This window comes from Seriola dumerili, unplaced genomic scaffold (assembly GCF_002260705.1).
Source record: "Seriola dumerili isolate Sdu_G_001 unplaced genomic scaffold, Sdu_1.0 BDQW01000219.1, whole genome shotgun sequence".
NCBI classification, from domain to species: Eukaryota; Metazoa; Chordata; class Actinopteri; order Carangiformes; family Carangidae; genus Seriola; species Seriola dumerili.
Genome location: NW_019174474.1, coordinates 7,492,144 through 7,564,232, shown reverse-complemented (window position 1 = coordinate 7,564,232; position 72,089 = coordinate 7,492,144). Strand labels below are relative to the sequence as shown.

General features: G+C 42.8%; 2 protein-coding genes across 2 annotated transcripts in view; one reads left to right on the top strand and one right to left on the bottom strand.

Annotated features, from left to right (window-relative positions):
• Positions 1 to 28,375: 28,375 nt before the first annotated feature.
• LOC111228634 (39S ribosomal protein L23, mitochondrial-like) lies at positions 28,376 to 62,711 on the bottom strand. Its single transcript, XM_022754627.1, has 5 exons — positions 62,613 to 62,711; positions 61,133 to 61,255; positions 52,192 to 52,274; positions 47,306 to 47,379; positions 28,376 to 29,441 (listed from the first exon to the last, which is right to left on the bottom strand). Exons 1-5 carry the CDS (start codon positions 62,630 to 62,632, stop codon positions 29,277 to 29,279), a joined length of 465 nt encoding a protein of 154 aa, XP_022610348.1. The 5' UTR covers positions 62,633 to 62,711; the 3' UTR covers positions 28,376 to 29,276.
• An 8,328-nt stretch (positions 62,712 to 71,039) lies between these two features.
• Positions 71,040 to 72,089, top strand: part of LOC111228725 (SITS-binding protein-like) — a 20,914-nt gene continuing 19,864 nt past the window's right edge. The window contains exon 1 of the mRNA XM_022754741.1: positions 71,040 to 71,510. Within this exon, the coding sequence (XP_022610462.1) occupies positions 71,040 to 71,510 (471 nt within the window). The remainder of the gene's footprint in view (positions 71,511 to 72,089) is intronic.

Sequence of the window (72,089 nt, the reverse complement as noted above, 5' to 3'; positions counted from 1 at the left end):
TCTGAATGAAAACGACAAGCTCAGAGCTGAGGATGTTTTTTTAGCTACAGCCAAAGCACCAGTTCCAGTTCTTGCTGTAACCCTGCCATAAAGATAGTGTTTCATTCAGCTTTCAGTCTTTATATAACCACTATTGAGTTTGTTTCTCTCTCTTTCTCTCACATGTTGACAGTTCAGTTGAACCAAAAAATTGCACGGGGACAGATAATCTACCTGCTTCCTTCTCTCTCCCTGCCCCCTTCTCCTAATCCCCTGAGAGTGTTTGGATTTCTTTGAAAAACAATATTAATAATTTGGAAATGTGGCTCCTCCGGCTCCTGCTGTGTGCTTTTCTTTCTTTGCTCATTTCCTTCTCAAAGCTCCCTTGATGTGGGGCTTGTTGTGCTGTTTTCAGAGAAGTGTGAGACCTCGGTGAGTTATTACCCAGGCCCCTCACCATACACCCTCTGTAACCTCTGAGACCAATACACACTGACGACTAAATGCACCTGGCTCGCATAGAATTGTGTTTCAGCATCAGGTCGAGGCTGACGGTAAAATTCCCATACGAAACCATAAAGTCCTACTTTTTTTTCACGTTGCTTAGTTACGTTTAAGCATATGTAGCAGTGTTTGAGAAGATCATAGGATAGAGATGTTATGGGGGTGGAAAGCTGAATGAAGTTGGTTTGATATGTAAACCCAGCGGGCGTGTGCATGTGTGCCAAACGTGCACAAATGAACGCAAGAGACGTGTCATCAGCCACAAATCGTTTCCCACCCAGGCAGATTTACATGGGGCAAGTCCAGCATTCAGAAACCAAAGTCACCAAAGCCATGACCACAGGCATGAGCAGTATCCTCCAGGGTACGGAGATAAGAGGGAGGAAGTCATAGAGACCCTGCATATGAACAGTAATCCCTCCATATGGATGCATATTCAATGCAATTACTGATCATAAATCAAAGGGACAGCTCGCCTTGTCATCAAATAGTATTTCATTTGTTTTTCATAGCAGCATTCATCTTCTCCTCCTATCCATCATTCCTGTATGTTTTCACACTGATATCTCTTCCACTCTTCATGCTACATCTATATATCTATCTCTCCATGCCCTCCTCCTTTCCCTCTCTGCCCTGCGCCTTCCCACCCCTGTGTGCTGCAGTGCAGCTGTGTGAGAGCAGGGGCAGTGATGGAGGGAGAGATGGAAGGATGGAGGGAGGCCCAGAAAAGAGGGGCAGGGAATTTGCTGATTATTAGCAAGACAGAGAGAGAACTAAGGGCTTCAACATGTCCCCTAGCATTTCAAGTGGGACAGACGAGTCGGAGAAGCCAATTTAGTCAGCCACAAGGAGAGAGTGTTTGCGTTTACTGTGTTTACTGATTGTTATTCTAGCCACCCACTCTCACTAGCATCCTCAGACCCTCCTCACTCTCCTTTGTAAACACCATCCCATTCCCCTGCTTCAATTATTATACCCTAAAGGGATCAGCTGCTGCATATGACATGAAGTTATTTTCAAGAAAAAGTTTGTGATTTACCAACAGAACTTCACTGGAAGCAGAACATTATTAAATAAGACCTTCATGTTTTATGATGGTGAACGTAGCACGCAAGCAGACGATCCTTCAAGATACTGAAACAGTCAAACGCTCTCACTCAATGAGTCATTCAAAACATGCAAATACTCAACATGCTTGTACCACACACACACACACACACACACACACACACACACACACACACACACACACACACACACACACACACACACACACACACACACATTCTCATAGCTTCTGGTCCAATAGATGACAACAGGCACTTATCTTCATAATGTGTATGTATGTGTGTGTGTTCCTTCAAAACATCTCTCTACTGGTTCCTTCAGGGATGGGAGGAGAGGGCGATTACACAGACAGTGATGAGAGGAGAGGAGGGGTCCCACTATAACTCCCCAACATCATCCAGCGGATGACTCCGATGTGACACCGTGGAACCTTTCAGCGCCAAAACGAGAGCGGGGCTGCACCCACAGTGATAAGTGCATAATAGACCCGAGCAGTTTGATGTGCATCCAGATTCATCAACAGTCTTGTGAGATTTTCATCAAAACAGGGAGTGGCGGAGAAGAGTTGTTGATGGCCTGGCCTCCCTGTGAGGTGGATAGACCCAAAACAAATAAATCCTAATATAATCCTAGTTGTGGTTAGACACAGCATGAAGAGACTTTTGATCTACCCCTGAAATAAAACACTACTGTACATCTGCCTCAGCGAATGATCAAACCCCTTGATGTTGACTAAATGCCAAAAATATCACGCTGACCACGATAACACATTGTCGGCTTTTGGATCTTATATTATCCATAGTGGAAGAAGCAGACAGGATGGTCTGGAGATGAACAACCTCTCGTGACATGAAACACCCGCTTAAAGTGAATATGTCTTGTTAGCCTAGATTCCTTCTGCAGCAAGAGAGACCCTTGCTAACTCTGAGCCGTTAAAACAAACAGGGAGGTCCCTGAGCACAGCACTTTGGACAAAGGTTAAAGCAATATCCCCCAGCACTATTCATTTCAGAGAATCCATCCCACTCACTGGCTTTGATCCTCTCTCTTTCTCTCTCTCTGCCCCTCTTTCTCTCTTGCTTACCCTGAGCTGGTGAGGAGGTGGTTGTGTGTGCGTGTCTGTGTGAGTGTGAGATGAGAAGCAAAGTTCATCGTGAATCCTCGAAAACATCATCTCACCGACTGCAACAGCCGTCGGCGCCCGCACGGCACCACGGGACCTTTCATCGCAGAGAAAAGCCCGGAGCTGAACCCGCAATGATAAGTGAAAAACAGGCGGCGCCTGCACCCAGATTCAATGGCATATGTGTAAGTGCTTGTGCACGTGGGTGTGTGTGTGTGGGTGTGTGTGTGGGTGTGTGTGTGTGTGTGTGTGTGTGTGTGTGTGTGTGTGTGTGTGTGTGTGTGTGTATGTGTGTGAAGTTCAGCTGCTGAAGGCCCCAGAGGAAAGCCTATCCCTCAGGCTGTTTACCTCCACCAGAGCTGTTTACTTGACCCCTGATGATTTAGATGCACAACCAAATAAAAACAGCCAGGGAAGTTCAAACAGCTAGTGACGCATAAAGGGTGCACGAGGTGGGACAGCGCTGTGTTCGATGATGGCTCACAGCTGGACCTCCCCACGTCACCTACAACATTAGGGATGAACTGGGACAACCAGCTACTCATAATCTTATATCAAGTCCCTTTTCAAACACTTAGGAACTACTTGAGGTCTTTATAAATTTTCATAACACATCATTCTTAACGTGCTCCATGGAGGTCTGTGGGTGCTGGCCAAAAATTTAGTTTCAATGAAGTTCAGCATTCATGGGAGCGGACTATGATTCATAAATTTGCAAAGAAGAGCCTTTTGTAAACTAGTGCAATCTTCCCTCGTGTGTGTACATATAATCATGTATACCACCTCTGGGGCGGATTTCATCATATTTCAACATTGTGAACATTTGGCCATTTGTACAATGTTGTTTATGTTTTGACAGGAGGAGCATTGTTGTGTAGCAACGGATCCATTTACATAATTTGTCGATGTTGTAAGCACTTACATAATGCCCCCATTCATTTGGATTGAAGTGCAGCTCCCTTCAAGGCCCCTGGACCTGCAGACTACAGGACACACACCCCTGCACTTAGGTCTCACACAGTTTCTCACACATATACATTTGGATATTGATCTCATAGTAAAGTGTGACGTAAACAGAAAAGTGAAGGAATAAAGAAAAAGATTTTAAAAGCAGAAATTTAAATGAACACAGTTTCCATGATTAAAAACAACATGGCTTAAAAAGGAAAATCAAATTCATTTAGAAATGGCAACTAAATTGTCATATAGGTGTACACATCTTCAGATGTACACAGATTATGCTATGGATCATGTGACATACTGTAGAATCAAGTTGCTGAACTTGGCCGACGGAGCATATGCCAAAGCGTAATTTGTGGTGACTACTGCAGCAAGGGAAATATCCGAGAGGGTATAGTTTAGATCGTGTTCTCAAATAGGATGATGTCACCCCTTTCAAATTAGCAGTCTTCACTTTGCACGTCACTTACACATTTGACCACACACCCACACATACCCACACACTGCACTCCAGTCATATTGGAGCACAGATCCTTTTTAAGCGTATGCACAGATTTACATGCATGTAAATGTACAAACAGCAGCAGAAGCAGAAGACTTCTTAAGCCAGATTTACACTTGCCACTGTCAAGCTGTAAGTGACTCTAGGGTATGAATTGATTTAAAGTCAGCGTAGGACTGCTCTAGCACCACCACAGCACGAGGTGGATGCATCATAATCAGGTCATATTGTGGATTTAATATACACCCAAAGTAAATGTAATTACACTGGCTGTCAATGGCAGGGAAACCCACTTTATAGGCATTACATGAAGCGGCAGGTACTTCACTGAATCTCTATCAGCTGATGATCAAAGAGCAGAGAGCACAGAACCTTTTCCATTTGGATTCAGTCATGTGAAATGTGTTTATTAGTGCGTATTGTTTATGACGCTGCCGCTACACGTGGCATCTTGTTTACATGCTGCGCAGAGCCATCGATTGAGGTTATCAAAACTGGCATTTAGTGTAGTGTGTGCCAAATTGAAATGGAGTGGAAACCACGCCCACTGGTGTCAGCCCGGTTTTGGAGCGCCTGCACTTTTTTTTTTTTTTATTCAGAGCGAGAGAGAGAGAGAGAGAGAGCGACAGAGGGAACAGTGGGTTTGCTCTGGAAATTCCACTGAATCACAAAAAACAAATTTGGCTGGCCACTGAAAAAGAGACAATTACTGAGCCATGGAGTCTTTATTTACTTGTTTTCGGTCACTTTGTGATAGAGAGCGGTGATCAAGGTGAACTGCAGAAATGGAACACTACTGCAGATCACAATAATATATTTATATATAATAATAATATATATATTATAATTATGTCTTCTGTTTTTAAGAAATATAAGAAGTATAAGCTCTTGTTCAACTTGCTCTATATTCACAATACACAATATCTCTACCAACCCTTGAAACGTCTCGACAAAACACGCACGTTATCGCCACGTGGTACCTCCATAGCTCCTGGGCTGCAGGAGGTGTACTACATCAGTACTTCGCACGTAGCCTCTGAAACACCCTGACCGAGACATAAAAAGTCCAGCCTTACGCTCACCCAGTGTTTCTCTCCCAGTAATGGGCCCAGGCTGTGGTAAGCTGCTTGAAATAGAAGAAGCAAGGAAAAGAAACAAGGAGAAGAGGAATAAGACGAGGAGGAGACGACAAACACATAGTTACAGATGCATTTAGCAGCCCAAGGTAGCGTCGCTTCACTCTGATAGTATCCCGCCATCGGGAACAAAGCACCATCAAAAATGATCAGCCAACCGTAGCAGGTGGCTAAATTTGGCCATGCGTGCGTTGGACACTGACACAGTGAGAACCATCTACACAGAGGCAGCAGGTAGAGGAGACGAGCAGTGAACATCATGAATATGAATCCTCATAATCCCGTTAAGGACCTCACAAAAACGCTCTCATGGTAGGTGATGAAAATGATGTGAAAACTGATATATAGGCAACGCTCCGCTGTTTCTAATGTGGTGATAGAAATATGAGGAGGGTGGAAGAGCCACTAAAATGGTTTTGAGCTTGAAGTGTGTTGAGCCCTGTTCCATGACTGCAGCGGTGACCTTACAGATGAATCCTGTGTAAAATCTGTCTGACATCACTCACCGAAGCTTTTCCATCGCACAATTTGAGCACTGTTTTATTTGGAGAACGTGATAGTCTCGCACTCTATTTTACTTCCACACACTCACTCTTTTATACCATAATGTGCAATCACACAGACACATGCACACTCGCGCACGCACTCACACACAGTGAGTGCTCTCAGACAGGGCGAGTGAGTGATATTCCTGGTGTGGTTGAAGGGTGGAGTGGGAAACAGTGGACCAAACCTGGTTTAAAGTTAGAATCATGTTGCCATATGAAAATGACCTCATTTCTAAATTGAGGGAAACCCTGATGGATACTTTGGAACACAATACAGTGGCAGGGCACCCCAACATCTCTGTCATGCATGATAATAATCTCATAACACTGAGTGATATGATTTTACAAAGACTTGGCAAAGGGGGATGCCACATGATGTCAGCTTATGACTCCATGGCTCCTATTTGGTGCCAGTGAGTCCGCTAATCACATGACACTGATGGATTTAAGCAAAAGGATTTCATTGCAGGGCTCCTATCAGAACACAGACAGTATGTCTTACTGCAGTACATTACAGATGTCTCATGGCTGTTTTTACTCAAACTATATGATGAAGGAAGGAACATCTTTGTAATGGCTGTCATGGAATAAACCAAGAGTAATCAAGCAGATTACTTGGCTCTATATTTTCTTGGCCTTGCCAGCGGTGCGGCTTTTGTGCTGGTAAATATTTGCTGTGAGTTGAGTAGCATGGCATCGGCACATCACAAGGACATTTTGTGTTTCCCAAACATTAGGCCGGTGACGTCAGGAGGCCCTAATGATGTTTAACAAGCCCACCCAGTCCAGCATCACCCCATAAACAACCCTGATATACCCTTAGTCCCTTGTCCAACTCCTTTGGAGCACAATAGAATCCAACACCCACTTAACCTGGCCTTCCTCCATGTTGTTTTAAGGTAACAAAAACAGACACTCGGCTCCACGTCACCTTTCATAGCCTCATGTTGACATTCACACCTTCACCAGGTTGCAAGCAAAAAGGGCTCTTCAGTGTCGGCCTACTGAAGTACATGGCTCAGCTGTTTTGATGTGGGGAAACCCAGTTTGATAATTGCAAAAGAAGAAAAACGACTGACTGGAAAACCCATAACATCACCACTCCAAATGTGAGAAAAAGAGAAAGTGGACACACCTTTGAGAAAGAACTGACTGCAGGCAAATAGGATGAAAAGGAGGAGGAAGGAGAAGTGACAGCAAAAAGTCATAATTTGTGACTGATTAGCAACCGTTTCCAATTAGAACAGCAGAGGACAGGAAAACCAGAGGGAGGGAGGGACGGGGTCGGTGGGGTTCATTTCCATCCGGCAAGCCTCAAAAACACACACACACACGCTCACACACAAACAAGAACTTGCATGGAGCAGAGTTTTCCAGCAGGAGCCCAATTTGTGTTTGGGCTCACTTACGCTATTATATTGGTCCAGTATGATCTCAGCTCAGACTGAGGCTAAATGTCTGTGTCTGTCTGTTTGTAGGTGGGATTTTGTGTTTGTGTGTGTCTGTGGGTGCGCGTCTGAGTGAACGTGATTGCACTGATGTGCATGTGTGCATGCATGCATGCAAAATGTGCACGTGTGTGATATCCATGTTTGCATCTGTGGCCGGGGTCGTGCATATATTTGAGCGTGTGTGTGTGTGTGTGTTTTGTGTGTGAGTGCGTGGGGCTGCCAGTGTGTCTGACAGGAGAGCAGAGGTCATGCTAAGGTTGGGATGAAGTCAGAATGTAATTATGCTTCAATGAACCAAAGGGGAAGTAATAAAGACCAGCTGCATGTTGTGTGACTCTTAAAGTTCCACTTAAAGCAAGCTGCACATTCTCTCTGCTCTCCCGCACTGTGCTGAGAAGGGGAATACACGGTATGTTAATGCTTCTGCCTCGAAAAAGGGATACACGGAGAGTTTAGAAAAATACACACATGCTCACACACACACACACACTCACACACAGAGACATTATTAAAAAGCACAGCGTCAGCAGCAAATAAAGAGATAATAAAAATGGGCAAAATATTTCCTCTCACATTCTAATGGGGCAGGGTTGCCAAGGTGACCTGGCGTGCGGCCAGGGACAGAGATGGTCACTGAGTGCATATATGGGAGGAAAATGGGGGTAGGAAGGGAGGGCGACACACCAGGTGGTTTCACTCGGGTGATCCAGTCCCGACTGCCTGTGTCAAAAAAAAAAAAAAAAAAAAAAAAAAAAAAAAAGAAGTGAAGGGAAAGAAAAAACATCAACTGGCCCGTCAAAAACAAGAGGGAAAAAAGGGAGAGCTTTATCTTCCCCTGAATGAGCCTCCCTCTTTTCTCTCTCCCTCCTGTGATTTTTCCCTCTCTTTTCTCTCCCTCTCTGGTTTGCTTCTATCCTAAATTGTTCTCATTCTCTTTCCTTCCTTTTTTTTTTTTATTTTTCTCTCTCTCATCATCCTCTCCCCATCTGTCTCACTCAGACATGTTTTCCAGGGCCTGCCATCCATCGATACCGTATCCACCAACAGTAGCCCAGCAGTGCCTTGCAGAGAGCCCCTGAGGAAGGTGGAAAGCTGGGGGAGGGCCTCTGGGGAAGGCCTGCTGGGTACAGGGTGATACGGGTGAGTTGGAGGGGGAGGTCATAAGCCATGCTTACCTGATAACCACTGCGGTTCTATCTGGAGATGCATGAAAGGAGAAATACACTTCATGTTTAGTACAATAGACGGGGAGAAATGGGTCAGGAGTGGTTGAATTTAAACATGTATGGAAATAATAACAACAACAATAAATCAGATTTATAGAGCAACTCAAAATCACTTTACAACAGAGGAAGAGAGCGAAATATAAGACAAAAGATTATGATAAAATATATTTAAAAGATAAGTAAAAGCAAGGGCAGTTAGGCAGGAACGGTAAGTCAGAATTTCTGATGATGTGCTGCCTCCCCTGTTAGCCATTATAGCCTGAAAGTATATGTTGTAAAATTAATTGCATGTGAAAAGAATATATTGTATTTCCATTTTTTTATCTGCTTTTAGACATCTGCTGTATATCACTTGTCTTTGCATTTAAATGCAAGCTTGTATGACTTTAGTAGGGGACTGTGGGGGTTTGATAAACCAGATCAGTGAATTACTGTACGCACTCTTATATGTAATGTTCCCGTTAAATTGTTACAAGTTATTTGTTTGTTGCTCTACGGTTTATTTTCATGATAAAATTTTACATGACAACAGTTAAACAAAAGTCATGATGTGTGCCAGCCAATTTATTTATTTTTTACATTAACATTAAACATGAGCAGTGAAACAGTGGCTTTTAACTTCTCCCGAGTTCATGCTTACATTGTTGTGTAAAATCTCCTCGTAATGCGTGGCTTATGGGGTCCCATGAAAGTATTTATGGGTTATTGGGAACTTATATGAAAGAGCGAGAGGTACAGCTTGGCTCTCACAGCTCAGTTTGCTGGAAAAAAAAATGCCTGGATTCCATGAGCTTCCTAGGGAAAACAAGCAGGACTTTATCAGGGAAAGTACAAGTCACTAGGTCCTGATGTGGCAACTGGAGGCTGCTGTCAGAAGTGAGCTACGTTAACAGATACTCAGCAGTCACCAGTCATCCCCGAAACATGTGGTTCCTGTAAAAACAACCCACAACCCCCCATGAACCCCTGCCACTATCCAGTCACACTGCCCAGAGAGGGATGTGTTTTTTCCTGAGGGTATCCCCCTTGGGTATGATGTATGCGTGAGTGAGGGTGTGTGTTTGAGTGTATGCACGTGTAAGACAGGGGCTGTTCATTATTTTGGTGTCGAGGTCCACACCACAACACTGCAACTGGTATTCATTTGGAAGGAGACTCAGTCAGTGTGTGGTGCTGTTTCTCGGACAAGGTTTTATGCCAGTCTTGTTCCGACTTAGCTATTACATGGAAAAATTCAAACATTTATATTAGAGTTTTCAGGAATTTTCCTTTTGTCCTAGATCATGTGCAGAAAGGCAGGGATGACTGGAAATGAGGGGGATTGCATGCAACAAAGGTCCTACATAGGACTCTTAGCTAACAGGCCGACCGGGAAGATCACGCAATAAACATTTCCACTTTCTTTTTCAGCTAATTAAATAGGGACCTCACAGTGAGTGTAACAAAATTATGTAACTTCTGCCTCTTCGCTAAAAGTATTACAGGCCACTAGCCGTGGTCTGTGCCTCATATATTATCATTGCAAAAAAAAAAACGGCAGCATCAAAACAGTGTATGTTTACGTTCAACTGACAAAGCCCTCTAGTGGCTGCAGTACTAACTGCACCTATCTAATGTGGAGGACTGTAATTTAGGGCGCCCGTGTCAAAGTTGCAAGTTGAGAAAATGGCAAAAAATTTTTATTGCAAAACAGACTGAATATTGTTTTATCCATATGGTTAGATGAGTCCTTTAGGATTCTGGAAATAGCTTCATAAGGGTTAGCAGCAGTAAGTTTTGTTAACAACCTTCTGGGGTTTTCAAGGATGGTCTGGTATTTATTTTTCAGGAAACTGAATGCTTAGCTGTGTAATTTTAATGTGCTAATAAAAAATGAGAGGCACAAACTGGGGCTTGCAGACCAGGAATAGTTTAACCACATTATCTAGAGAAAACATATGTCATATAATTTTGCCCCTTTAATATACAATATATATTTTAAGGGATTAATATATATAGTCAGTCAAAAGAAATAACCCCTTTCTTTATCACATCTATGTCCAACTTTAAACTGTAACATTTTTTATTATTTTTAATCACATCACTTACAGGACAAACTCTGAAATAACTGGTGTTGATATTCTCTGTTGCAGGGATAAGTTTTCAGTTCATGCTGGAGGATAGGGTGTGACTGTATGCCTGAATGAATTTTGAAGGTCATTCCAAATATTATAGGGAATCAGGAAGAAGAATTTGTCAAGGCCGGTGGAAGGCGACCAGGTCGCTGCAAGGAAGTGGAAGCGAAGGGCTCAATAGTAGCAACATGAACTCAGCAACTATTATGTCCATGATTTTCCATTTAACCTATGACACTGCTCTGAACAGGGAACGCAGTGGCACGCCAGAAAGTCACAAAAATACATTTCATACTTTGTCTTGGCAGAGATGTTTCATTTCACAGCTTTCACTTCTCTAAGTACGTGACAATCCAGAGCCACGAAGTAGTAAACACATCCTTTTGGAAAACTCAGCACCTCTCTGCACAATAGAGCTATATTGGAAAAAAACACAATCCTGGAAAGCCAAACAACAGGCTGGAGCAAAAAACACACACCTCCTGAAAAACACATCAGGCTAAAAAAAAAAAAGAAAAAAATAAGCACTGGACAAAAACACATCCTGTCTCATATTTAAACCTCACTGACCCGGCGGCTGACAAAAGCACATGGCAGGTTGGTGTCAGGGTTGGCATCCTGGGGTGCATGCCCAGGGAGGGAGAGGAGGAGAACGGATGCAGGTGGGTCTCTAACCCTTGGGCCACCCTATACCAAAGAGTTGTCTGCAAAGCGGAAATCCTCTTTAATAGCCACGGGAAATCAGACTGCCTGAGCCCAAAATATCAAATGAGTACATAGCTCAAGCCTGCATGCACTAAGTGGCACTGCGGCAAAAAGCATAGGCTTCCTTATTCATGTCAATGAGACCACTGCTTTGGTGCAGTCAAAGAGCCACTGCAGAAGACAAAAACACTCAGAGACAAAGACTCTGCTCCTGCTTTGCTTTGTCCACGGCACAATGTAAAATCAACCAGCAATACCCTGCATCAGTAAACCAGAAACGGGCAAATGCATCGAGAGAAACCATTGAGACAGAGCACAAAATAATTGCTGCTGTGCCAGCTTTCCAGTGTTGTGGAGCTGGTGGAGAGTCAGTCAGCCAGATAAATACAGTACTCAATTATATTGAAGGATAGACACTACAGCCACACGATCTACAGGATGGACAGACCAAAACTTAGGTTTCCATGCTCAGTAAATATCCTTATGAACTTTTACCCAGATGCTGGGAGGTAGTGTTAAACATCAAGTATTCACACAATTAATGCTCTCCTTTACCATGCACTATCCATTTGCTCTATATCACACAAACACATTCACGCTCATATACAAAAATGCTACAACATACACAAAGGCTAATAATCATGCTCCTCCTCCACCTAATGGGCCACATTAATCATGAATAGCCTGTGTGTAAAACATGGGGCCATTAAGAAATTCAGGGCCAAAAAACGTATTTAACAAATGAAGCATGTGCCAAATGTTTTCATCAACCTCTCAATTCAATGCAACCTTGCGGCTGAAATGTGTTTCATTGCATACATTAAAAATCCTCTCTGTACAAATGTGTTTGTATTTTCCTTGATAAATGGAAGCCCACTGAGCGGTGGTCCACACCACAGTCGAGTTAGGATGAGGACACAGAGTGGCTGATGCCTAAAACCAAATAGCAAAACCCCTGAGAGTCCCCCAACTCCACTATAAACCCTGTCAAAGATTTGTTTGAGGAGTTGTGGGTGTGTGAGTGTATGTGTGCGTGTGTGTGTGTGTGTGTATTTGTGAGTAAGTATATGTGTGTGTCCCACCCCACATTTTAGAAAGTTCTGCCAAACACAGATCCATGTAAGGTCATTAGCCCACCTCGAACGTCTCTGCTTTGTGTCTTAATGGCAACTTCCCAAACACTCAGCTCCTCTCTTCAAGGGCTTCCCACAACTCACACGAACACACTCTGTTTCATGTAGACACACACACATACACATACACACACACACACACACACACACACACACACACACACACACATACAAATACAATACAACCTGGCTGTGATAGTGTAGGCAGCCTGGAGGAGCCCAGACGTCAGTCTATAAATAGTGGTTGGTATGATTGTGTGGTGCCCAGGGTGAGAAGTTATTTAAACTGACTTCCTTTACTACACTAACCAATGGCCTAGATAATTTAAAATTCAGTATTTCCTTTAAAGCAGCATTATTTTTATATCAATAATGAATCACATGACTGTGTATTATTATTTTTTTTTAACCCTTTTTCAGCTCATGAATTTGTATTTTACAGCCCCAACATGTAGCATTAGCAAACCCTCCTGCAAGACCTGATGTGAGATGCGCGTTAACAACATACATGTAACCATTGCTTACTAACAATTGCAGGGATGGTAATTAGTTCAATAATATTGATAACTAAATGTCAATTAACTGACTTCCTGTAGAGAAGGAAACAGCAAGAGAGAATAAGCATGCACATGAACAAAAGGAGGAATGCGAAACTTAAACTTAATAACATGTTTGTGTACAATTATATAATGTAGTTGTGATTTAAGTAGAACCGCCCTTTGGACTGGATTCTTGTGACAACCAGAGGTCAACCTGTGACCCGTGGTCTTGCATGACATGAATGGGTCCAATGCAGGCAAACAAGGGTTCGGCAGATCTGCATCACTCAAACTGTTGTCATCAACTTTGTTTACAGCAGCATGCGGCCATTTTTAGCTAACAAGCGCTTACAAACCCACTGTATGCTAACTGCTGGCAAACACAGCAGCTAGCTTCTGAACAAAGTCGGGAACATCTAGAAGACGCAGAAATTCTTAAGAGTAGATGGAGTCCAAAACAGAGCAGAAAAGCACAGTGAACACTAGACCTGCGAATCCAATGGCATGATAATGTTGCTTCGTGTCTAATAGATGTGTGAGATGTCCATAGTTTATTAACATGTTAGCAGAACAACTTTAAAAGGCAAGAATGTCTGCTTGTTTTGGAGATCCCCTATCCTCTAGTGGCCAAATACATTACTGCAATTATAACCAGAAGTTGGGCTGTTACCAAATTTGGTATGATGCCACGAAAGCTCTCAATTGAAGAAATAACTACTTTTGTATTTTCAGGACTTTAAAGGGACCCTGGTCTTGAGACAGTACAGATCCCTTTATGTTTATTAGATTTCCCATCTCTGCAATACATGGTGAACTTACTGGCACTGGACAAAGGAGTCAGTCTTGCCTTTATGGTCTTCTAATCTATTTGTCAGGAATACACGACCTCAGGGAATACATGGACTGCGTGCTACTGGACCGATCGATGTAGACCAGACCAGCCAGTTCCTCACATGCCACCACACAGCCACGAATATTCAGAGGGGTCTAGTAAAGAGGACAAGTGTTTGGACAGTCTTTGTGTGTGGCTTAAGGTCTGCGAGTGTGTCCTGCCCCAGTAACAGAGTCTTGTAACACAGCTCCCTCTCATTCACTATTGTACTGCTCCTCTTGTAATGTAGTAGGAGCTGGCCACGTCACTATCGATAAGACAATCTGCTCTGAATAACAGAGATAGACCGAGATGAGATCACTTTCTGTGCTGTGGGAAGGTTGTGTTCTTCTTTGGAATCCAACGATTGAGACAGGAGCCTGCTGTTGCTAAAATTCCTCCGTGTTCACACCTCCTTCGCAGCATCGACCTCTTTTGTCCATCTCAGAATATGGACGCCCTTTCGCTGACATAACTCCGGCCCAATGCGTGTACTGAATCACCTCCGCGTGTGCTGTAGCAGCGGCTGTTTTTGTTTCAAAATTGATTAGGGTTTGAACCACACAAGGTTCCTCAGTGGGAGATTATCCTTGATATAGAAAATCAACCCGTTAATCCGCCAGTCTTAACAACATACCTATGCAATGAAACCAAATGGCAAAGTTGTTTTCGAGTGTTGCTGTTTTAGAGCACAGTTCTGCACTCATCACCTGCAGTGAATTTATTAGACCCCTGCATGGATGAGGTCAGCGTGTTTAAGGCAAGGGATATGCTGGGTATTTTAGTAACTGAAATACACACATACACGCAGTCACGTACGCATGCATTTCCACAGACACACACAGCATGCACACACAGAAAACATGCGCACAGACAACCCTCGCTCATTGCTTTCACACATGCTCTATCTCTCTCCCGCTCCCTCTCACAGACACACACATACATACACACACAGTATGACTCAGGCCAGCAGAATGTGTTTGCTGCCTGCTCAGCTCTCATCTGGAAGCTCCAGACATGAGATAACATGGATCCAATGATGACTGTCTGTCTGACCGAAGGAAAACGACCCCCTGGGCTGAGTCCTGTTACCTACTCCATGTCATACACACATGCACATGCGCGCACACACACACACACACACACACACACACACACACACACACACACACACACACACACACACACACACACACACACACACACACAACTCACACAAACACAAATGTACACAAACAATCCCCAGCCAGCTCCATGGCATATTCCATCTAATCCCAAACAATCACATGAGGCAGTGTGCGGTTGATCCATTGCATATGGTCGAGAGGAAATTTACACACGCCATCCATTCATTTACTTAGCTGTTTATCTATGATTAATCAGGGCACTACATCCTGTCACTCGTCTACAAAACAAGTCATATATCTGCAGGCTAATGGTCTGGCACAGTATTGTGTAATGTTTAATGTCTGCTTCAATGGATTTATACATGTATAGATGGAGGATTTTAAAATGGGAAAGGCATATGAAAGTGGATCCCATGAAGAGCACAGGGATCTTGGACTACATGGAGGATGTGTTACGCCCACGTACATGACTCTTAACAAGAAGTTATATGTGTAATTATGGCAGTAGACGACTTGCATGTCAAGTTATTTTAGAATGCTTTGCTGTTCAATGATCTGCAGAGCCACTGCTAAGATCTATGAAATAGATCGGATTTCACCTCAGCAGGATCGTAGTGCCTCAGCCACCACATGTACACACACATACACACACGCATAAAGATACAGTAAGTACTTATGGTGGCAATGCATTGCAAGTTAGAGCTGTAGTATATGCTAAAAAGACTACACACAAGCACCTGTGTTCCCAAATCACACACATACTGTGTAAACCCTACATATGCAAGTGTCCCATTACAGATATATCCATGTTATTTTACCCCTTTGCAATTTTCCTCCTCAGCCAAATGCAACACAGTTTGGAAACTCAACATGGATCAGTTCCCATCATTGCCATAGTTGCCATTTTCACAGCGTTAGATTTTTCCAGAGTGGAGAACTTCTGTTTGTTTTTACTGCTACTGTCACACATTCAGCTGCCCTGCAACCTGGTTCAAACTGCCCAACCTGACAGAGCTCCTTTGTATCATAAAACTGGCACACAAACTGTACATAGTACATACTTCACACACACACTCACACACACACTCACACACACACNTGCAACCTGGTTCAAACTGCCCAACCTGACAGAGCTCCTTTGTATCATAAAACTGGCACACAAACTGTACATAGTACATACTTCACACACACACTCACACACACACTCACACACACACACACACACACACACACACTCGCTTGAGCTTATGGAAATGTACGTTCTCATGCATTAATGACAGATAACAAAGGTGTCTCCTAAAACACACACATAAACACACAGAAGCGCACACACTCCTGACAGTAAGAAGGTGAGCTGGTTCCTTTACATCAGAGTTTCCTCCAGCCCGCCTTGTTGGGAAATAATAAGTAGCATTTAACAGGCACAAAAGGAAACAGAGAGAGAGAGAGGGAGGGAGACAGAAAGATGGAGTGAGTGAGAGGGAGAGGGAGAGAGAGCAGCCGCCGTGTCCACTCACACAAAGAGTGTGTTTGAGCGCCAGCGTTGCAGATGGAGCAAGTGAGTGCGCAATAACAACGCTGATGACTGATATTTCTTTAACACTGGAGCCTATTCCTCCACATGGAAAAGAGCAGCAGAAGAAGAGGAGGAGGAGGAGGAGGAGCGGTGGGGTGGCTGGGGAGAAAAAACACTGTATTCACCTGATGCCAGACCATAACATTATGACCCAATCCCTGTTATGTTTACTGGTGGGGAACACTCAGTGGTGCAGGAAGCAGCTATAACATTGTTTTTCCCTCCTGTTAAAAAGCCTGTGTTCTAGTAAAACTTTGGGGGGTTCAAACCCACAGCTCCCCTCAATCTGCTTCCAGGGGGAAAGCTGAGTCACCTGAGCCCGCCTCTGCCCTCTAGCTCTCTCCATCTATCTATCCTTTTTCCTTTTTCCCCCTCTTTCTCTTCATTTCATTTCTCTCTACCTTTCGTGGTAGCCAAAGAGTTCCGAAAACCCGAGCCAAAACAAAAGACAAAAAAAAAAAAAAAAAAAAAAAAAAAAAAAAAGATTTCTTTATTGCAAATGTACTAACTGTAATGGATCCATAATGTAACCCACAGGAGAATCTGCTTTCACACACTCCACTGCTGTTAAGTGGGCCAGAGATGTATATAGCAGATTTGCTTGAATGGGAAAGTGGTCTCAGACTTTTGGATCCCACTGTATATTAAAATACAGGCAAGGGTCTATTGTAATTTTGCCTATACAGTGCCGTTATGTAAGATGGTTTTAAGACTCGGAGGCTGACTAAGATAGAGGTCAGAGAAATATAATAGAGTGCCTCTTTTGTTGAGTCATTTGGTGGGTCATGGGCTGCCTTCTCAAGATGCCATCAACACAACAGAGGGATCTTTCACACAAACAGATATTATGTTACAGGAACAACAACCGAGAACAGAAGGGGAAAGGAGGAAAAAAAAACAAAAAAACAGGCCATGATCATAACAAGGCCAAGGCAAGATGGATCTGTTGTTGTCTGGATGAGGACGTCGCAGAGCAAACTTTTTAATTACAAATAGATTAGACCACTGTTGTTGTGTGGTCTCTGTGTAAACTCCCTTAATATTTTGTTTTGAGACTTGCGTGGATTCCTTCCCTTTTGTTTGTCTTCAGGAGACCCAGGAATCTCTCTGCGATGGGGGCCAGCGCCGATTTGTGTACAAGACAGAAAGACAGAGAAAAAAAATAGAAGAGGGAGAGGGAAGGCGGGCCATCGCTTAGGCCTGGGTGCACATGCGTCCTAAACCGGTGCACTTTGGCACCGGCAGCAAAACTTGCCTGGGTGTTAAACTAACTGTACACTTAAGCGTTGAGTAACGCGCCAGCAGCTAGTTCTAGTCACTTCAGAACCACAGATGAAGTGTCGGACTGGAACCACGGCGTGCAACATTAACAGGGGCATCTATCCCCCCCCCCACACACACACACACACACACACACGCCTCCCTCCAGAACTGCCTCTGACTCGGGTCCAGCTCCCAGGGCTGTGGGCTGATGTTGTTATTGTTGTTTTTCGTGCTGAGAACAGGAGTCCCAGCCAAAACGTACTCCTGTTACAATAACAAGACCTGGAGGGCCCGAGCTCTGCTCTATGCTGGGCTTTATTGGTACAGGGGAGCACCAACAATGATGTCTGTGGACAATCAACAACCAATTTGCTAAGAGGTGGGATGGGAGATCAGCCAGACACTGTTCTTTTTCTTTGTCTTTCCCCAGGCGCTGAGTCTCTGTCACTGTTAGACAATCATCTCTGCTCACTTCCTCCTGTGTGTCATCGACCACCAGAAGAGGTTATATCAGAGGCTATCAACATGCATGCAAGAACACTGTGGCATATCTCAGTCATGTATATAAAAACGTGGATGTGGGAAGACCAACACACAAACTAAACAGATATGAAACACCCATAACACACACGAATATGTTATCCATACCACATACTCATACATACTGTATCTTACACATTAACAGACCCTAGAAGTGTAGCAATGCGCAAAATTCACAGTTGGATGCATATCATGATTTCTGGATCATAAATTTTTACGTCATAACCACCAGTTGTTCATGGGCTATAACTCTTCCTTTGAATAATGGGGCAGACATTTTATACATGTACATAAGCTCAGAGAGTATGTGCGTGTCAACCATTATGAGCATGTATTAAGTTCTGTTTTCTATTCTACAGCAATAGCAACTCCAGCGCAGCCGGTCGTGGCTTTGGACCGGTCTGTGCGACATCTGACACAGGCATCCTTAACCTCAGGTGAATGACAACAGAGAGTCTTCAACCTCTTGCTTCTTGTTTGCATTTACCATACTAAAGATGTCAGGTACATTGAAGGAGTCGCTGCGGATGTCACTACGCTACATGACCTGGCTTGTGTCTGACTGGTCGGCCACCAGTCTACAGCCCTCCGATGTGGACTCCAACAGTTTGTTTCATAAGACATATTAAACCTCAAGTCCAGTGCGAAATGCTTTCGGTAGACATACAGTACAGACGCAAGTTTTCTACTAACATGGTTGACAAAAGGGTTACTGATGCAGATGGCAGGGATTAGGACGGTAGTGGAACCCCTCAGACCCCGCTATGCCCCCACATACTGGGGAAAGCCCGTTCATTCCATCAAAACTATTTACATAACTCCATGGAGAAAATTGGCCCGTAGCAGTTAGCTTTTCCATGTGCGCCACACAGTAGAGACGCTGTTACGATAATTGTCCTCTTACACGAGCGGAGTGCATATACAGTAGAGTATTTACAGTAAGAAAATAAAGACAGGAGGGATGGTGAGAGGGAGAGAAGAAAAAAGGAGAGGGAGGGAAAGTGAAAAGAGAGAGAGAAAGAGAAAACTGCTGATCAGGATAGAGAGTGGGGTTCCACGGATATTCCCCCAACACAAACACATCCAGTGTTGATTTTTGTCATTTTCTTGGCTCTGTGAAGTACAGTAGTTGGCAGAACAGTAAGCTCTCTGATGGTTTGTATGACTGGCTGTCATAGTCTTAGAGGTGGCTTCCCGCTGCCTCAGCGTATGCCCCCATCCCTCCCTCTGTGGTGACCCTCGCCTCTCTTCTTCCTACTCTCTCTTCCGTACTTTTCCTCATTCACCCGTCTGCCATTTCTTCTCTTTCTCTCCTCTCCAACCCAGTTGAAAAAACAATCAACCTGGGCCCAGTTGCGCTGCCTGCTACACCTACTGCCCAGCTGGCATTCATTGTTTGCAATTAGTTCCAAGGCGTGTGTTTGACAGCGTGCGTACTTGTATACGTGCAAACTTGCTTGTACATTTTTGCAGCCTTGCACATGTGTGTCAGGGCGCAAATGTGCCCGCACATCTGAGCCTACACATTTTCTGTGCATTCTATGATCAGCAGAAAATCAGGCAGCCTGGGAAAACCATGGAAGGACACGGGTCTGAGCAGGTCCAATTATTGAGAACAATCCATCAATATGCAGAGCAAGTACTGGAGCAGGCTCAGCAGAAAAACATGGCAAAAAAAGTGAAAGCAGAAAAAAAAAATGTGGTTCTTACGAGGAGGGAGAGAAAAATCTGTCTTTACAATCCCCCTGTTTCGGCTTGCCAACTTTCTGCTGGCTGTTGGTAGTGCGGAAATGAGAGCGTGCTAGATTCTCCCTTCCCGAGAATAACACAAACCCCTCAAAGCTCAAATCAAACACACAATCCACGTCACAGGAAACCATTTTGAAGCGTAAAACCTCCCAAAGGGAGCACCATTTGAATGCTGCGGGTATACGCTGCCTTCCTCGCCCCCTGCGCCTCCCCCTCTCTCCCCTCCCGCTCTCTCAAGGCTTCAACCACAACCTAACCCGAACCACACCACCTCTCAGACGACAAGACTCCCTTTCTCTCACTCCCTGTCCATTTCCCCCTTTATTCCTTTCCTTTTTTTCTTTGTTGTTCTTCTTTGCTTTTCTCTCTGTCACTGCACTATAATTTCATCATCAACAATTACAATGGAAAAGATGATGATGAAAAGATAGATAGATAGATAGATAGATAGATAGATAGATAGATAGATAGATAGATAGATATTTTTCAGGTGATGGACAGAATTTAATCAGGTTAAGGGTCATGAGCCAGCTTTCTCTGTTGAATCCCCCGCCCCCACCCCCGCCCCCACACTCCCACACACCACTACCACCAACCTCAAACCTCAACCACAACCTCTCGTACCCCCATCCTGCTCTCCTTGCTTCTCTAAACCACCTCTCCCCCTCACCCTCCTCTTTGCCTGGCATTTGAAACGCAGAGGTCAGGAGGGCATATGGGAGGCAATCACAGTAGTTTGTTTTGGCTCTCTCACCCCCACACCAAGTCCTTGGCTGTGCAGGAGCAATGCCGCCACCTTGCCTGCTTGCTGCCTGGGAAACAAACACATCCTTAATCACCCAGAGGCCCTGTATCCGCCAAGGCCACACTAGTAGAGCCCCGTCTGACAAACTCAGGCCAGAAAAGTTGGACTCCATCTGATGAACTCAGGCCATACAAGTCAAGCTCTGTCTACTGAACCCAGGCCACATTAGTGGCAGCCAGACAGTCAAATCCAGGTCGCACTAGCTGAGTACCCTTTGTTGAAACAGTGCCAGCGAGGACATACTCTTCAAGCTCAGTGTCTACTCAACCTCGGCCACTCTAATCAAGCTCTGATGGTCAAACAGGGAAGTCAAACCCCATCGAGTGAATCCAGGCCACTAAAGTTCAGCCGTGCTGGTTGAAATCAAGCCAGAAAAGGCTGATCTATCTTTGGCTGGGTGAGCAGTTCTGTCATTATGTTGGCTAAGTGTTGGCTAACAGTTGGATTGTCTGACGTAAGCGCTGCGCAGCTGAGGGCTGGCAGTGAAACAAGATGTAAGACAGGAGGGAAGATGCTTTAAATGAGAGCCAGTGGCTAACAGCCATTTAGACCAGAGATGAGTTAAACGAGTCGTCTTACGCCATCCATCCCTCCTAATCCCTAAAACCAAGACCTATAGCTTCTAAATCTCACTCTATTTTTCTCTCTGTCCATCTGTCTCTCACCAGTTCACCTTCTCAAATATTTTCCTAAACACTCACTGCGTTACCACACTTTCACCCTTCTCTCACACTTCCCTTGTGCATCAGTCACGTACGCGGCTTGAATGATCAAGATCAACAAATTGAGTGCATTCAAGTCTAAGAATGTGTTTGTGTAACTGTTTGTGTGTAAACAGTAAGGGTAGTAAAACGAGCCAGCATTTTTTCAGCTCCTCCACCAGTTTCTGTTTGACAATGAGAGCTAAAGGCGGGGCTACAGATCTGTGTAATACTGTAAACCACAGCATTCTCAGACCTTAAAGAATCTCCTTACAGGGATATGTTATTAGTATGTACTGTATTAGCCCTACGCACACACACATACACGCACGCACGCACGCACACCATGTTACGCTCTGTCTCCATCAGGATGTCGGACAATTAACCTCAAGACTCTGCTCCCTGGGTGATATAAAGAGATTAGTGACCCTGGTTTGATTGTGCGTGATGAGAAGAGACTTGTGTTAAAGTACATAAGATCTCGTTGCTCGGAGGAAATGAATTCACCCAATCTCCAAGGCTCATTGTTCCCATGGTCTCTCCTCTCCTCTGTTCTCCTCTGAACCGTGTTTCAAGTCAGAGTGACCTGGAGGCAGGCGCAGAGCAATGATAGACAAACTGATCCCCATCCAGCCCACCGTGCAGCCAGGCGGCAGCTGGAGCGCTGAGCAGGTACATGAAGCGCTGAGACCAGCCGGGACTTCCAGGAAGTTCAGCATCAGGGATCAGTCTGTGTTATTGACTTGGCAAAGCCTCCAGCCAGTACAATTCCATCAGCGAGGGGTTCACTGGCTGCACAAGTGCACATATGAGTATGTGTGTCTGTGTGTGTGCAGACCAGGGCTCAGTGCTCTGTGGTCCAGATGGGTGGCCAGGCCCCAGTTGATTTCTGTTATAACAATTGAACCCATTTGAACCATTCGATCCTTGTCTTTCTCTCTCTCTGAAACACACGCATACTGTGTGGATCAAACCAAACACTCATTGGTCGTTTACTCCTCTTACGTACGTATGTATCACTATTATTAAGTTGTTTAAAATGCAAATGTATGTGCAGAACAGCTGGCAGGAACAGGGACCACCCAGCTGCTGGAGAAGCATTGTGTTGATAGCAGATAAGCTGAAATGGAGTGTCAGGATAAATTCTTCCCCTCTTTCAGACAGACGGCTGTGCGTAAGCCTCACAAACACTATGCCACAAAAAAACAATGCCTGATAGCTCCTCCCCCCTCTTGGTCACCACAAATAAATCTTTCAGCGCAAACACAGATCAAAGACAGTGTCATTCCCATTCAGTGATGAAGGCTGGCATGTGCCATCTTCTTTTGTCAGGACTTCTAATTGATCCTAATTGATGTTGTGACAGACGAAGACGGGAAGGATCTCTGGAGGAGCACAAAGTTGGAGAACAGCATTCAGTTTCTATTAGGCACCAGCACTGCAGGAAAAGCCAGAATTAGACATGGCTGGCTTTACTGATTGATCCTTTTGTGTTCCACTCAAAGCCAGTGGATGAACATGGAAGCAATAAGATGCTTCACGCAAACCAGACCCGGACAAGATGTTGACAAATTCTACAAACAAACAGTGGAGAAAGAACTATTCAGATCCTTAGCAAATGTAGAAATACCACAATAGAAAAACATTAGCAGCAATGTAGAGCTAATTATATATATATATATACTGTATATATATATACCCTGTTGGGTAGATTAATTAAAAGAATGCTGTAAGATGACCATGTTTTGTATATATATTTTCTTAATCTGTAAAGCCACTAGTAACTAGCTGTCAAATAAATGTAGTGGTGTAAAACACAGCGTTTCCCTATAAAATGTGGTGGGGTAATTAATAAAAACGGGTAGGCAGTGGTGGGAAGTAACTAAGTACTGCACTTCAGTAGAGTTTTGAAGTTGACCTTGTATCTTTATTTTATGCATTGTCGATTCAACAATCCAACAGTATATCGGCTCGTTAAAATAAGCTCCCTTTTGATGTTCTATGTTTACTTTTAGTAGCAACTGAGTAGTTTTACACGGAAGTTTTGATACTTTTCACGTAAGTAATCTGATACTTAAGTGATCTGAGTATTTCTCCCACCACTTTACTTCAAATAATAAATAAGATCCTTTGGTCAAAAACGAGATGATACGCAAGCATCGAATATTACTGTGCCTGTTTACCAAAAACCTTGTAAATTGACTTAAATTTTAAGAACAGCAACAAATATGTCACATCATGTACACTCTAGCGTTATCAAATTAATATCCAATTCTTTTACATCCACACTGTCGATTAATGCAGTTTATTGAGAGTCAGCATGCTGAATTGCAGTGTAAAGACCGGATTTGATTTTGTCTGCAAAAAGCCGAAAGCTGCACAGAAATCGGTGTGCGCTTTATATAAACCGACAATAGAAGGTCATTTGTCATTGACTCTTTATATTAGAAAATACTTTCTTAATAGTAAAGCACACTGATCCTCTGTAATGTAAGCAACAATAAACAGCCGGTCCACATGTTTTCTACAGTGTCCTCCTTCAGTTGTTGCTCTTGGCTCGGAGCCAACATGTGTATAGATGTGAGTACAGTATGGCCATGTATATGCACTGAGGGGCCACATCAGGGGGCATTTTAAGTATGTGTGAGTGGTTCACAAGGAGGCATGGACCCGAGCATCATGCGTGCATGTGTGTTTCTCCCAGTGTGTGTGTGTATGTGTGTGTGTGTGTGTGTGTGTGTGTGTGTGTGTAGTAAATTCTTGGAAAAACAGAAGATGTTAACTTTTTTTTTTTTATGTAAGGGTGCGTACAGTACATGGACTCACACTGAAGCAGACACACACATGCACATATATACACACACTTATGGGGTGACAGAGTGCACTGGCTGAGCTCAGATGAACCAATGGCAACCTGGGGAAGGAGGAATGTGTATGGCGCTAGTCCAAGAGAGGCCGTCAGAATCCTCAGCAGGCAACCCCGGTTGTCTTAGTGAACACAAGTGTGAGTGTGTGGGAGTGTGTGCGTCTGCACAAGAGGGTGGTAGGGGTAGTAACTGTGTAACTATATGAGAGTGTGCAATTTTACAGACAGTTGGTAATTAATTGTGTGAATGTATGGGACAAAGCCTTCAATTTATACCTTCTTTTGTTATTACTCAGGGCAGACTACAAAGTAGCGTATATGAAGCTCTGCCTTGCTTTCTTACAGGGTGGTCACGGTGACCACATAATGATGAGATAACTTACATTACCAGTGTTACTGTTAGATGCTTGATCTAAATTCCTTAACAGCTACAGGATGCAGCGAGGCATCTGTAGGTGAAGAGCTCCCTTGCAAGTGGGTAGTTACTACAGGCAGCAAGGAGGAGGTGTGATCCCTAGGGAGGCCATAGAGAGTCAGTGAGGACACTCACTACACCGCCACTCATCCAACTGATCCCAAAAATACAAAAATACAGCATGATGTCATGCAGATTCCAAACGTGGACTGCAGTAGCAGAAACAGGGTCATGTGTGCACTTGACTAATGCACAACTGAACAAGAAAAAAAAAAAGGGGAGGGAGAGAAGAGTAAGGAGGGAAAAAGGAGGAGAGTGGAGGGCTGTTTAAAATATTCAACCCTCCTTCCATTAACTAACCGTGTAGGGATGGGAACACGACCTGCACTGTACATCTCATGAGAGAGAGAAAAAAAAAGAGGGGGAGAGAGAGAGAGAGAGATGGTGCACTGTGGGAGTAGACCTCCTTCCATCCAGTAGCCCTTAAATCCAGCTCAGCATTTTCTCAGTGATGTCATCTCTTTTTCACTCTCACTTCACCCTCACCTCCATCTGCTCTCTCGCTCCGTCCTTCCTGAGCTTTCTGTCTCGCACGCACATACTCACATTCCCTCCCTCTGCACTTAGACGACATGTGATGCACTACAATATACGATGCAGCTTGTTCAGCACACATAGATCCCTATAAATCTGTGGCTGCTAACACTCGTCCTGAGTTCAGCTCAAACAGGACGTGTGGGGCTCGCTCACTCCCTCGTTTCGCCGCATATCTCTCCATCCCTTTATTATCCCGTTCCTTCACACTCCAGCCACACAGCATCATCTGACTGGCAGGGAGAACAGTGTGTTAACAAACAGGGAAATGGCTGCCAGCTGCATTGACAAGGCCGGACAGGGGGGGAGACACATTGTGCTTGCAGCTTTTTATTGGGTATGAAGAGAAGGGAGAGGTATGGAGTGAACACGGAAGAGAGGAGGGTGAGAGGAGGAGTGTATGTAACTCTGGAAGAAAAAAAAAAAGGGTCTTTGAAGCTATTTAGCAGTCATTATTTTTTACAGCAGTGAAGTTGGTGCAGTATATTACTTACTGAAGAAAAATAAAAAAAAGACTTCCATTAGGGAAAAATTTAAAAACACTAATGAGTCTGCACTTACTTTAGGTTTGATCCCTCTGCAGAAGATGGCAATCTGGCCGGTCTCTGCCAGCAGAGACTGGTCTGATCTGCTCTTGCAGGAGCTCCACACACCTGCTTACATAAACTCCAACTCCTCCTTTACTACTGACATTATTCATCTGTTTTAATAATGTAATTTAATTATCAACAACATATCACTATGCATCTAAAAAGTATTTTTATTCTAAAGAGCTGCTTTGAAAAGAGCGATCAGGAGTCTGGTTTGGCATTTTCTGAATCTAACCTAAAAATCCATTCAAATGTGGTTATGTTAAAATATTCGTCTTTTTTCTGACTGAAAAGATCTCTGTGGAGCTGCCACACATAGATCTCTGAGTCAAAGGGATGTGACACGAGGAAACACCTGATGATCCCCAAGTTTGTGTCTTACTTTGTGGCAGGATGAGGCCACATTCTCTTCTGTCCTGAGCTCACTTAAAGCCAAGACACCAGACTACCTCACCTTATAATTGAGGAGCTCCCTGCTGATGTATGCAGTGAGGTGGGGGGTGGGGCGGGGTCACCTGGCTTTCCCTGCATCAAGGTGAGGAGAGGATAATGGAGAATAATGGAGACAATAACAAGGACTTCAGCACTTTTCAGGATAAGTGGTCAGGCCCGTCACCTTAACTCTCGTCTATACCTTCTGGAGATAACTGCAGCGTTCCTCTCAGCCATCACTGACGACATCATCATCATCAACATGGACTGGCTCCAGCTTCCTACGCTGCTGATAAGCTGAAATACAAGAATTTCGGTGAGGTTTAAAGAGCTAAAAAATGACAGTAATAGCAGATAAAAAGTTAATTTTTAACACATAAATTATTCCCGTCTCCCCAAATCTTAAGGAATATGATATATATGCAGTACATGACATTTTATCTTGCCTCATAAGTTTTAAGGTAAACATTGCATTTTGAGGTCAACCCCTGTGTTCTTTGGAAAGAGAAACGGTCATCTGTTTTATTCACATCCAAACACTAAGCAATTTTGGCAGGTCCCCCACAGATGTTATCGCTTAAAAATCAAAGTCTTCTTCAGCTCAGGTAACATTTTTATTGATTCGAATTATATCTCAAATTACATTGTTAGTACAACTATTATCAAGGGAGGAAAAATATAATATCTTTATTTTATTTTTAGTATAATTTAAATGATTTTGAGAAACAGCATTTTAATCACTCAGATACCAGTCTGTTAGGAGAATATCGTTTCATTTTATGTCTCGATCTGTAACTTCATTTTTTTACTCCTTCCGCCCCCTTAATGTTTTAGGTTTTTCTTTTTGTCAGTTCATTAGTTGTTGCTGTTTACTTGGTCTTTATAAAGAGCTAAAATGACTAAGAGACATTTATGCGTGTGAGCAAGAGATGAGCTCATTACTCAAGTGTGTCTCAGTGTCTGTCTGTGCGCTATAAAATTTGCCATCTTTCTGACTTTAAGCAGCAGTATCCAAAATGTCCACAATACCACATAACCACCATCGTCAACAGGCCTTAAACAAAGTAATAAGTTCAGCATCTCAATGCCAAATTATTGATATAAGAAATGGCTGCAGTAGGTTTTGTACGAGTAAGTGTATCTGACTTTAGAGAGAACAGGGTATCCCCATGACAAGGAACAGAGGGAGAACAGGGACAGATTACTGCTTGGCAAACACCAGAACTTGATTTCCCAACTTCCATGTGGGGTCTGTTCAGGCCAGGAGGAGAGCAAGAACAGGAATTTGTTGGTTAAGCAGCTGTTTTTCTAGAGGACCAGACTGGGCAACAGAGAGAGGAGGAGTAGAGAAAGAGAAAAATAAAAAGTGAGAACAAGGCAGACAGAAAAGAAATGGAGTGGCTGTGTAACAGGACGCTTGTTTTGTTCCAAATCAGATTGCTTTATAGCGACGCAGGGGGTGAATGGTTCCAGGCAGCAGACAATGGGCCAACAGGTTCAATATTGACATTCTCCTTAGTGATAGCTGAGTTGGCTGGGTGAGGTCAGGGACTGGACCTTTGTATTAGCCAGCCAGCATTAGTGGTCACGGCTGGGGGACACTTAATGTTACCTTGGCCTCTCAGTATAATGGAGGGTCTGAGTGAGGCCAGGAGAGGTCCCTCCCCTTTATGGGCCTTATTACCGTAAGAGAGCTCAGTCCTCCAGTGGCCCGATTCAAACACAGATCATTACTTTGTCAAAACAGCTACCAGACCACGTTGGCACACTCGCAGGCCAGCTTGTGTGGCAAACACAGTCTCGAAGTGCCAGTTGTTGAGCGCAGCAGCCGTGGGAGATGAGGCGAGGAGAACACAAGAAAAAGTAAGCAGAGCACTTTTGGACAAGTGACCGTTTATTAGTTCTTATTCCAACAGCACTTACAATTAGACAGATTCGCTGGCGAGTCCCGCATGCTAGGCAAACACACACTCACACAAACACTGCGCACAATCTTTTCTCAGCGTTATGGCAAGAGGTGCTACCACAAAATAATAAAACACTCCGGCAAATTCCATGTCGTTGCTTTGCTGAAACAACATCTCTATTGTTGTTTACCTAAAGTGGTCAATTAATCCAAGGCAAACTCATAAAAGAGGAAAGGATGTGGGTTGTCCAGGTAGGCTGATCCAACTGGCTGAGAGTCAGGGCTACTAGGGATACCACACTGTACCACTCCCCAGTATGGTAAAGGAAGAGGAGTGTAGGAGAGGGACGAGGAGACAGAAGAGAAGGGAAGGGAAACTCCTGAGGGAAGAGGAGAGACAAAGAAGGAGGAGATGCTGAGGTACTGGTGCCAAAGAGGAGGAGTAAAAGGAGAAGGAGGTGGGACCGAAGAGTAGGAGGAGGAAGGAGAGAAGGTCATCTGAGGTGATGGAGATTCTGTACGGTGGGCTGGTTTCATGAAAGATGGAGCCGGGCCACTCTCCTCCTCCTGTGATTCTGTTCTGGCTCGGGTTACTGGACTGGAGCCTTGCAAACACACACACACACACACACACACACACACACACACACACACACACACACACACACACACACAAAACACATGTCTCCAGTCTCCCACACACATGCTCATTCTTCTTTACTACATACTGAGTGTTTCTTACAGAAATAGAAGTGACATCACAACAGTCGCGTTGTAAATCAATACACGATGCTCCCAATGAAACACCCACGCACAGACATACGCGCATAGAGTTCCCGGTCAGTGGGCTGTCTCAGAGTCCGAACCACTCCGTGACCCCTCCTCTCCTGGGGTCGAGTTTTTGCCTCTGCTTCTCGTCCTCCATGAACTTCTCCTGCATCTCGTCCATGGAGCCCTCCTCCGGCGCCCTCTCCTTTTCCGGGAAGATGTCGGGGAAGGTGAACGTCTGGCCCTGGGCCTGGGATGAAGAGGTGAAAAAATACAAAAAAAAAAAAAAAAAAAAAAAAAAAAAAGGAGCAAAATTAGCCAAGAAACCATCATGTTCCTACCTAAAAATATGAGGAATTAGTTGTTTACTATCCACTTAAAATCAGTTCATATGGCAATTTTTTGTGCAATAAAAAAAACGTGTCAAACTGCATTTTCCTCTTCTTTACAGAGAGGAGTAGCGAGATACTGATTTGGAATTCAGGACACTGTTTCTCCCTCTATATCCCTCTTCCAGTTACACAAACGCTCTCTTTCTCTCTGGCATTCAATTTCTCCAACTCTCTCCCACATTTAATCTCTCATCTCTCTCCATTTCTCTGGTCTTGATTTATTCAGAGGGAAAGGATGGTATCCATTATTTATTCCATACCAACCCATCTCTGGCCATGGCTAATGCATCGCTGGCCCAACCGTAGTCTGTGTCAGGATACCGTAGAGTACAGTACAGTTCACACATATGCATGCTTGCACACCCACATAAAAAAAAAAAAAAAAAAAACAACAGGTCAGTGGGTGCATGCATGCACACATATCCATTGCCTATCCCTCTCAGCCTCTGCCATGGACACCTGGCAACAAGAATTCACTGTTATCAATCTCAACTGGAGCCAAGTCATTGTCACCCTTGAGAGACTCAACTTCATATAAAGCCTGGTCATAACTCGTGATGATGAAACTGCACTTACACGTGTCATTTTTATCACTGTGTTTTGGATTTTGAGCCAACTGTTAATCCTAACAAATGTTCCCAAAGTGATTAATGGTCACTAATGCTGTAGTCTACACCAAACAACAGCTTCCCACTGACAAACAGTCAAGTGTCATTATGTGACTCATAAACTTCTCAATTATGTTATATGGAGGGCTAATGCTATAAAATGAATTGCTTCCATGAACACAATTGTCAATCAACTACTCTGTTTAAATATGTGAAATATTTTGTTTGGGGTCAGTGTGTAGGCGTTAAGGAATGGTCTGGCTCTGATGTGAATGTTACTTTGTCTGTCTCCAACCCCCAAAATACCAAGAGAAACATGCATATAATTACCACATAGCATGGTTTAATCCCAAAGGGGGAGACAACATAAAGCTCACTCAGCCAAAGATGCAGAATGGAGTTGGCCTTGTCTACTCTACTTGACAGGGACGACCTACAGCAGGAGTCTCGGGTGTTATTACTGTATGTTTACACTTGTGCATATATAAATATGTGTGCTCAGGTGCATGGTTGCATGTGTTTTCAGTCTTTTACCAGTAAGGTTATGACCAGCTATGAACATAAAAACATCAGTTTTTAGACAAGATAAATAAGGACTGGACGAGGACACACGAGTTATGAGATGCTCCATACCACATATTTAAAAGCAGCAGACTGCTTTTAAACTAATTTTCTCTCTATTTTTATGTCTCCATGGATCCAAAATTTGTGGTGTTTGCTGCTTTGAGAGGACACTGTTAACCACAGTTTACAGCAAATGGATCTGCAACATGGGCCGCTTATGGGAGACCTCTGATAATAAGAGAGTGAAGAGAAAATGGGGAGGAAATACAAATGAGCTGTTAATCATATTACAGCGTCCCTCAAATTCAAAAACAATAAACAGCTAAGAAGCACACAATGTTTATCCTGCAAAAACAATATTTTACTTCCAGTTTTAGTATAATTACATTTTTAAAACTTTCAACCCCCCCCCCCCCCCACCCCCCCCAATAAATTTGCTTTTCTTCTTTAAAAAGCAAAGAAACAATGAGGCAGTCCACCTTCCAGTATTTCTTAGTTACTGACTAATCCTAATTTGGAGTTTTCAGTGGAAAACAAGACACCCTGGTGAGAGAGGCTGGCTGGTTTATAGCCTCCACAGATCCAGAGGTGATTGCATGAAGTTATTAACCGTAACACAGTCTTTATGCATGTGAACTGTAATTGGGCCCGACATGTCCGATCTGACAAGACGGCAATGACCAGGCATGAAACGACATCCAACCATTCAAAACATAACTGTTATAGAAACTACTATTTTGGCATGATACATTTACAGACTTCAATTCATGTTACTCTGTCAAACCTGGCCATTTGAGTCTAAACTCTCTGATACCAGCTTTGAGGAGCAGCAGGAGCAAAACATGCACAACCTTCAATCAAAAGAAAAGCTACCCTGTTCATGTGTTCCTGTCTTGCGGCAACGCCTGTGTTGCAAACTACAGGAGGTTTTTAAAGTGAGTGCAGTAATGCAGAAAGACAGACAAGAGTGAAGATCCAGTCAGGAGGAGAAGGCTTAGTCAGGCAGAGGGCTGCCAAACACCAAAGAAGCACCTGGAAACCGATGGCCCTGCCAAGGCCCTCAGTGTCTCTCTGCACTCGCACACACTGCCATCGAGGAACGCAGAATCCAGAACACAAACACTGGACCACGCCAGGAGTGCTGCAGGATTACGAGGAGGATTGAGGAGAAGGAGAAGGAGAAGGAGGCAGCATGGAGACAGACAGAGGTAGAGGATGTGAGGAAGAGTACAGTGAGGTTGACTGAGGATTGAGTCTACCACAGCGCTATAAACACCAGACCTGGCAATGTGAGGAACAATGAGGCAGTAAGCCAAACAAGACTTCACCCAACTTGAACCGAACGTTGTCGCATGACAATTCACAGTTATACGGCGCAGCACTGGACACCTTGTGTATACACATGGCAAAGATTAATACCGGCCTCTGAGAGCGCGATTCACAAAAAAAAAAAAAAACAAAGCCCTGAGATTGAAATCAACAAAGCGCTGAGACTCGTTAAACAAGTCTTATTGTTGGCAACGAGCCACACCCTGTGTGCGTGTGTGTGTGTGTGTGTGTGTGTGTGTGTGGGCGCATACTTGTGTCAAGCGTCTGATGGACAAGTTTCCGCAGTGAGAGAAAGTGCTGGCAGACAGCATTCATATTTTTGCTTGAAATATATACATCACACCACAGCAGAGGCAAAGCCCATGTACACTCTATCTCTGTGAGCTCTAAGCCAAAATGATCTCTCCTGTGTGTCTGTCTGCCTCTCTCTTCTTGTGTATTTATGTGTGACAGCAAAGAGAGGGAGTGTGTGTATGAGTGCTCACTGAGTGATTTATGGAGAAGACTAAGGCCTGTCCAAGAAGGACAAAAGTGGAGAAAGACAGTCAGGCATTATGTGTCTCCCAGGGTTTTCTTTCTGTTACCTACTATGCTTCCTAGACGACAAATTGGAGGAGTGGATATTTTCCCTCAATCTGCCACCAGCTTCACCGCGCTCCCAACTGAATCAAGATGCCATCCAGGAATATTGGGACGAGGCCCCACACTGCAGCGATGTAAACACTAACTCTTACGCACATGAACATCCCATTACACCCACAGTTTCCCTCTCAATGGGAAAAGAAGGAGAAGCTTGGGGGGGGGGGGGCGCAAATGTTGTCATTGACTCACTACCAACCCTTCTCACTTTTCCCATCTGTGCGTATGTGTATGTTTCCTTATTAAACTCTAATCCAATGACTTGTTCTGTTCCAGGAAGTGTGCATTTAGCGTGTCGGTCTGCCCTGTGTCACATTTGGGGACCACATTCAGCCTTTTAACCAGCTGATTGGGGACAGCTGTCAAATTAGGGACAACAATCGAGTGTCCCCTCGTTGTTTTCACAGCAGTTACATTCAGCAGAAACTGGTTTGTGTCTTTATTGGCATGTACTGCTAGCGTGTAGCTAGTGTAAGCCTCCAGGGTACAAATGTACTTCAGTGAAATGTCTCCAAATCAAACCTGGGTTTGTGCATTTGTGTGTGTGCGTGTGTGTGTGTGTGTGTGTGTGTGTGTGTGTGTGTGTGTGTGTGTGTGTTTGTGTAGGCTCATGTGGGTACAACAGAGTCATACACAAACCAAAAGTAATCCTGTTTGCAGCCCCAGAGGGAAAAGGGGGAAAGAGGAGAGTGAAAAAAGAGAAGACCAGGCCAGAGATGGAAAGAGACACACAAAGGACAACTGTATTCTATCTGATTGACCTTTGCCTCTGATCTGCGACAAACTGAGCAAGCAGTCGTAACTCAAAAACAGCTGTAAAAAAAAAAAAAAAAAAAAAAAAAAGTCCTGTTGTGTTTCTGTGTAATTATTTCCCCTTACGAGAAGGAAAAAAAAAAAGAAAAATGTTGAAAAAAAATGGAGAAACGTGTGTCCGGCAAGGTTGGAATGCATGTGAAATCAATACAGGGAAAATGTGTAAGGAGGGGAGGGGGGTCTTTTTTTATTCATAAGCTTAGATTTAAGTATGAAATATGAAAGCTTTAGTTATTCTGGCTTGATGTGTTAAAATGTCTTTGATGAAAACAGGAAGGTGCCGGTGCACGGTGCCTTTCCAACCTGGAGCTGAATAGAACATTATGGCACAGTCACCAGCTGAGGACACAAAAGGCTGATTCAACCTGCTGCTCTGAGAGTTAAAACATACGGGACATGACTGGACCAGACTGGAGCGGGACCAGACATCGCAATGTGACAGATGAGATACACATCAGCATTTAAATGCCTCTGACTCGGCTGCACAGTAAGCACAGAGTAAGAAGTATGCTACAAATTTGAAGAAAAAAAAACAAAAACAAAAGGAGGCTTTCAAAGATGATTACTCAACCCCATTGAGGTAGGTTTGACTTTATTTTCCAATATCCTCAATCCACAGAATTGCCTTCATGGTATCAGATTTTATGTCCTCTGGACTAAAACAAGTTTGGAACAACATTTTATTACTTTGAAGACTGTTCAACAGCTGTAAAACTACTTGAGGTCAAATGGCGACTTCCATTCAGATAATCTAGACAACTTAAAAATTGAATCCATCAGAAAATACATTCTAACCACTCTTTTACGACTTGAGATCAGCCTTTCTTTTGTGCTCTCTAAAAACCTTGAGCACCTAGAGTTATTGTGGAACTAAATAAGATGTGACTGAGGGGTGGGGGGGCAAGCACACCGACTTATTGGATGACCACACTTGACTGAATTAAAGAACAGAGGAGCTCTCAATGTGGTCATAGAGCCCGAAATGGCTTTAAGTGGTCTGAAAATGTGAACTGAACCATTCACACCGGCCCTAAGAGACAGGAAAGAGTCAGACAAACTACATATCCCATATCCCTTTTTTGATGAGGGACAATCCGGAAGGCATCAGAAGATAGAGCAATTCACAAAGCAGTCAATAAAAATCTACCAGATGTTGGCGGTTGTCATTAGAGTGGACCGCATGCTGAAACACAGAGGTGTTGACGATGCGGTGAGAAATCTCATGAGGCTGTGGCTCATGCGGCTGTGGTGGCAGTGTGGTGGTATGGTGGGGTAAGCCATTGCAAAGCAGAGAGACATCTTGAGTACTGCTGCTGGTGGTGGTGTGTGTGTGTGTGTGTGTGTGTGTGTGTGTGTGTGTGTGTGTGTGTGTGTGTGATAGTGAGAGAGAAGACAGAGAGGTGTTCACATTGCGGTAGAATCCATTTTGACCGCGCGGTAGGAGAGCCTGGCAGACTACAGAGGGAGAGACCACAGTGGTGAGGTTACCAGGATTAGAGCTGAGGGCAACCCCCTGCTGAGAGTGTGTGTGAGTTTGTGTGTGTGTGTGTATAAATGCTATTTATCTAGGGAAACATTGACTGAGCATGCATCAGGCTCTTTTTCAGCAATCCATGCAGTTGTACACATCAACACCCAAAGCCGTGAGTTGCTTATTTAATACTGTTGGCCTGCAACCAGCTCCACTTGACCAGTTGGAGGTTATGTGCCTTGCTCAAGGGCAACTCAACTACAGAGAAGAGCAATTACTGCACTTGTTCAAAACAAGCTTTAGCAGCCTGACTGTGAATTTTAAAGGTGTGATCACACCTTTGTGAGTCTATTTTCTTTGGTCTCAACAACAGATGAAATTTTTGTTAAGTTTTTCTTTTCGGTTCATTTAAGTTCACACTGCCCAATTACAAGTGAACCGGGCCTTGTAAAGGAAAGTCAGATGGACTCACAAGTAGCTTGTTTACTGGACAGAGTTTTGGCAACCTGTCATCCTGCAAGATTACAGATTTTGGCAGCCAAGGAGCAAGGGGAATAAAAACAAATTTGACTCCAGTTTCTTTAGGTTTAACATTGCATTGTGGACTTGTCTGTACTTTTTGCCATAATTTACCATCTCTGGTCTTCATAGCAGATAAAAATGAAATAAGTGACTACACTGATCAGTTCAGGCTGCGGTTTGCCTTTGCTTCATTTTGTTATGCTAGGCTTTCCAAACATGAGTAACTGCTGGCTATCCAATGTCAACATCCATTCTTGTACCCGTAAAATCATATAAAAAAAAAAAATGACCAAACAACAGACAACATGTGCATGAGAATGTTTTTTCGGGCTGTTTCTTGTAGTTAGTTTAGATTACATTCTGACAAACCATACCTCAGTTCACTTAGACCTACCGGGTTTGCTTTGAATTGTACTCTTTCAGTGACTGGCAAAAACAACAGAACTAATAGTGGGAAGGGTGTTTTTTCTCTGACATGAGACAGTGTCCGGTATGTTTGGTGTGAAAGGTGCTATCAACCTTGCTGCAGACCAATAATATCGTCTTGCCTCCGCTTCAGAATGGTTGTGTAGGGTTTGTGTTCGGCGTGTTCTGGTGTGGTCCCTGGTGTTCACATAAAATGTTAAAACCATCCACAGTATCAGTCTAAGTGTAAGTAAAGCCCTCATCAATGGGACTGATAACTGAAAATTTGCGCTGTTCCCATACCCCCTAGAATGATCATTCAAGATTGGTATAGTTATCAGCTTTTTCTGGAGTCAAATTGTGATGATATGATCTCATCATGTTAATGACATGCACATTTTTGATGTCCAAAGGATTCCAAGCAAGCAGCATTTAAAATTTTAACAAAATTAGCTATTAAAGTTTATTTATACCAAGTTTATACACATATTCTGTATACTGATGGTAGAAATACATATTCTTGAATATTGATATGATAAAAATAGTGTGATAATAATTTTAACCATGTCAGCCAGCCTTAATATCCCAGATGGAACATGAATGTCATAATAATTTGCAATGGATCTACAGTTTGAACAGAGTATTGTGTATATTAACAATCCCACAGTAATGACTCATACTCTGAAAGGCTAAAACACAGACGCTAAAGTATTTAGGCCAAAACAGCAAATACCCAAAAAAGCTACAGATTACACCTGTATCAGGCCAAACATGCATTGCTAAACACTCCTGCTGTTGATTTTCAGTACTATAGCCACACTGTTGACCTCTGCTCTGCAGTTTCTTAGTCTATTATTGCATTGTCTAGGAGTGCTTTTTTTTTTATCTGCAATCACAAAGACAAAATCGTCGAAGAAAACTGGGAGAGGCAGGAAAGACGATGGATGAGAGCAGGAGAGGAGAAGAGATGTAGCCTGATGATTGTAAACAGCTCCCACTGCCAGGCCCCTGGGTGGGCCACACATTCACTCTCACTTTATCTCATTGACACACAAACACACACACACACACACACACGCACACACACACACGCACACCCACACGCACACACACGCACACACACTAATCTGCCCCGTTGTGCCTGCGTCCAGACCTTCTGGTACAAACTATTCCAGGAACAGAAGAATGAGAGACAGAGATGGAGATAGAGCAGGGAGAAGGGGGGTTGAAGGATTAAAGAAAGTCGATACCAAAAGATAGATAAAACTGGACTGTTGTCCTCTCAGGAAAGACAGTTAGGTGAGAACCATTCAGCTGATTCAGATGTAATGTGGTTGCATTTTATCTATGAACAGCCAGCTAAAGTAGAGTTAAAAAGTCAGGTGAAGAAGTCAACTTTTAAGATGACATGAGAGCCTGAAGCGCATTTAGCAAAATAACAGCTGAGCATGAGAAAGAGAGCTCAGTGAAATCATCTCTCTCTGTAAAAGACAGTTAAGTGGCTGTGAGAGTAGACCACTAACCAATAGTATCCTGCTGTGGGTTCATTCAGGGTCATGACCCCGGCCCTCCCTCCAATTACAATGACATCTCTTCCACAGCCCGGCAACAGCCAAATAACTTGGTCAGCTTTGGCTAGCAGCAGTGTCTGTTTGTGTGCGTCTCCATGTCATTCATATTAATGACCTATGAGAGAGATTTTTTGGGACAATGTTTGCAGACAGTGTTTTGTGTGCATGAATGCCTGGTAAAATGAATTGCCTACTTTTATATTGTTATATTTTTATATACAGTAACAAGATCAGATTTTTCAGAAGATGTTTGAGTCTAAATGTGACAAACACCCTGCATTTCCTGTGGCTACTTCACAATAAAACCCTCACGTTTTGCCAGTTGAACTTTTTTAATGTGAAGTGGCGGCAGTAAGATGTTCTGTTTGCATTGGCAGTAACTTAATGTAAAATTGCACTGGATTACAGTACATGCATTCTTTGTTTTACTGTGAATCCCTCGAGTTTAAGTTGGCAATCTGTATCTTGCAAGAGACTGGCGGACTCTGCCACTGCCAATAAAAACTACTATATAAAGAGGTCATCACTGAATGTAAAGACATTGATTGGCCTTCACAGATAAAAATCTGACCATAAATAATATCAAAACTAGGGTTTGATTTCACAAAAATCTTAAGGACTATAACTTGAAATACTATTTCTTAGTCAGTGTTATAAAAATGTAAATCTATTTTTTAATTCACAATATAATTACAGTATAAAACAATATAATTAAAGCAAGCTCAATCTTAAAAGAATGACACTGCATGAACTCATGTCCACTTTTAGCTAAGACACGATGTATAGTTACAGCCATACACATAGGATCCTCCTAATCAGCTCCTTATCAGTTTCAGTTTTAAAAAAATATTTTACTGCATTGAACTGGTATTCTATATCAGCCAGTACCTTATCTAAGTACTATGTGTATATCAGATTTGGTATTGGCAGCCAGAGAAAGTTGAACTGGTGCATCAGCACATGCTTCAATGCAATGAAATGAATCTTTTTATATGACAGATAAACAATTATGCTTTTGTTAATTCAGTGATACTGTGAGAACTAGATTTCTCACTCAAGTTGCAGGAAATATGGTCACAATCTCCCCTTCTCTTCTTGAGTTACAACATTGAATAATGGCCAGAAGTGTTTTTGTAGAACATTATGATGTCACACTGAAGTTGACAGTTTGGATACAAAATGTTATCACTTCATCATTTTATCCTATTAGACACAGTCTTATTAAATTTTGTCCTAATTAGCAACAACTGAATTATTGATTTATGGCCAAAAAGATGTTTTATAAGGTCACAGTAACCTTTGACCTTTGACCTCAAAATTCTAATCAGTTCTTCCCTGATTCCAAGTGGATGTTTGTGTCAGATGTAATGAAATTCCCTTGAGGCGTTCCTGAGATATCCCGTTCACAAGAATGGGATGGACATGAGGTCACAGTGACCTTGACTTTTGACCTTCACAATCAAATTAGTTCATCCTTGAGTCGATGTGAACAATTGTAACATTTACTGAGATGTCGTGTTCACGAGAAAGGGATGGACGAACATCCCGAGTACATAATGCCTCCGGCCAGGTTTGTCACCGGCACGGAAACATAAAAAGTACATGAAAAAAAACAAAAAAAACAAACAATAAAACACAGATTCATATCTAATAGGGAGGTACAGAGTGATCCTCAGCCCTAGTGTGTACGTGCTTTTTGGGACAAAGAGCAGGAGTCAGGCAGGTGGGTGAGCAATGGCTCTGGTGTCAACTGGAAATACTTTAAGATCTATCGCAGGGGAACCTCTGACATACTAGTGCAGGGCATCCAGTGATACAGGCACACATACTTCTGCCTAGAGACAAACAGAGGGTGTGTGTGTGCGTGTCTGCGTGCGTGTGTTTGTGTGAGTGTGTGTGTGTGTGTGTGTGTGTGTGAACGCACACAATAGTTTTCAAGTCTGGGCATGTCTGCTCCCAGCCTGCTACTGGAGACATTGGACCCTGGTAACAGAGCTCTCAGGAAAAGATCATCACCATCTAAATACACACCCTGCCAGAGACATTTACATCCATCTGGTCTTGAACTGGACACTTGGAGGATAACAACAACAATAACAGTAACAGCAACAGCCAAGAATAACACAACCAAATCCTTCCATATTAGAAATAATGACCAACAACCAGTGAGTCATAAACAGTCTTAGACGCACACCCAACCTCTGTACCTTAACACCAAATCACACCTAAACCTTGCCTGTGTCAACCATCCACCCCCATTACGTGCACACATACACACACGCACACACGCGCGCACACACGCGCACACAAACACACAAACAGCTGTTCACTATCATTATCCCCTCCATCTATGTCATTCACCCCCCCAACCCCCACAATGAACCCCATTTCTCTCTCACCAACGCATGTAAACAACCCTCACATACCCTCCCCCCCAATTTCAAGCATCCCCTTCACCTACCCTGCCCCCTCTCAGCCCCAGACCCAGCTATCTAGGCTACCAAACACACACACAGTTAGGCCCTCGTACAAAAAAACACACACACACACACACACACACACACACACACACACACACACACACACACACACACACACCCCTACATGCACATGCAACATAAACATCCAGGCAATGCCCCTGCCCCCTCCCCAACTCTGAGGAATGCGGGGACCAGCTGGTGGAGAAAATAAAAAACGAAGAAGCATACCAAAACAGGAAATGCATCAGCAGGGGCCTATCAGAGGGCTTTATCAGGCCAGTGGCAGCCCTGTTGAGAACCTGGGTGGCGCCACATGCTGATTGGCTGATCAAAGTGGCAGCTGTGTCATTACAGGTCAGGAGGTCAGGGGTAATCAAAAGAGGTTACGAGCATGCGAGCTGGTGCATGTGCATCCCTGTTGGTGTGCGTGTGTGTGTTGCCATGGATATCTAAATAAGGGGAACCTGGAGGAAATGTGGGAGGAAATGAGGGTGAGGAGAGAAGATGCTGCAGAGAGAGATAAAGTAATGATCAGTCAAAACTGACAAAAGGAAAGACAGAGAAAGAGATGTAGAGACAGAGAGAAAGAAAGAGAATAAGAGTCCTGAAGCTGCAGAGCTTACTGTGAATTCTTGCAGCTGAACTGCGTTCATCTATTGTTTCATCACACTGGATTTTTTTACTCTGCCGAGACTTTTGTGCCACTTGTCTCTCTTTAGTTTTTTTTGATAAAATCACCAATATAAAATTTGGTCTAGGAAAACATCTACGGCACATTCATGTCATTAAGGCTTGTATCATCTGACCTGAAGTGAGTGTAAAAAGTCGAACATGTGAGAAAGAAACAAAGAGCCTCAACTGAAGCCATTCAAAAAAAGGTTTGCGTGTGAGATTCCAAACCGGATGGTTAAGACCCTCCTCTGTTCTCTATAATTCATGTTCTCTCTCCACTGAGCTCTTATGAAACCTACACACACACACACACACACACACACACATACACACACACAGGATTTTACTTAGGAGTGAATTTTCCAAATCAGGAGACACATAGGGAGATGGGGGCCTTTCAGCGTAGCTTGATTGCCAGGAAAAGCTTCTCCTTTTATTAGGCTCACCACCAGCATACCCGCACGTGTGTGCACACATATGTATGTACACAGACTAATTAGTGTATCAGCCCATTCCTTCCTTCTGAGGATTTATACGCGTAGAATGCTGACAGATACATTTAAGTGAAAGCAGAGCTGCATGACTCTGGATAAAAGGCAAATCTTGATTTTCTCACTTGGAACTGTTATTCTAATTTTTTTGGTCTTAATTCTTAGTAAAAACATTTAATAAAAATGTTGCCTCTGCAACTGTGCCTGAAGGCTCACTGGACATAGTGAATCATTCAATAAAGCTCTTGTTGGAGTGCAGAGACTTTCTGGAAAATTTTGGTCATGATATATATTACTAAAACACAGCACGTAAAGGCAGAAAACGTGAACATCTTCAGACAGTTCAATGTGTTTCCTGTGAACTCAGTGTTTTTGTTTAAATATCCCTGCTGTCCAGAGTGGTTTGTTAAATGATTATGTTATTTGAAGATGATAATCCTGGCAATTTGTACATTATAATTGTTTTTAATAAAGTATACCCACAAGGAATAATGTGTGGTAAGTGATAAAATCTGTGATAAGTAGAGTTTCAAGTTTCCAGGACAGCTGCATTATCCACTCCTACACTTATTCTGATAGGTGTGCTTGCTTTGAATTACATTAAGATTTACAGTACAAGAAGCCTGGATAGCTACTGTATTCTAGGTGCTTAGCATACAGGAGAAGAGAGATATGGTCATGCAACAATTACTAGTGGTATAAATTGAAATTGCAATTTTCACATGATGAATCATCTAGCCCTATGCGAAAGAGAAAAATGAGAGACACAGAGGGGAAGACAGCACTGGGGGAAAAGTGGCTGAAGTTAAAAATGTTAATTGGTGTGATAAGCAAGGGTGAGGCAGCAGAGGGAAGGGAAGGAAACAGAGCGGCAGACAGACAGACAAGGCTGTGTAAGGAAAGCCTGTGTTTGCGTGACAAGGTGAAAAGGAGGAAGAGGGAGGGAAGGAGAGCAGGAGCCATCATGATCCAAATAGTTGAAAATAATAAAATTCCACACAGATAAGCAAGATTTCCCTCTCGGCCTGACCGCCTGATTCAGCACCTCCAGCTCCAGAGAGCCGGGGCTTCGCTCAGAGCGGAGAACAGGAACAAGAGGAAGAGGCGGGGGGTCACGGGGGTTTGCAGCCCCCCCATCCTGTACCCCTCTCCACCACAACCCCTTGGCCGAGCCAGAAACACACAGTCACACATATACACACAACCCCAGAGGGTCTATTGTTAAGCAACAAGGAGTCAAGAACAGATAGGATATAAAGGGAGGCTAGTGGGAGAAGCTGAACAGCAAAACGTTGCCATCTAGTGTCAGTCAAACAGAGAGGAGAGCGAGACTTGGCCACAGCTTCCCTCTCATAATCACTCTCAATACAGCTGTTCCTTTCTCTCTCACCCCTTTTCAGCTGTGTCACAACTGCTCGATGTTTGCCACTCAGTCTCTCCCTCTGTTTGTTTGTCTCTCTCTCTCTCTCTCTCTCTCCCTCGCTCCCACGCTCACTCCCTGTTCTTTCACTTCGAGCGATGTCTTCCCCGTGGATCGAGCGGGGGTGGAGAAAGCGACAGAAAGAAACACGGGAAATGAGCAATTTGAATGAAGCTACCACTTATTGTACAACTGTTGCTCCAACCCCGTATCTTGTTTTGTTCTGTGGTCGTCGGGTCAGGACATTGCTTTGGGGCAATCTGACTGGTGCATCTGGTTTGCTGTACTGCTGTCAGTGACCAGGGCCCTGGAGAGAAACCTTGACACCTTTTTTACTACTTTCATGAAATCTCAGCCACCAAGCACATAAACAATAGTACAGACCTAGTTGTGGCTAAAAGAACCATTTTTGTGTGTGATAGAGATCTGCTTTTAATATGTGCAAATATCCCCACAAGAATAGAACATTTAAAAAGACAAGATAACCATTTTTCAGACCTCGTTAGGAAAATGATCACTTTTAGGGTTTAAGTTTGTATACTAGGGAAGCAAACATAACTTCAAATGTATAAGAATACATGACCACACTGAACTACTAATCAGTAATTTCATTTTAAATATGTGTACATGCGACTACGCTCCTCCAATGTTAAGAAATGACTAAGATCAAAACAATGACATCACTGGTTTATGTGTAAACAAAACTAGCTGCTCACTTCATGACAACTAAAGGTCGGTATCGTGACAACACCTTGGACCATCTGTGTGCCTGCTCTCCCATCTGCTGCAAATTTCTCATTCATCATCTACTTTCACTACTTTCGCCCTTATGCAGACTCTGCTCAGACTGTATGAAGTGAGCTTTTGTCTACAGATAAACTGTTGAATGGAGCTTGTGCAGGATTTGTGCTACCACACCCCACAAATACACGGACTTACGATGATGCTTGAAGTCTCCAGCCCAGATGACTGTTGATGCACATGGACTTCTAATCTCTGCGTGATTTTATTAGGTGTGTACTGACTGTCAAACAACAGTTAACTCATGTGGATTCTTATGCTAAATGGTTGTAAGCATCCCACAGGTGGCTGGACGTGCCACGTGGTGCCGAACACGCAAAGAACACAAACTGCTGCTCCTCCCTTCTGAGCTCCTCTGAAAACAACTTCAGGAAAATGTCTGAGATTCCTTCCGTTACACAGACAGTCAGAGATTTTCAATAACATGACAACCTCACCTGTTCAATAAGAAGTTAAGAATAGGTTCCTAATGTAATTTTCAACATTTTTTGTAAAACTCTTCCCTTTAACACAAAAGGAGGTACAACCACAGAACTGCAAATAAAATGTTGGAAAATCCTGTAATGTGAAAATACTACATGTTGTCAAATGATCAATAAGCTGTAGACAATCTACAGATTAGTCATTTTCACCTCTGCAGCATCCATTTGCCATTTACAGCACAATGTGGCACTAAACTGGATCATTCAGAAATGCTGAGACCAGTTAGACATCCCATTCATATATTCACAGCATCACCCTCCAGGAGCTTTCAACATGCATTCTGAGCACTAAGCACTCAGCCCACTGAAGTGCAGCAGCTGGCACCAGCCAGCAATGCTTGCTTGCAAACTAGCTGCCACTCCAAAAGAGAGAAAATAACTTCTCCTTAGCCCAAAACTCACCACAGCCTTCTCATTTACGAGCCAGGAAGAGAATACTTTATCAGAAAAGTTTGACTGCCAATAATGTTGTCAAACAATGACGGAAAACATTCAAAAATGACTATAATTTCAGAAGTGGAGTGCTTTCTCTTTTATGTAAACCACTAGATTGGGTTTACAAAGGTTTCAAATGAAAGCAATGTTTAACTGGAAATGGTGGCATACTGCACTTCAGCAGTGAGATGGGCCAAGAGAATTTAATAAGGGTAAACCACGGGGTCTGACATGCATCCTGAAGGCCGGCTGTAAAAAAAAAAAAAAAAAAAAAAAAAAAAAAAAAAAAAAAGCCTTCTTCGCTACCAGACTTTTCAACAATTCAACTTTGTGAGAGGATTGATTCGCTGCAAAAATGCTACAGACTTTCCTGTTAATTAAGATGCTGTGACTTAATCAGTCAGTGCCAAAACCTTTCTTAAAAAACCTGAGGAAAAAGTTTCTACACAAAAGGTATAGTGAACCAGACAAGAAATCTAATTACACCTACTGTATATGAAGTCATGTCTACAAGAGGTTAAATAGTGCAGTGCAGGATCGGATTTTCCAACATCAGCCCTTTACAGCATCGAATAGATGGAACAGTATGAGTTGACTGCGAAAATCGGAAACAAGTGTTACCCCGAGCGTAGCGGCTAGAGTTAGCCCTCAGCTAGTCCTAGCGGTGCATGAAAGCAGTCTGACTCTAAACACACCAGCCCCATTAAAGTGCAGCCAGACCTAAAAGCAGTTTGATAGACTCAAGATTTTTCATTTTGTACTGCTGTTTTTGTCACCCCACCACCAGCACCACCACCCTGTCTTTTCCCCCTCCCCCTGATCGCTTTGCCCCGTCTCTGGACCTCCCAGCTCTGGCATGACTCCATCATGCCCTTACTCACCTCCCCTGCTCACCCCTTGCCGCCCCTCACACACACACACACACACACACACACACACACACACACTTTCCCACACACAGTGCACATTTCACACATGCAGACGCTATCTCTTCCCCCGATACTGGGGTCCCCCCTAAGCCTGAGGAAAATGGCCGTCACGGAACCCCGCTATTGGGAGGCCTCCCCTCAACCACAAACCAAGAGTAAGGAATGAGAGAGAGAGAGAGAGAGAGAGAGAGAGAGAGAGAGAGAGAGAGAGCGCAAATGTATTACTGCTGCAATATTAGCTGATGGAGGGAGCAGGGGGAGAGAGGGGGAGAGGGAAGGATGAGGGTAGAATGGGGGGACCGCGGTGTGAGCATCGACCCACAGAACACCCTGCCACATGTGGAGTCAATTAGGAACAATCTTGTTTTCTACCCACCCCTGCAAAAGAAAGGAGGGTTTTCTGGGGCTCTGTGTGTGTGAGTTGTGCAAGTGTGTGTGTATGTGTGTGTGTGTGTACACAAGAGAGAGTGAGGTAGGAAAGGGAGTTGAGAGAGAGCATGTTTTTCCGAAAACCTGCCAGAGAAATAGGCCGGATATTCGGTTTTATATCAAGCCATTTTAAGCATAAAGAGCCTGCATCTCAGCATTTCTGCCCGCTGTTCACCATCAAATGAGCATGACTTCAGAAAACCACGATGTGATTACAACTACAGAGCGAATGACACTCAAGGAAAAACATCAGTCCTCTAGGGCTCAACATGCATGAATGATGCACACATCACAAATGATTGTGTGTGCTGTTCTGCATCTTCACACCTATCACCGCCGTGTGCGTCTGGTGAGAAGAAGAATCGCTAACGACTCTTCTGGGAATTCCAGACGTACACAAAATCACAGGCCACTTCCCTTGGGGGCAGACAAGAGGAAGTCTCCCCTTTAAAAGATTCATGGCTGCTTCAATTATGTATCCTCTTTCAAATTGTTGTGTTTAGACAATTTTCATTATTCATCCGTTTCAAGATTGATGGCTCCCCGTCGGGTGGGCGGCACAGCGTAAACAAGCGTCTACACCGCTGTTGATTTATCTGGGCAAGATCAAAACGGCAGGCACAAAACAAAGGTCCCTTGCTTTTCACATCTGCATCAAAGGCGCATTAAAACAGTGACTTTTTTGACATTTTGAAGGGAGGTTTGTTTGATTTCAAAGACTAACAGACTTCAAACATTGGCAAGACGTGCAGGGAATGGGCCTTCCTGACCCAAAGCTCACCTCAAAACACAGGTGTGAAGGAAATAGCCATGATGCAATAAGGGAGTCTGGGCTGACATGCCGCCATCAGGAGTGACTCTTCAAACATGCACACACTAAGTGCACATGATTGCTCACATTCCATCTATGGCACAACGCACATGCACAGAAAGGAGAGCTGTACCAGATGATAACCATATCTCAATATCCCTCGGGCCCTGCAAGAACCCATGCTACTGCTTTTTCAAGAGGGCAGCCAGAGTGTGTGAACCACACAGGAGAGAGATGCAAGGTAGAGTTGTGTGATTTGAGTGTCCACATACATGTGTGTGTGTATGTGTGTGTGTGTGTGTGTGTGTGTGTGTGTGCACGCTTCACAGGTGAACTCATGAGAATAAGGAGAGAAATGGCAGGTAAAGCAAGAGTGCATGTTGATTTTTACTTGGTGTGTGTGCACACTAATGGTCATTTGTGTGTCTGTTCATACCTGTATGTGTGTGTGGGTGTATGTGAGTCAGAGTGAGTTTGAGAGCTCACCTTCAAAACACGCCTGCCCCTTAGGGCTCTATCAGGGGAACATAAACCAGCCCATCTCACCTGCCTTATCCAGCAAGCCCCCCCCCCACACCCTTCAAAATTAGCCCATTACATAAACGCTGAAGGCTCAAGGCCTCCAAAAATGTCCTTTCCTCCTGGGTGTTGTGTTTAATAATGCAGCCCCCACAATAAGAAAAAAAAAATCACAGTGGACTGGGTGTTAGGGAAAGTTATTGTGGAGAGTCTCCACCTCCCACTGTGTATTACACAGGAGTCAATGAGCTAATGCTACTCAAACAACACACCGACTAGAAAATCCTGGGAGTAGGAGGATGAGTGTCTGCATATGTGTGCGTCTTCTCACCAGCTGAACGTAGGCTACTTTATAGTCAGGCTGCTTAACCCTCTGGTTTAGGTGATTCCTCTTCTTGTTGGAGCCTGAGAAACACAAAGAACAGCAGGTGATGCATTTGTTGGCAAAAAACATCTATTCTGGTTGTAAGAAAGCAGAGAGTGGGACTGAGTGATGATGACGATGATGACGACATTCATGAATATGGTGACAGTAGGGTTGGGCAATATGACGATATACCACCAAGATAATAAAAATATGTCATCTGGTACAGACTTTATTATTCTCCTTGTACTGAGAAAGAAAGAGACAATAGAGACATTCCCATTTGATTGATTGATTTATTTTCATCTATAAGCAGCTATAATGAACTGCATGTCATTATTAGAACTAGAACAATTAGTTGAGGATTCAATCAGTCGATCAACTAATAAAGAAAATTAAATCAAATGTTAAAACTTGCACTTTCTCCTACTTTTAACATCACTGTAAACAGCATGGTAGAACAAAACAAGACAATTGTTTATGAAAAGTACTTTTTAGTTTCACATTTGTGACTGCTGTGATAGAAAATTTTAACCACACCGTCCACCCATGGGTGAAATTTCTAAAGCACAATCCTGACATCTATTAACCTGCACAGCAATTATCACATTATGTTTCATTCCAATCTCAAAAGAACAGACAACACATTTCTGTTCATTTCCCTGTAGAACAGAGAACACTTTGTGTGTATGTGCGGTTAAGCAGAGCCTGATGTTGTTGACTATGCAAGGCAGGTTAACCTCTTCCCCAACTGGAGATGATGATGACATCATCCTCTCTCCTGTCAGACCTTTCCAAGTCTGGAAGACAGGGGACTCAGGGAGCTGCTGAGTGCATGTGTGCATGTGTGTGTGCGCATTTGTGGGGGTGTGTGGAGGAAGGCTAGAAGCTTGGCTTCAAACAAATTAAAAGCTAATACTTATTAAACTTTTAGGCACTTCACACAGGTATCTAAAGCTTTACATTACAACAAAACTCCAATTTTAATGACGGATAATGACCAGAACATCAAACAGTTCATCTCTGCTTTCGAACTCTAATCTCAGTGAGACCCTGGTGGTCAAGTCAACAGGCCCTCTGAGTAACTGCCATTGCCATGGGAACGGTTTATGACATGAAAAACAAGGGAAACATTCCACTGTAATGAGTCATTTGTGTGTGTGTGTGCGTGTGTGTGTGTGTGCGTGCGTGTGTGTATGTGTGTGTGTGTGTGTGTCTGTGTGTGTCTGTGTGTGTCTGTGTGTGTCTGTGTGTGTCTGTGTGTGTCTGTGTGTGTCTGTGTGTGTCTGTGTGTGTCTGTGTGTGTCTGTGTGTGTCTGTGTGTGTCTGTGTGTGTCTGTGTGTGTCTGTGTGTGTCTGTGTGTGTCTGTGTGTGTCTGTGTGTGTCTGTGTGTGTCTGTGTGTGTCTGTGTGTGTGTGTGTGTGTGCGTGTGTGTGTGTGTGTGGGGTACATGTAGCTAGTTATCACTAGCCAGGCAGCCCACTGCTCAGGGAAAGCCCTGAGCAGGGTTGTAAAACACCCCCCACGCCCCCCTTGGCTAACTGGAGGCCCCTGTGTGGGTGGGAGACAGAGGTAACGAAGTGCGTGTGCCTGTGTGTGCCTGTGTGTGTCTGTGTGTGTCTGTGTGTGTGTGTGTGTGTGTGTGTGTGTGTGTCTGTGTGTGTCTGTGTGTTGCTGAGGAAATCCACAGATAAATGCTACAACCTTTGAAACAGCAAGGTAAGACCCTGACCTGTCCGCCCATAAACAAAAAAACACATAAGACGCACACACACACACGCACACACACGCACACACACACACACACACACACACACACACACACACACACACACACACACGAACGTGCGCGCGCACACTCACACACAAACACACACACACACACACACACACCTTGAAAAGGTACAAAGTAAGTTTCTCTTACTTCATGTAGCCCTTTCCTAACACATACAGACACACAGACAGACCTTTCATACAACAGTCGCAAACGCAAGCACAATTTCTCCCACTTTGAGATTGCGGTTTGGCAGCCAGCTATCACGTTACAAATCCCAGGCCGGAGGGGTAACCATGGCAACTCCTTCCAAAATACCCTGCCGCCCATGGAGGGAAAAAAGGGTCGTTTGCGCCCCTCGCTCCTCTCTGCCTGTTCCCGTCTTTATGCTGCCAATGGAGTGGAACTCCTGACGCAGGCAGGGATACCTTCTCTGACGCACCTCGGGATCACCAGGGGCCCTGAGCCGCCCTTTCTTCTACATCCCCTTCTGTCCCCCAAACGCTCATTGCTTTCCTTACACCCACCCTCCCGAGGGGCTTTCCTTTTCCCCTCACTTTTAATGACACAACCCTAATAAACAGCGTTAATGGGTCCTCCACACTGTAGGCTAGGCTAAGCTAGGCGCCTCTGTCCTCCTCCCGCCCTTAACGTCTCCTTCCAAGTCTCTCCTCCAGAGGTAGAGGGGGCTCCTTGTAGCCCTTCAGACACAGCATGGAGGGGTCTTATGCCTTCTCTTTAAGTGTCTCTCCAACTTGTAGCCACCCGTATGTCCCCTCCTTTTCTTCTTCCATGATCTTGCAAATTCCTAGACTTGTAGCGAGGCCTCAAATCAGTCCGTGCAAACTTAAGTCGTTTCCTCCCCCCATAAAAAGCCAAGAGGATTATTAAGTCAATGATATAACACTGTTCTTGGCTCTGTGATCATCCTTGACGAGGGGGCAGGAGGGAGGATTTGAGGTTGCGATGGGTGTAAGAGGGGATGGGGCACTTAAGGCCCTGAAGTTGCAAGTTTGTAAGTGAATAGTATGTGTTTGTATGGAGGGAGCGTGGGGTGTCCTGGGACAGCTGGAGGCTGGAGTGCTGCAGCAGCAGATTGTCAGATAAGCAGCTGTGTGTGTTAGGGAGAAAAGAGAGCCAGGCACGCTAACCACTACCGCAACTAGCCGCTGGAAAGCACTCCCGCTGCTGCATGTCAATGGGAAGACCATCTATATTGCAAACTGAAATTGCTAATCGCTGCTAACCACCGCTGACAGTCTCCAAAACAGAATCAATCTGACTTTATGCTTCCTAAAACAAAAATCATCTTTCTGTGAATTCCATACACCAGAACCAAAATTGAATTTACAAAGCTGAAAACTGTTAAAAGGCGACTGGGATGGAGATAAATCTAAGGATTATAGTGGAAATAACCATAATGTGACGACCATGTTATTTTCATCTGAACAAAAATATTAGTAAAAACTCTTATATTGGGCTTTTATTTTTTGTGTGTTTTGTGTGTTTTTTTGTTTTTTTTTGTAACATTGATCAAAACCTGTTGGAGGCTGAACTTTAAAAGCCAAATAAACAATAAATGTTTATAAAAATAAACAGATACTTGTCAAATTTGTCCAAGACAATAATAATGGCAATACAATTGTATTTATGTGAAACGATGAGTGTTTGCAACATACTAAGCACATAAATTGATAGCAATAGGGAATCATGCTGCAGGAGTAGTGATATGAATTTATTGTAACTTTTCAGAGTCATATTTTAAGCCTAGAGATGGTGAATGTTTGATACTTGTACCTTAACACCTTTTTCACAGTATATTTTCAATGTTGGGCTGTGGTGTGCAGTCCTGTGTATCACAGATATAATCATATCAATGTGAAATGTATCATATCAAATTACAGCACAATATGTATTGCATGTAAATGCATTGCACAGTAATTATTCACTGCATTACGATTTTCTCCATGAAGATATCAAAATAACTATATATATAACTATAATAACTATATTCTAAATGGTTGCAAGTTGAAGGCGTGGGTGGAAGTTAAGGGCTTAGCATACTAACATTGTTTGTTTGTGTGTATGTGTGTGTGTGTGTGTGTGTGTGTGTGTGTGTTTGTGTGTGTGTGTGTACACACCATTTGTTGTGATTTTAATTTGGAAGAAATGTTTGTGGTTTGGTTTTGCATACCATGAATCAAGTGTTTCACCACTGCTTGAACACCACACCCTCTTTCTCAACAGTTTGAATGGATTCGATGTCTTTACATAGATATACAGTCATGGTATGTGTAATGTTCATCCACCCCTAGCCTTCCTTGTCATAAGGGAGTGACACAGGCAATAATGACTGCATTGTAGGTTTTTCTTTTTTTTTTTACTCTCAAACGCTCCCCATACTCAGTATACATAAAGTGATGTGACAAGCAAAATACATTCAATACAAGAAATAGAAATGAAGTCAACCCATATCAGAGACCTCAGGGTTATTGTTTATGTCAGCTCCACCCACCCAGTGTGGAGTTATCACTTCAAGCCACACAGAACCAAAATTAATATCTGACTGACTTGACTGAGGGACTAGATAATCATTGTTTCATCTCATCTGCTCTGTGCAACTTGATGCCACTATATAGTATAAATAAATATAAATAAGTACAATCATGAACACTTACCATTCAAACTCAGACAAATAGGCTATTCACATTGAAAAAAAAAAATAGCTACAAAATTTAATACCTCGTAAAATGCTGAGTAAGACACTTAATACTTTTTATGGGCCTTAAATTTTGCTAAATTGATGCATTACCTTTTAATACTTTTTAAGACCCTGCAGACACCCTGATTTTTCTGTGATGATGATGCAATGGGATCCTACCTGACTCAGTTAAATATAATATGGATCCAGCTTTGAGTCGAGTCCTGGATCAGGTCTCAGTTACTAGGACCTGTGAAGACCTTGAGCATGAGCCAGTGCTCACGCTTCTGTTAATACCAACTGTTGGTCTGGTTCTGTAAATTGTAAATGTTATTAGCTCACTGTATGTGCTTGTGCAAAGCACTGGGGACACTCACCATACTGTATCCTGGTACGGATCACTCCCACAGGGACGTTATAGATCTTCTCCAGGTAGTTCTTTACGTCGTACTTCGTCATTCTGTCCAGACATGTCCAGAACAGATAGAGAAGAGAAAAACAAAGACAGAGAGGGAGAAAAGGGAGAGAGAAGAACAGGGGTTATGTAAGGCATCCAGCGTTAGCGTTTGTGTGGGGTAAGGCGTGGTTTGAATGTGTATGAGGTTGTAACTGAGTCGTCTGAGGTTACAGTCCAGCACTTGCAGGGTTACATGCTGGATCACTGGCTATGAAATAACACCACATTCACTTAACTGACATGGACATAGAAATGATACAGCCTATTTGCACGCTGCATTCCCATAAACTATGCTGTTATATTACCTACTGTAACAGACAGGACACTCCCCTATAAGCCCGTATTCAGCTTTTATTCTCTGAACCATAAAGTGGAGAGAAGAGAAATGTGAGTGTCAGTGTTCATCCAATTAGCTGTCTGCAAGTATTGATCGCACCCGGTGAAACCCTACACAGGAAGTGAGCCTGGCACCAACTGATCCGGTGGGCCAGCCCAGCTAAAGCTAGCACACTGGGCAGCATTTGGAACGGATTGCTCCTACCAGAGGAAGAAAGGCTTTTAACTGCTAATCAATCTAGCCAATTGGATTAGCTTGGTAGAAAGCACTTCCCAAATGCGTCTGACAAAGTGCTTAATAGCGACGTTGTGGTCTGACATGAGTGCCTCGGATATGGCATCTTCAATCACCTCATATGTTTCTTTGATAGAACAGGATAATGTAATATTCTCTATTTTTCAGAGGACACAGCACAATATCTTGAGCTGTTGTAACAATAATAGGTGAGGCAAACATTTGCATGAGAAAATCCCATCTGTGAATACAAAGACTCTTTGTACCAAAGAGTGATGTAATATATGTTTCCATGCTGTACAAACAATTGCCTTTTCCTCTATAATAGGCTAAATTTTGGCAAAGCTGACACTGATGTAGACCTAGAACACTTCCATTTGACCTGCTAAGATGTGTTTATCGAGAGAGGTTAGCTTACATTTACGATACTTGTGTAACTATTTCCACATTTGATTCCACCATTACAGAAAGCAGGATGGTTTGATGTGGTGACTCTTGAGTATGATTGGGTTTTTCTACAAAACGTCAACTTCAGGCAGCTGCCTTTGAGAGAAGAGAGAACTAAGCACTCATTGAGATCACTCTCTCTCAGAGGCAATAATGGTCCAGGTCCACTTGGAGTGGGGGTGGAGGGGGGTCTGCATCATTGTGTAAAGAAAGGTGTAAACAAACTTGTTAAGGCTTCTTTAGGCCTTTTTTTTCTCCTTTTACCCAGCCAAGAGGAGAGAGATGTATTTCCTAAGATGTGGCATGCAGATGCGCCTTTCTGCTCCATTTGCACCCACCTCCCCCCCCAAAACCCCCGTCTCACAGTGTGTGTGCCAGAGGGCAGTGAAGCGGAGCAGAGTGACCGGGGGTACTTGAGATCAAGAGAGGAAGAAAGAGAGAGTTATTGCGCTGAGAGACGGGTTTTCCTAGAAAGCAGCAGTGGGGAACTGGAAGAGAGGAAAGTGGCTTGGGGACTGCAAGGTCTCCTCTGGATCATTAGCAGAGGGAACACTGATCCTGATTAATGAGGAGAACATTTTCTAATTCCCTCCTGCTTTTACGACTCCAATTATCCAGCGCCCACAAACATACAGATAGTATATATGAAGGATGTGCAAGCGCAGTTGTGTCTGGTACTCTGAACAAGATGCCCATGCAAATACAAATGTGCTTAATGAACAGGTATTAACTATGGCTGAACAAACACATATATGTTAAATGAAGAAAACCAAGAACACGTATCAACCTTAGAATTTGTCAATAACAGTAATAAGTCAATGGAAAATCTAACAAAAAAAAAAAACAAATCAAATAACACAGAAAGCATGTGTATACATATGAATTTATACATCTTCATAGATATATATTATATACTAATAGAATATGAGACTGCAACTAAATTATTTTCATTATCCACTGATCTACTGATTATTTTCTATATCACGATTAGTCAGTCATCAAAAAGGGTGCTGATCAATTTTCTGTTAATTGACTAATTGATTAATAAAATGTTTGGCTGCAGCTCTAATAGAATACATCCACACACATAAATACTGTACACTACATTAACAGAAGTTACATTAGACAGCTGTTTTCTCTCTGACCTGAGTCAATACATGACTCCCCTCTCAGCTACAAACTGGAATCCAGTCTAAGAGAAAGCCTTGGGCTGAAAGCTGAGGAGAAAATGTCAAGTTAAGTGTGTACATAAACAAGGCTAAACTTAGACAAAGGGCGTGGTGTCTCCAATAGTGATGCAGGCAGCATCTGATCATCATCCCAGTATAAACACCCATCTGACTCCACAAGCTAACCTTTCACACTTCTGCCTCTCAGGAAGAAAGAAAACCTGTCTCCAACAACTGCCAAGGCTAAAGGAATCGTTCCTCAGCAACTGGTATATATTTATACGCAAAAACACATGCTACAAAGATTCCTCGCCCAGGATGATGAAAGAACTCTAAACACAAAACCTAGAAGGGCATCAAATGACGCAGATGATGGATTAGTTTCAATTATGGCCGGTTGTTGCCGAGCAGGTTTAAAAACAGGCACGCTGGCATCATTGTTAGAAAACAATTAAAAAAGTTATATTGTTCTGTATTGTTCAGGGGGAGGTGTACATGGGAGATATAACACCCAAATCTGATATCAAGTGGTACTAAAAGAAACAGGTCTCTGAAGGGATACAGGCATGGATGAAGAAAAAGGGTATACTTGATGCCTTTGTTGTTCCCGCTGTGACATAGTTGTGTGTGTGTGACAATAGAGCAAATTCGTCAATCTGCAGATTTATCCGCACAACTCTGTCAATTGTTTTCAAATGCAAGACCTCCTCTGCAATGGGCCCACATGCTCCTGAATATGCACTATTCTCAAATGTGGGCTAACACGCACTGAGCCAAGAAGATTGTGAGTATCAGTTCCAGTAGTTTAAGGCGGTCCATTTACACCTGTGCTCCAAAAGCATATGAGAGAAGTAGGTGAAAGGGCACAGTTGGAAAAGTGCAAGACAGGACAGAGGCAGCTTTGACAGTGTTTGATAATAAGGACAGTGAATGAATTCTGAGAGCTCAGACACTACTGCAAGCCACTATTAATGTGCTGGTGCTAAAAGAACCTCTGCCAGGGGAATGGGTAGTGCTGCTGTTGTATATAAAGGATGTCTTTGCCACCCACTCAATGATTTTCAGAGACAAATAATACACAACAAATATTGACTGAGACACTAAGCGGATATGGGTTTTTCGCAGAATAATGTTTGCAGATGCCAAAAACTCTCTTTATAACTAATGCTGATGAAAAAAATAAATTGACATCCTAGTTGTCTAAGATGCGTACACCAGCTGAGGACCTTTTTTGCATTTCATCACCCACCTCTTTCTCCATGTTTCCTGTCCATCTCAAATACCAAGAAAAATATAGTTAAGAAAAAAAAAAGCAATCAGGACTCTTGCCGTATTAGAAAGCCGTCAACAGAATTTGCACCATAACATGCTGGATTCACTAACTATCACATGCACTGGGAAGTCAATGGAGAGTTGTGAATACCGCTCTTATAAAAAGGACAACATTTTTTTACATATAATAGTCATATAAAATATTCATTCTTATTTATTCATTTTGCATTTCTAGATGTATTTATGTATTAATTTCTACATTTATTTACTTATACATTTAATTATATTTCTACATTCATTTATTAATTTCTGTGGCTGTATGTAAATTAGGTAGGTGGTCCTTCCTCAGTCTAAAAACTGGATTGGGTACAGCGATAGTGATCGATTGGATGGATCTATTACTACTGCCTTGACTTGACTGGTACACCGACAGGAGCTTAGCCTTTCCAGTGTTGCCAACCTAGACACTTTGACACCAGATTTAGCGACCTTTCAGACCTCTTTAGCAACCTGTTTTTTTTCCCCCAAAAAGCACCTGGCAACAAATCTATCAACTTTTGGGACAAACCTTAGCTACTTTCCATAGACCCATATCACCATCCTATATTCCATATCACACCGCTATGACTGATCCAGCTTTAGACGAAGTGACAGATAAGATTGTCTCTGGTCCCATGCAGGACATCTAATAATGAGATGTACCCCACACGGGTATCTCTGATATGAAATATGGAGTACCCCAGGGCTCAATTTTTGGCCCTCTGTTTCTCTCTGTCTCTGTCCCTCTCAGATTAGAGGTCATTGCAGTGAGTCATGTTGAGATAATGGCATTTGTGCTCCTTTGTAAAACTGAATGCTGTGCCACAGTCGTAAATTTGTAATCGCTACAACAAGATTTGATCCAAAGAACAAGGGTGCTCCTGCTGCCATATCCCTCTTTTTTTAAGATGAACATTACTTTGTATGTGAAAGATTCAGTGACCATAATGCTTCTTGTGGCTACCATGAATCCTCCTTGGAAAGGTTGCTTGTTTTAGTAACTTGACTTGGCAAACCACTGGAAGGCTTTTAATGTTACTCCCTGTTTGATAGAAACTGGGCTGCATGTACATTTGGGCTTTTTATGGTGCCTTTTTGGTTGGCAGATCAACTTTAAGTATTACAAGACAGGAGAAGAAGAGGATGCAGTCAAACAGAGGGGTGGTGCAGAGTTGCAGACGACAGGCACTTACTGCACTTTGGAGGAACCTCACTCCTTCAGCACATCATCAAAAACTATCTGGACTCTTTTTCATGGATGAATGTTGCTTTATGTTGCCCTGAAAACTCATTAAAAAATTGTTGACTGCCAAAACCCTATTAAAGCTGACACAGATGTTAATTTGTTTTTTTATTACAGAATTCGCTGTCTGAATTGCATCAGCTAATACTGCCAAATTATATAATGGTACAAGTAGACATACATGCCAAACACAGGAAAAATGAATTAGAGGAACAGGGTACTTTTTTGATTAGTGACTGAAAGACAGGACAAATTTACTTGGGCTCAAAGAGAGCAATCCGCAGTAACAGGCAGCTGAACTGTCCCTCTGATATGTAATGCTGTGTGTTCGAATAAGCCTCTCAGACTTCATCTTATGTGCAACCTTTATTAACACACTGTAGGGTAAACATCCAAGGTACACCAAAAAGTCCATACACACACACATGCATGCATACACACAACATCAAAGTACATTGTGTCAGAGCGGCTTAGTGGTGAGAACGAAACAGGAGAGTTGTTTTCTGCGCAGATGAAAGGCAAAAGAAAGCCGCTCCTCATTGTCAGGCTGCCCCATTGTCAGGTTTGGGTTGAGATACGCACACTCACTTCTTTAACCCTCCCATCTACACAGACAATACATGCACAGAAGTTGCTCAACACTAAGTATCAAGATCATAATAGCAGACTTTGTTTAGAGGCAAAGCCATTGAGGAACCTGAGACTTCAGGAGAGAAGAGACAGTTGAGAAGTTGAGAGTATAAGAGCAGCGTGTGAAGGATTAGATTTATTGTCCGGGTTTGGGTCTGACAATAGAACAGAAATAGATCAAAGACCAGGTCACCAGGAGTCACCAAACTCCTTACAGAGAGACAGGTCAGTAAAGACTCGACAGTTCGTTATACTCCTCTACTGGCTCGCTAAATTACTTCCTATGACATAAACTGAAGTTAATTAGCGTGAAAAATGACCCGCTTTCCAACTTGAGCCATCTGTTTATGAAGTGGAACAGAAACAGAGTGACTGCCCTGGCACTCATGAAATTGTTTGATCCACCAGGTAATGTACAGTTGTAAAAGTGAACACAATGTGAGCTTACAGTGAAAAACCGCAGCATGGTCTGGTTTCATAGTTATTAGACAGGAGAGTCGCATGAGATGTGACTGAGTAGTAAAGTGAACACAACGTTCAGTGTTGTGTTCTTTTCTTTGTGTGTATGTGTGTGTGTTTATGTGTGTGTCAGTGCTGGCCTTTAGCCATGCCAGGTGGGGTACAGGAGGCGTGTGTGTGTGTGTGTGTGTGTGTGTGTGGGTGTGGGTGTGTAAACCAAGAAATTTGATGATGTTCCTTCTAGAGCAGAGAGGAAATACTAACATAGTACAAAAGGTTTGAGAACAATCAAAAAGACAAACAAATACTTCCTTCCAGCAGGTAGAAAGAGAATTATGAGAGAAAACAGCACAGGTGTGTCAAACAGCAAGTGCCAAAAAGGGATTGGTTTTGGATGCGTTGAAAAGTGTTTACAAAAAGCACAAGAAACAGCAGAACCCGGGGTGGAACAAAGGGAGAGGACAGAGAAAAACGTGTGCAGGTGATAGCAAAGAAGTGATAAAGCAAACGAGCAACAAAACTAGACAAAAGCAAAAGAGAACCAGACAACCATGGATATCTACTCCCAGGTGTCACTGAGATAAAGGCCACGTTGTGTTATTGCCCTGAGAACGCCAACATTACCACTTCTCATTAACAGCTGCTCGAAACTACAACTTACCCACGCTATCACCGCCTACCCTCGAGAGTCATAACTACAACAGCTTTCACTGCCGTAATGACTCAGACTCATCAATAAGCTGGGAGTGGGAGTGATATTTAGTGTGTGTCACTGTCTCTCCACGTGTGTCCATTTACTAAATTGTGTGTATGAAAAGTAAAACATAACAGTGTTTCAAGCGCACACTGAGGCCCCAGCAGTATATCAGTCAGCCATGCACCTCTCCCAGGCATCAAAGACTGCAAGAAAAAAAAACCTTACACACCCTTATAAACACACACGCACCCTGCACTTACCCACTTTTGTGCATATATACACAAAGACACACACCATTCTCACAAACTGACTCACCCACACTGACAAGTGTGCGCGCACACACACACACACACACACAATTACATAAGCACCCTAGGAGTTTGGCAGAGAAGAGGCAAGAATCAGAGTGGGAGGCCAGGCACCTGGATGAACCGATTATGGTCTAAACCCCACCAGAGACACACAGATGATCTGCCTCAAACTTCAATTTTTCTACCCAGTGTGGGCTCTGGGCCTCTCATCGCCTGAGGAACACTGCTAACCTCAGTGACCTTGGCTCGTGGAGGTAGTCAAAGTCAGCTCATCACTAGTAAGTGCTGACTGGCTAGGACCTCCTGTTGAGTTTTATGACAGAATACGTACCATCCAAACCCACCAAATTAATTAGTCATATATGTATGTTTATACATATATATGTATGAGTGTTCATGTACAAAATTAGGAGTCAGTAAAGTGGTATTATATATAACCTACTCCATTGAACATGAGTTTTGCAGAATGATCAAAAACATTTTGCGTCTAGATATTAATACTGGCCCCTCTAGGTGAATAATGTTTAACGTCTGTCTGTCTACAACGCAGCCTGAACCTCCACTGCAGCGCCACACAAAAGCACTTTTGATCTTACCTCCCACCCCGCTGCCCATGTCGGCCATTTACAAGTCATCATTGCAAATGAAGTCATTAAAGACAGCCATAAGATGGTAAGAACAGTCTATACTATTGAGGACTGACAGCCTCATATTTCTGTTCTTGAGGCTGTAACACCATCTGGTGGCCATGATGCTCAACTCCAGCTGCTCATTACTGCTCCAGCAAGACTGCTTCATTGCCAATAAAAACTAATTATTGCACCCTAAAACATGAAACATATGTTCACTGTATAATAGATCTGATTGATACTAAACGACTATTGTAGTCTCACAAAAATAACCTACAATAACTTTGATGCCAGATATAGTAACTGATTTCATAGTGTCATAATAGTCAAATTTACACCCTATACAGGGCATGAGCTCGCTATATTTTCATTCTTAAAAAAAAAAAACTGTAGGTTCGACTGAAAGAATTGGTATAGTCACCAGGATGCTATTCTTCAATCACAAGGTCTGGTTTCAGGCCTGTGTGAAAATTAACATACAACCTGCTGAAACTACAAGTGGAGAGCGATATTGTGACAAACGGTAAATACAATCATCCATGAACAGAAAATTTCTTTAGAGCATATGCATCAGATCAGATTTCACATTAGTAATTGGTAATAATTAATAGCATAGTATGTTGGTATGTCAGAACTCTGAAAATTAAAGGCAGAGGTTATTAGAAGCCGATAGTAGACTTTGCAAGTGAATTTCTATGGCAAAGTAAAAAGACATTCAAATAAAGTGGAATTAGGCATTAATCAAATGATGAGATGACATTATTTACTTGCTCTTCTGTACATGTACATCAACACATAAATCTTATGTGTGCCATGTATTTCCATTTCATTAAACTTGTAGTGGGGTAATAAAAATATGTAACAAACAAGCAACACACTAGTGAATGACTAATATGATCTAAAAAATTATTTGATTAATGTTTGTGAAAGAAGTTGTTGAACAGTACAGAGGTGTCAAAAGTAGGCATTAGGTGACAGTTCGATTCAGCACAGACACTCATTAAATGCCTTCACATAGTACAGTGGTAGGTTTTTGGTGGCATCACAACATGTAGTACAATGCACCTACCTGAAGATGGTGTAATAATCTAAGGAAATGGATGTTTGAACATACATATTGTCCACATCACATAAGAATTTGACTCCCAAAAGCTATTATACATCAAATAGGGTTGGAATGACTCATTCAGCCACTACACCTCACCCTATCCACTCCACCCCTGTGAGCCTGAAATATATGATGAACAGCATAACAGAAATTAACTACCCTCCCTACCCCCCCCTTGATGCTGCTAATGTGGCTCTAATGTTAGCACAACTTATGCTGAACCAATAACTTAATTGACTGAGTAGTCGATCAACTGAAAATGAAGATGTGTAAGAAAAAAACTTACTCCATTGGGATGCGAAACTGGGCAGTGTCGGGAGGCTGCTCTTTTCCCGGCCTCACCAGGGTCAGGAACCAGTTGGGTCTGAAGATCCTCAGCTGGGGGTTGCCAAGCTGGTAGAGCGGGTATCTGATAGGACAAGCACACACTTATTATCTACTGTTTCATTCCCAGATATCCTGTAGTAAATCCTACAAAGACACTAACAACTGGTAAGACTTTAGAGCTATAATCACATAGAATTGTAAGTAATTGTGTAGAACTGCGTAGTGCAATTTTAGTTTGCCAACGCCGATTGTTGTCAAGAGTTTATAAAAGCAGAGATTTAAAAAAAGATCTGAAAACCCACAGGATGTGGTCACACAAACTACACTCTGTGTCTTGATGTAACCTCTGCTGTTCCAGCTGTATGGAAATATCTAACTCTTTTGCTACATGTTCACCAGCTTGCAGACAAACTGTGCCTGTCTGTGTTTGGTGCTGGGCAGGAAGTGTACAGTGACTTTATCTGTGCTTTTTCACTGAAAGCTACTGGATAAACCTGCCTGCACATAGTTTTCCTGTAACTACAATGGACAGTTTGCAACATTACAGCTGCACCTACTTTCAATTTTACCTCCAAATAAAGTGATTGAACTGCTTTTGTTTTTTGCAGACTTTACTGTAGAGATGCTGCAATGTTCCCAGATACAAGGAATTCATTTGTTGAGTATAATATTGTCACCGCCAAAAGAAATGATGGCCATAACCACAAAAAGTCACAAGACACTGGAATTACTCTTCACCCCGGTGTTGCACCTGACAACCAGTAAAAGGAAATTAGCCCTTGACATAGAGGAACAAATATTGGCATACATACATAGACACATGATCAAACCAGACATTTATTTTCAACATATGAAAAATTTAAATCCCGATATCAAGCATTGCTGAATTTTCTGTGGACTCAGGCAATCAGATGAAATTTATTTATATAAATTAGCCTGATAATGGCTTCACAGTCTGTGCAACATTCGACGCAGCAACATGTGAGTGTAACTAATGAGTATAACTAGACACAGGTGAGACAGACTTCATTACGAACTGAGTGTGATGGAAATGAATCTAGTTACTGTAAACCGATTCGAGCAGTATATCACTGTATATCAACGGCAGGTTGTTTTTAGCATAGCCTGCCAACGTTGGCTAGATTCCTGCCGCGTAACGTCGGTTATGTTTCATAGTAAGCACATAAGTCACTGCTCAACACGCACCGACCGTGTGTGATATAACTGAAAACAACATGTGCTACAATAACTGCTACATTCAGACACATAGGAGAGATGGAAGGACTGAGACTGGGAGATGCTAACGCTAGCTGAGTTTTGCTAGCTTACCAAACTACCAGAAAAGGTGACCAGCAAAGACTTAATCTGTAGTTAACGTGTTCTTACGCGTATTCAAAACTACACATGAGGAGACAACAGTGGTGAACAGTGGTACTTACAGCAGTCTTGTTACTGGCATCGCGGGAACGGTCTGTTGTCAGACATAAGCTAACAGCTAAATATCTGTTTTGTAGTCTTTTCAAGGTTGTCAAATGCTACACGTGTATGGATGTACTTCCGGGACAATCGCTGGTGCGCATGCGCTCTAGTTTTTACTCCGTGCCCTTGAAGTAAAGTTCATAGTAGTCTGTAGCTCAGAACTGAAGTATCCAGGTGCTCTCTAGGTACTTATAAGAGACTATCTCTTATAAATACTCTCTATCTCTTCAAAAAAAAATTGATTAGATTTATCTATTGCAAGATGGCAAAGGTGTCTTTAAAATCGGACAACATTTAACTATAAAGGCGTATAGATTACTAGTTAGAAATGGAGTAATATTGAGCATTAAATCAAAACATGTTGGCTTTTGTGGTCTTTTCTCATTACTTATTCACATGATCGATTCAAACCCACCACTATACACACAAAAAGCAGTTAGTGGTAATAATACCCCAATGAGAAGGTGTTTTGTTATTAATTGAAAATGTTTACAATGCTGTGCTGATGAGTTCATCCAATACCAATCAACTAAATCTGCTGAATGTTCTCCGAAACTATTAATTCCTCCACTATTCATTTTTCAAAATTGGTCAAGGTAGTTTGTGGTGCATGTTTAGTGGACCCCTAGATGAAATCTCACATTTTATGGGTTAGGGTTAGATATTTTATGAATACTGTATTAATCTGCAATTTGACATGAGCACAAGTGCAAAATGTGTTTTATGCATATGTATATACACAATATATTAAAAGAAAACCTAAAATTGCACATGCTTGCTTACTGCATTTATTACATGTGGACAGATGGAGAGGAAGATATCCATAAATAGACATTTAGATAGGCTAGTGATAATGAAATTATATCAGTGCTTCATTATGCAACTGACACTTGTCAGTTATGGATCAGAAAATCATTAAAATCCCTTCTAATTTTTCTATAAATAAATGTTTTGAAGCAGCTGCTTTAATATTATTCTTGGATAACAGCAGAGCTCGTATTCGTTTTAAGAATGGGTTTCCATTTTGGAACTGTCATTGCTGTGAGTATTTTCTCAGGGCACAAATGATGAGGCAGCAGCAGAGGGAGACCTTGTTCCATCGCTCTCTCAGACCCTGTGCCCCAGCATCTGACCTCACACCCAGCTGGGGGGGGGCAAGAATGATTGAAGGCCCCTAGAGTGGAACATAAGTCCCTGGCTCAGCTGGTTCAGACCTGGCAGGAAATGGACCACACTGACAGCCTACACTATGCCTGGGAGGGAAGTTTCCATCAGTTAAGATGCCATGGAGCGCGCGCGCGCGTGGGTGTGTGTGTGTGTGTGTGGGTGTGTGTGTGTGTGTGTGGGTGTGTGTGTGTGTGTGTGGGTGTGTGTGTGTGTGTGTGGGTGTGTGTGTGTGTGTGTGGGTGTGTGTGTGTGTGTGTGGGTGTGTGTGTGTGTGTGTGTGTGTGTGTGTGGATGGTGCTGGAGGGCAGTTAGGCATTTGATTATTATGCAGTTGTTGTAATGTTCGCCAGTTGGCACAGGTATTTGTCACACTATATCAGAATGTCCTGCCATCTCTGCAGTTTTCCAGTTGAGTTTTTTGCCTTGAGAAAAAGAAATGTTTGCTGCTGTGAGTTCATTGGTTGTTTACTTGTTTATTGCTTTGGAACTGCTTGATCTGACAGCTGATATGAGAGAGTACTGGAGATTCATAAAGGTGGTGAGGCAGGGGTTGGAAGGTTACTTTCAAAACATATACTGTACTGGCTGCTGCATATTACACATTAAAACATTAGACTTATCAATAAATTAATTATTAAGTTAAATTGAATTCCCTTCCCTGCTCTAAATTCTATGAGTTAATATATATAGAGTGCTTATTAGAGTACAGACCATGTTGTGCAAGTTGTCCACGCTGCAGCTGCTGCACATTTGTGCATTTGTACCAAGATGGTGTGATGGTGAGAATTTGCGACATGGCTTGATTATCAACCAGATAAATCATGGTGCTGACTAAGCACCAATAAGTATATGGTAATTTGAATTATAATAATATGTAATGAAAATGGCCTTAATGCACTCCAACAAGCAACAAGCCTGACTGGGTTTGGATCAGTGATGTTGTGGTTCATTGTGGATGTTTTAAACCCCTAGGCTACTGGTGCATGCCAACTCCTGCATTTTTACCTACTCCTTAGATCCTGGCTAGTAGAAGTGCCTTTTGTGTAAATCTAATTTCAGTAACTTTAATATTCTAGTTGATATTATGCTCACGTGGTGAACATTCTTAAATAAATTAGCATTTGATAAACTTTATTGCTGCAATGATTAGTCGATTAAGCGATCAGTTGATCAACAGGAACATAATTGACAACTATTTTGATAAGTGATTAATTGTTTGGCATTTTTCAAACTTAAATGCCAACACATTGCTGTTATCAGCCTCTCAAATATGAAGATTTCCTGATTGTCTCTGTTTCATATGGTTGTTGTTGAGATAGAATCTAGGCCTCCATCATCACGTCATGCCATAGCTGTCCCTTCACCCGCCCCTAATTTTGAAATAAGGTTGCACTGTGCACAGAAAGAGGAACTTCACAGATGTTCCTCTCTCTAATCTGAAACAGATTTGAAAATAATGGTACATCACACGCCACAGGGTATTATTAAAATCACTGGAAGTGAGATCAGTTTTACTATCTGTAACAGACATAATAATAATCGTAATCCTCTCAATTGTAACTCATGTTGTAAACTGGATCTGGGACCCCCTTCACATCACCAGATAATCTGGACCGAACATTGGTATCAACCTCTTTTAGTCCGGTCGTGGCTTTAGGCTCTGAGAAACTGGGAAGGACATTTGTCATAATTTTTTGACATTTTATAGAATAACTGATTAATTGATTAATTGAGAAAATCACCAGATTAATCGAATTAAAATAATTGTTAGTTGCAGTCCTAATTAACTTAAAAACAGACTAAGCTGGGGGAATTAGGGGACTCAATAGGGGCCCACAGCTCACATTTTTGCCCTGGGGCCCGCTCACTTGTTCATCCGGCTCTGACTTTGTACATGTCTGTAAATGTGTAATGTGTAATGCGTAAGGTTGATTTCCGCATTCTTATGGCCCTTCTTTCTCCCTTGGCCTAGCACCTGGAGCTAGCCCTGGGTGCAGCAGCAGTAGCTGCACTCATTACCTCAGTCAGGGTGCCAATGTTTAGCAATGCTCCAGCCAGTGCAGACCAAGCCAGGTCTAGGGGGAGCGGAGGGGGCCAGCAACATGAACCGATGCAACCTTCAGCCAAAGGTCCGGTCTCACACTGTTGTCCAACTCTGCCATTTATAGATGTGATTCAAGCCTGTTTTTTAATGCACACAGTTGGGCTCTTTGATGGAAAATAAAAGTCAACTATATTGTCTAATTTCACTGGTTGCCATAAGAATATAAACCTGATTAATGAGGTTTTGTTGTTTTTCAAAATTTTTAAATTTGCTCTTTGTGGAAATGAAAGTTTCAGTTCTGCAGAAGTCATATTCTGGTTAACGGCTCGGCCACTTAGCTGCTTAGCCTTTATTGCTGCAGTACTTAACGTGTGACATACACTCCATCAGTAATCAGTTATTATTAATCATTTTAATTCAGACAATCAGTAATGCCCACGGTATATTTACAATTTAATGAGATTGAACTTGCACCACTTGTGTGTGTGTGTGTGTGTGTGTGTGTGTGTGTGTGTGTGTGTGTGTGTGTGTGTGTGTGTGTGTGTGTGTGTGTGTGTGTGTGTGTGTGAGAGAGAGAGAAAGAGAGAGCGAGAGAGAGTTAGAGAGAACTGGAATGAAGGTTCAGGTCTGGGGCAGTGGAAAGTGGCTGTTTGTGTGACAGTACAAAAAGGAAGAAAGTATGGGAGGAGGAGGGAATGCTCTAACAGCAGAGGTGCATAGACGGAAACAGTTCAGTCTACAGCGGGATTGTCCCGCCAAGAGCAAGCACTGGGGCTGCATGGAAACTTTCCCCCTCCGACTCTCAGGCAGTCGGAGGAGAAGTTGTCGGTATTGAATATCCTGGAGAAGAAAAAAAAGGAAACAGTAAATTGAAGATCCAGACGTGAAGATGGAAAAGTTTGTCAGTTGAAGTGAATAGTTTTGCATATAAAGGGACCCGCTGTTTTAGTGCTTCTCTCTGAAGCCACTTCAGTCTTCCATGAAGAATGGCCCATCTTGATGCCTTGAACCATCTCCCCAAAGACTTGCTTCCCTAAAATATGTAATAATGACTTGAGTTTTATACAATATGTGCACCTAATCCAGAAACTGTATGACCAGCAGCACTAGCACCTTACCTTATTGCACACACTAGTGAATGGAAAGCAGGTACAAGAATATGATGGAAGACAGAGAGAGCAATAAATGAGAAACCTTTAGATCCAGCCTCCACAGGCGAGGCTTCTACAGTAGGACAGTAGGATAGGACTACAGCATGTTATGTGTGTACTGTACCACAGTCAGGGATGAGGAAGGACTGTGTCGGGGGAGCCAATTATCATTTTTGGCAGCAGTTTTTAAAATATTCTCATCCCCCGCTGACAATCTGTAGCAGATGGTTGATAGATACATGACTGTGGGCTTCAGTTGCTTATAATCTATCAGAGTTGATCTATACTCATGTTTTTAGCCTCAATGGTGGCATGGCTCTGTGCAATGTCTGTTTGTTGGTCGGTCCAGATTGAAATATGTCAGCAACTATTGGTTTGATTGCTATGAGATTTGCTACAGACAGAGTTTATAGGTCCCAGAGGCCTTGTTGATAGCCTGACTTTTCATCTAGAGCCACCAGCTGTGACGTTTTCACTTTTGTGGTGTAATACAGTACCTCAACATCTACTAGATGGATTGATACAAAATGACATTCTTGGTTCCCAGGCGATGAATCTTACTGTCTTTGGTGATGCCTTACTCCTGAAAATTTTACTGTTTTACCATTTACTAAATGTTAGCATGCTAATACGCTAAACTAAGATGGCAGTCACGGTAAAGCATCAGCATGTTAGCATCGTCATTACAAGAATGTTAGCATGGTGACTTTAGTACACTGTGCTCAAGTACAGCATCGCAGAGCTGCTAGCATGACTGCAGACTCTTGGCCTTGTCAGAAAATTTGACAGGTGGTGCCAAATTAATTATGAGAAGTTTTCAATAATTGCAACTGTGATTTTTTCTCCAGCCTGAATGCAGTAGTAAGTCCACTTGACACACAAAACATAAACCATTAGCCCCTCCACCCCACACCTAATTAAACCTCTGCCACTTTGCCATCAACACTAAATGAGTGGTCAGAGGTAGTGGCCAGTTCAGGTCAGATTCCTCTGTTTTTTCATGTCCCATGTTCACACTCTCGGAGGGAGCGGGTGCATGCCACTCAGCACTCCTCTGGATATTAATAGCTGCAAGGGATGCAGTCGGGGGCAATCTGGATGGTGTGTAAATTTAGACCCTCCCCCCTAGATGTTCCGTTGATGTCATAAGCGTGACCTCTGACCCAGGAGCCCGGCTGCCACAAGGCCCATGTTGAACTTGAATTTCAGGGTTCCGAATGCAAGCATGCACACACAAACATGCATACACTTATCCATGCACACACATGCACTTACAAAATGCAGGATTTGAAACCTTTTGAGGCGAAAGGCTGTGTAAATATGTCACCACAGATTCTGAGAACCCATGCACATTTCTTACTGTGCAAAGCTTAGACCAACACATGACAACAACTGACACACTGCGGAGCTTCATTGTCTTTCACACTCAGCCTAGCTGGTGTGTGAATAGAAGCTCATGTTGTTTGCTGCTAGAAACAAAGTAAGAACATCTCTCTCATTCTAATGCGCTGATTTACAGAGATTTTGAAATCGACTGCAGTTGGAGTGGGGTGATTAGGTAGAGTGCTCACACAGGTTCCCACAGCCTTATCCAGTGTCTCTGCCCCTGCCAGAGCTATGTGATGGATCGGGGGAGGGCTGACATGCATAAACAGGGACGGGGGGCAACTGATCTTCAAGGTATGTCAGCCGACAGTCTTGGGATATCTTGTGCACAGCACAGCGGAAGACCTTAACCTACAAACATAACAACATTGTTCATGCTATGATTCCTCTTGTCTTATTTTTGGGTCCGATAAAGTTGTTGTTGGATACCAATAGAGCCATGACCATGTTACAGTAAGAACTGTGTTGAAATGAATGGATAGTGACACTAAATAAAAATGAGTCAAGACGATCAGTGCACAGTTTAGGTTTCAGAAAGTTATGACAAAGGATATGCTTCTGTGAGAGCAAAGAGTTGAGCACTGGTTTTGCGTTGTATAGCCATGTGCATGTATATTGACTCAGCATGCACATTCACGGGCAAAGAGTGCAAGTCAAACAGTAGCCCAGCTATAATATGTTGACATTACGACTCAGACAATGGTTGTTGACAGTCCAAATGCCAACGAATGCCACCTTCAACCAATCACAACACCACCCGCTAGCCTTGAAGCACTCATAAACAACATTCCTGCCCTCAAATGTCTTCTGCACACCACATGAGCCACACAGCACGTTCGATTTCACGCAATCTATAGTACAAGGTATTTTGATATATCACGACACATACTAAATTCATCACACATTATTTTATTGCTTCATATTTAGTTTTTTGCTGTATGTGATTCTCCTCAAGCACAAGCAATTACATGCCCAAAATGTGTCAATAAAACTAATAATAAACTGTACAAGCATCACACAAGCCAAGGAAAAATCTCTGACAGTCATAAATATTTGGACACTGTATGCAGGTTAGCCATTTGGCTAAACTAGTGCTGCATATCAAGGCCAGTCTGTCTCTTATGCAGTGTTTTATTCAAGCCTAAAAACAAACCATAGTTTCACTGCATAATGGAAGCTCCTAAAATTGTGATTACACTGCAATAAATATTTATCCTGACAACAAAGACAGAACCGTCGTTGCTACTATATTAGTAAAAGGTGGATAACAAAACAGGCTGCAAGAAAGTGAGACGGATAGAGGTCCAAGGAAAGGACACAGAAGAAAACATGAATAAGAAACTATTTTTGGAGCGTACTGACTGATCAAGTCTTGTGTTATGTGTCATTCACTCCATTCACATGCTGCTGTCTTATAACTTGTAAAACCTCTATAAGGAACTAAGATTTGGTTTGGTTTGACATGTAGATTTAATGTTCTAATCAAGGATTCTCAACAGAACTTAAAATGAGTTTGCAACATAGAATACATTGTCAATTTGAGGTTGTAATGGACAAAAAGTAATTTAGTAATTAATCAATTAAAAGGTGATTAATTTAATGACAAATATGACAAAAAAGTTGTTTTTTTTGCTGGAGGACAGAATGATCGACTCATTTTGTAAGCTGAGCAAGACTCTCAAAACAAACCGTTTTAACCTTTATGTAATACAAAGTCCCTGAATCCAGACCAAATCTTCAAACCCAACTAATTTATTCTCATTCAAAGGACAAATAGAATAATTATGACTTACTGAAAATGTATTGTTAACCTCTTGGTCAGTTTGATTAATGAGCCTATCAGTCAACTAAACTAAGTCTGAGACACTCGACTGCTGGCGCCTTTGGATTTGTTGTTTTGAGATCAGTTTAAGACATCACTCTTTGCTTTCTATTAAGACGCTGAGCACCAGAAGATCACATGTGGATGAGGCATGGCAAGTCTCCCGACCCTGCCATGCTCAATTGACGCCCCTCGCCGTCTACCAAACCACCAGATGACAAGTCTCCACACTCTTTACGCACGGAGAGCGCACGGAGAGTTTGCTAGCACGCATGGGGGGGTCCCTCCCTTTCAGGCTGTCCGTGGCCTCCTCGCCCCGGCGGGCAGCTCCAAGACTCTGCCAAACCTTCCTGATCCCCCATTTCCCTCTCTCTACCTTTCCTCTGAAGAAACAGCGTTACGTCAGAAAGTGCAGGGCAAGCAAGACAGCGTCTTAGGAGCTATTCGTAGGCATTGCTGCCAAACCCGGCTTGGGGCTGCTCACGAGCTCACTGCAATCAATGCAATTTACAATTCCAACTCTTTTAAAACAGCAGCAGTATGTGGTAAGTCAATTATTCATTCATACTGTTTTATTTTCCCGCTGGGATTTTTTTTTTCCTCAAAGCTTTCTTCACATGACAGGTCTCTGTTGCTGGCACAGTTGCGCAAAAAAACCCCAGCAGTGTAAACGGTGTAAAGATAAAAAACAGTAGGCTGGTTTACCCTGTAGCCTCACTGAAAACACCATGACATGATGAAGCAACAGAGATTTTTGACGCACAGAGATTTCTGCAGCAGTTTTTGTGTTTGATTCTTTGCTGATCTCAAAAACAACATGCCCCACGCTCGAAATAGGAACCCTAGCCCCATCCCAGAGGTAACATGGGACACGGGATTGAAGGAGATGAACGAGACCTGGAAAGGAGCTATCGCCTGTCTCGGGGTGGCCGTCTTCTTCGTAATGACCATCGGGATCATATACTGGCAAGTGGTGGACCAGCCCAACAAGAACTGGATCCTCAGGGGGACTTTTAGCGGACTGATATGGGAGAGAAGAACCCACTCGCTGGTGATACAGACCCTGACGGAGGACAAGACCTATGTGGAGATAGATGTCGGGAACGTGGGGAACCCCGACATCGAGGTTCCCTTCGTGAGGAACCTGTGCTGGCTGAATAAGACAGAGTTCTGCTATACGTGGGACTCGGTGGCCGAGGTGAAGATCTCGCTGGAGGTGAATGAGGAGACGGAGACGGAGTGCTACAGTATGACTTGGGCACCGGTGCACTGTCATGTGGAGCTGAAGGTAGGTTCTCTCCCAGCGTGCACTCAAGAGCGAGTCCGCACCTCACTAGAACACAGCCAGGATCATTTTTACGCAAAATGCAAAATGCAACGTGCAAACACAAAACACCATTTCACATATTTCCATATTCAGTTTACTCAGAGTTTATATGCGTGTGATTGTGCATATTGCTGCATAATATTAAACATATATTTTGACAAAAGTTTTCATTCTGCAGACCCCTGTTCACTTTTTAAAATTGCAAACACAATATCTCATCTCATAGATCAAACGTTTGTTTTATTTTGGTGATATACCTCAATTTACTGGATTTCAATGACCACCCGTTTATGAAAATGTTAAAGCACAAGATACTGCATTAAAAACGACTCGTGTGCTCTTTTGTCAATTGGAAATTAAATATGTGATTTTGATTTTTTTTTTTTTAAATATACAGATTTTTATATTTTATTTTGGTGATTGTATTTTGTTGGATTTGTTGTTTTGAAATTCAGTTTCTTCAACTTTAGCCACCCATTATTGTATTGTATGAAACAATACACAATAATAACGTCTAAATGACTCGTGCACTGAATTAAC

Bases quoted from the DNA above. Each gene is read 5' to 3' on its own strand.
- LOC111228634 (XM_022754627.1), bottom strand. From the start codon at position 62,632: ATGCCAGTAACAAGACTGCT. The intron at 52,275-61,132 runs GTAAGTTTTTTT...ATGTCTGGACAG, and splicing joins CAGTTTCGCATCCCAATGGA to AATGACGAAGTACGACGTAA. The intron at 47,380-52,191 runs GTGAGTGTCCCC...TGTGTTTCTCAG, and splicing joins CCGTACCAGGATACAGTATG to GCTCCAACAAGAAGAGGAAT.